The sequence below is a fragment of the Papaver somniferum genome, chromosome 5, assembly GCF_003573695.1.
Source record: "Papaver somniferum cultivar HN1 chromosome 5, ASM357369v1, whole genome shotgun sequence".
Taxonomy (NCBI): Eukaryota; Viridiplantae; Streptophyta; class Magnoliopsida; order Ranunculales; family Papaveraceae; genus Papaver; species Papaver somniferum.
Window position 1 is genome coordinate 15,147,084 of NC_039362.1, and position 72,089 is coordinate 15,219,172.

Here is a 72,089-nt window from a genome sequence, read left to right on the forward strand (position 1 = left end):
AACGCTTCCTCGAAGTTCCGCCGGCGTGATGCTTTAAGGGTCACAGGAAATTCCACTAGTGTCTTAAATTGATCTCAACCATCCAACTTAACTGGCATGTTTGGATGGCTTAGATCAAGCCTATGACCGTGGGAAAAGTACACACATGCTCACCATCGGCTCAATGTGGTTCCCACATGGTCGGCATCCCCAAAGGAGAAGCATAGATTGCCAAACCGTTAGGTTGAAGTCGTGTACACACGACCGATCCAAAACCCTAACTAGGGTTTGCGGCATGTTACATGTGTCACTAATTGATCACGAGCGTCCATCTTTGCAAGCATGGATGGAGGGTGTATATGTAGATTTAAAAGGTCCCGAGCATGTCAACATGATCACCGTGGGCCCATATACACGCATGACCGATCGACCAAGGACAACCATGGCCGGACGTCTCGAAACGCGCGCCCGAAGTAGACATGTCGCGCGGTTTCCAACTCCTTTGCGGCATGGGATTTCTATTGCAAATCAATCTCAGCCGCTCCTCTTTTCCTGTAAAATTGAGTGGCTTAGATCAAAGTTTCATGGGACAGTGAGGTACATACGTGTACACCGGAAAGCAGTCTACACGCATGCCCGGTCGGTCCTGCCTAAAAAACCTCCCATGCTTGGTTTCGACCAAGCTGAAGAGTGATGCGTGCGCACCTATTTAAAACCCTAAAATTCCTCCAACAGTCGCAGATGAGCGTCATAAGATCATCTCGTCCGTCCAACTCTACCAACCTGGTTGGGCAGCCCTGGATAGGAGTTATACGACCAAAGAAGCATCCCCATGATCATCTTCCGCCACTCTTCCACATAGAGTGATCGGCCAAAGCAAGGCTCGCCCATGCAGCCTCCAAACGATCACTTGAAGATGGTTGGACGTGATGCTATTTTAATACACTTGATCGTGACTTGCTCCGTTAAGCCTTAAAATAGCGATGCTTCATACATGTTGAATATATTCGATGCACTATGTGCATAGAATACACACGATATTTCATAAATATCGATTTTCCAAATAAATTAGTTTTTTAACCTAGCACCGTATGCTACCTTCTGTGGGTCCCACGATCCACACAATCGAGACATCAAGCATGTCACAAACTGGGGGATATTTACTAGGGTATTGGTCTGGCGGTTTACAGTGTGCAACGCGCCATCACAAGAACGTGTCAGGAAGACATGGACGGTTAGTGATGATGGGAGAAGTGGGCTTAAACCTGATCGTGTGACAATCACCAGCACGACCCCACTACTCCATCACTCCACTTCCTACACTTCCTACGAGACGAGGGTTGTGATTTATTACTTGTATAAATAGGTTCTCCTCCCTATTTTCACAACAGACAAGACAGAAACCAAGTGTTGATACAAAGTATTCAAACACACAGAGCTTCGCTTACATTATTGCAAGCCAGTTCGGTATTCTGATACAAGTCATAAACAACCAACACCTTCACGATCTCAACACATTCTTCGCTTCCCTCCCTAAGATCAACCCCATCTCCTTTACTTTATGACCGAAGCAAGTCTGGAACGTCTATTTCTTGGTTTAGGCCAGAAATGTACAGGTTTATCTCTCGAATCAAAAGTACTCCAGTGCATTTGTTTAGCGTTTAGATTCATTTCTCATCCACACAGCCCAAATTACCAAAACCAGCAGAAATAGTTTTCACCCATAAACACACAGACACCAGAAGTTTTTTAACGAAGAAACCGCAAATGCAGAAAAACCCCATGCCCTAGTCCAGATTTGAACACCACACTGTATTAATACGCTACAGACACTTTCCTACTACCAATGAACTTCAGACTGGAATGTAGTCGAGCCCTAATCAATCTCACATTGATCAAGGTACAGTTTTGTTCATTACGCCTCAAGAACCACGCCGGATTCTGCGCACTTGATTCCCTTAGCTGATCTCACCCAAAACTAAGAGTTGCTACAACCCAATTTCTAAGACTTGATAAACAAATCTGTATCACATAGAAAAGTTTATTGAATAGATAAATTTGTCTCCAACAGAAATACCTACGAGTTTTTGTTCCGTCTTTTGATAAATTAAGGTCAACAAGAACCAATTGATAAAATGGATTTATATTCCCGAAGAACATCCTAGTATTATCAATCACCTCACAATAATCTTAATCGATTAACGTAACAAGATATTATGGAATCACAAACGATGAGACAAAGGTGTTTGTGACTACTTTTCAATCTTGCCTATCGGAGATAAAATCTCGAGCAAATCTTAAAGAAGATAATACTCAATCACGATAGAAAACAACAAGATCAGAACATGCAACTATAGAGAAAATAGTTGGGTCTGGCTTCACAATCCCAATGAAGTCTTTAAGTTGATAACCTATAGGGTTTCGTGAAAAGCCTAAGGTTAAAGGAGAATCGACTCTAGTCGCAACTAGTATCACACATGAGGTGTGGGGATTTGATTTCCCAGTTGCTAGAGTTATCCTTTATATAGATTTCAAATCAGGGTTTGCAATCTAAGTTACCTTGGTAACAAAGCATTCAATATTCACTGTTAGATGAAAACCTGATTAGATTCAAGCTAATATCTTTCAACCGTTATATCGAAGTTAGCTTGTTATACACAAATGAAATGTACCTTCATTAGGGTTTGAGTAACCGTACTTAAACGTGTACACTTAGTCGGTTCAACAATAGTTAACCAATGGTTAGCCATATTAGCACTTTTATATCAACCTTATTCATCTTGACCATAACTAGTTCAAATGACTCAAATGAAACTAGTTAGAGAGTTTTTCAATTTCTTAGATCTCATAGATGTATACAAGATACAATTTAAGCAAAACCGATTTTGATTCACTCGAATCAATTCATGAACATCATATCCAAGGTTTGCAAAAGATTGCATTCATTATTCTATATAAATGTTTTAGTTCATGAACAAACCGATTTTAGAAAGTAACCTACTTAAATATGCAAACGGATACGCATACCTGAGTAGCCGGACCGAGTTTGGTTATGCCAGTACGCGTACGGGTACGCATACCAATTCACACTTCCAAACTCCAGCAGAAATTCACGGAACCCAAACTTCCGCCAGTATGCGAACAGGTACGCATACCTTAGTTTCAGACTTCCAACAACCAACCAATATGCGTACGGTTACGCATACTTAGGTTCCCGGTTTTGGATTTTACACAAATGTGAATACACACTATGTTTATATCCAAACATGGTTACTTGTTCTAAACTCTCATTTCAATCATAGAAACTTTCTTAGAGGATGATAATAGTTGTTATCCACAAACTATTAGCGTAAAAGCGATTTTCAAGTTATTGAAATAATTATTATGACTTTCATTAAGAGTAAAGATGAACTTGGTTAAAGTGAAATCTTACCAACACATATTTGGAGAAATAGATAAGTGATTTAAACTCAACTCGAAATAGAAAATGTATATAATTGAAGTCTATATAGCAATACGACTTTTGTCTCAAATAGGAGATACAATAGATAGACTTTTGAGTGATAGATAAGTTCAAATCTCTACATACCTTTTGTTGATGAAGTTCCACAAGTTCTCTTGAGTAGTTCTTCGTTTTCATTCGATGAACGCGTGGAGTCTAAAGCTCAACCACACTTATTATCCTAATCCGAGACTTAGCTATAAGTAGACTAGAAATCAAGACTTATAGTTTTGACAACTAAACTTGACAAACAATCTTGAGATAGCAACGCTTGCGAGTTCGACCGAGCAGTCCTATAACACAATCAACCAATTCTCTCATGCATGTGGATCTGGTTTAACCCCAATTTCCCACTTCCCCACTCTTTCACTCCTCTGGAACCGTCACACTTACTGGATATCAATATGTTAACTATTTTTGCAATATAAATAGGTTCATCAATCCATGATTGAGGAACCTAACCTAACTTAATCAGAATCATCATATCTGAACTTATCTGAACTCAACAGTTCACTAAACGTGTAGAAGTCTCCAACATATCCACAATCCTTTAATTATCATTAATCTTACACACTTCTCAGCTTCCCTCCTACAGACCGACCCTTATCCCTTTTTGTGACCCGAATCAACCGTAGAACGACCATTGTTTTGGTTTAGGATGGAGTCTTACAAATTGATCTCTCGAACTCAAAGAACTCTCGTGCAGTGCATCTGTTAAAGGTTTAGGAAATTTGCTCAATCGAGGATCCGCTTTTTGCACATCCCTCCACTTTTCCTTAAAAACCAGCAAACCATTTTTACCATCAACAGATTGACGACCATAATGGGATATTAATCTCTTGGTTGCAATCCCAATTCATCAAAGATGGTTGACCTTAGGTCAGGCTCAGTTACATATCCTAACTCTAACCCAAATAATGCTAGAACTATCAACAGTGGTGGAAATACAGTCACTCTTCCTGTTTCCAACAACGACGCTACTGATGCTACCACCCAAACCAACAATATTGACGACCATGCTGAAACCAACATCGGTACCAACGACGTCCTCCCTTCGGACGAGATCTTGAATAAATCATAAAATATCCACCTACCATAGCTGATCTCATGACGGTTCAGGAATTTCTCACCAAGAATCAAATATACACGGATGCAACACCGTCATTATACACGTCCTGTAACCGAATATATGTGTATAATATTTTTCTTGCAGTTTGAATACCTAATTTTTTTGCTTGATTCTCAAGTTATCTTAGATTGAAGTCTACTGTAAACGGAGCATCTCTGTCAATTGGGAAAATCAATTCATGACACTTTGTGTCCTAGTTGATTATCGAGTCGCCTCTATTGACCTTTTAGGTCTACGACTAAAAAGACTTCGCTTGGGGATTCGTGAAGCCAGGTCCGACTATCTTTACCTTAATGGTTCGTATATCTTGATCTTTTTTCTCTGTTATCATGGTTTTTGTAATCTCTTCCAGGAAAGATAGATAGTAATCGCAAAGTTCTCTTCGTCTAAGACTTTTTGTTTCCTCAAGATAGATATCTAAAGAATGATATTATTTGATCTTTCGACGATTGTTCTTGAGAGGTGGTTAACAATCTAGGATGCTATTCGAGAGTCGTAAGTTCCGTATTTGTGAGGTTTTTTATCTTGTCTATTGCAAACATATTTCCAAAGCTTGATCTTTGATCTAAACGGAAATCAAATAGGCTTATCTATTAGAGGAAGATTGGTATAAAAAGTCTTCACTTTGGCTGAAGCAACTCTTAGGATGTAAAGGATGTCATCTAAGGGAATCATGTGCGTAGTTACATGCGAGGTTCAAGAGACGTAAGGAGCGCGATTGTAACTGAATCACTTAGAGGGTGGATTCGATCTCAATTACAATCATGTAGATGGGGTAAAACGATTTGCTGTTTTTTACGGAATTGAGGAGACATCCGTGTGGAGACTCCTTGAACCGAGCGAAATGTTGAACCTCACACAGATGCACTTCAAGAAGAGAGTGCTTTAAGTTCGAGAGATAAATCTGTAGGACTCCGGCCTAAACCAAGAGAAATGGTCGTTCCAGAGTCAATTCGGTCACAAGAGATGATGGGTTGATCTGTATGAGGGAAGCTGAGAAATGTGCGGGATCAATGGTGATCTAAGATTGTAGGTGTGTTGTGAATTCAGAGTAGAAAAGTTCTGAATGATTGAAGTTTACTCAATTGAGAGTTATTGCTCATACGATGAGTTCGTGTAGACGAAAGATTGTCTGTATGAACTTGCCGAGAAATTCCTTGTCCTTTTTAATCATGATTCAGATGTCTTTTATATTGCTAAAATGAAAACACCATGATCCCATGAAGTGTGACAGTTGCTGGAGTCAGGGAGTGGGGAAGTGGGAAATCATGTCAAAACCAGTTACTCGGCGTGCGGAGACTTGGTTAATTTTCCACCCACTACTTTGCTGAGTCTTCCAACTATTGCACGACTTGCTCACATTCTCGTCGTGTGTTTAAACACACGTGCCGAAGACCGCCAAACCAAAACCCTAGTTAATATCCCCATGTGACACGATTGATGTCTCGTGATTGTGGAGTCAGTTGCTGACTTTTATGATACGATGAGTCCTTGTATTGCTGAGTTGAACATAATTTGCAAATGTTCTGAGACTCATGAATTGAACATTCCTGCTGAGGCAAAATATCCTTGTCATATTGATAACATGAGCAAATCATATTTGCTGAATTGTTGAATATTGATAGTTGAACCAATATTCTTTAATCTGAGCAAATATTGCCGATTTGAGCAAATATTGCTAGTCTGAGCAAATATTGCTCGTTTGATGAATTGTTGGTAGCAGGACCAAATAAAATATTAATTTAAGATACTGACTGCTGGGCCGAGTATGATAAATAAAAGTTTTGATCATGGGATCAACATAAAATTATGAGTATTTTAACCTGCTCAGAATTATGTTTTGCAGAGCTCTGGATTCAAAAACCTAATTTTAATAAATTGATGATTTATTTAAAATCAACCGTAGAGCGAAGCAGGGACCGGATACATGGGATGATGATTCCACCATCTCTTGAGGACCAGTTGGTGAAAGAATGATTAAATGCTGGTTTAATCATTTATTAAAATAATGCTTGTGTGAGCGACAGGTAGTAAAACCTAGCTATGAAAAGATGAGGGACCGACCAAGAGGTCATGAGACCAGCCCTTGGTGGTCAGGGGACCAATTGATGGTCACGGGACCAATTGATGGTCATTTGAGCAAACCCCAAATTGTTTGAAAAGAGTTTGGACCTAATACGGGCAATTGAGTATATTAGGTCAAAATCATTAAAACGTGTGAGACCGGCTATTTGCAAGCCTCAAGGACACCCTTGGTCGGTCAAGTGGATGTGCTTGTGTCACCATAATGTTTGTGTCTCAGTCCTGAGAGTTTGAATATTTTCCGGTGCGCATTTGAGTAACATTTTGAGAAAATATGAAGGATTCAGGGTTTTGCTGAAACTAGGAAAAATTCATGAGATGATGAAAAATAATTAATAAAATAGGGGATTGCAAAGTGTGGAGCCGACCATGGCTAGGGCATGACCGACCAACTAGCAAGCTCGGTCCCGCAACACTTTTCCCAATTTTATGTAATTTCTCTGAATTGAGAGAAATTCCATGAAACTGAAGAGTTTTATGAAATTAGGAAACTTCCATAAGATTAGGGAAATAAAATAATAATAAATAGGGAATGACGGAGTGTGGGACCGGCAATTGCCAGGGCATGGCCGGCCGGCCAACGGGCACGGTCCCAGGGCACTCTTCCCAATTTTATGTAATTGTCATGATTTTAGGGAATTTTCATAAAATCAAAGAGATTTGTTGAAACCAAGGTATTTTGTTGAAATCAGGGAGTTTTCATGGAATGAGGAAAACAAAATAAATAACAATAATAATAAAATAAGGGGTGTTGGACCGGCCGGCTAGGGCCCGGGCCCACGGTTTCCATAATTTATAGTATATTTTCATGGTTTAGGGAAAAATCATGAAATCAGAGAATTTTCATGGGATGAGGGAAATAATAAGGAACCGTGAGGTGTGGGACCGACCACGTCTAGGGCATGGCCGGCCGGCTAGTGGGCTTGGTTCCACGACACCTTTTCCTAGTTTTATTATTTTCTTGAGGTGTGGAAACACCATGGGACCGGGAGTTTCCTTGAAACGAAGGAGATTTGCTCAAATGAGAGAATTTTTTTGAGATCAGGGAAAAATAATAAAATATGATAAAATATAAAATCGGGCGTGAAACTGGTCATGGCGTGACTGGCCAGCTGGTGAGCCCAGTCCCCTGGCGCCTTTGCTAATATTTTTTTTTTTATTATTATTATTATTTTTCTTCCTATTTTGCATAGGTTCATCGTTCCTTCGTGTTCTGAAATGCTCGTTTGTGCATTCAGATGCTGGTATGTGCATTATTGCTAAGTAACTTGCACCATTTTAGTCTGGGATTAGTCGATGTTCAGATGCATGTACGTTGAGTATTTATTACTAACCCATGAAACTCTACTGGGAAGAACCATAAATTGAAGTAACGAAATATTCAAAGATCGTAGAATATAGCTGCATATTCAATTACGATTCAGAGTTAATTAATTGATGGCTCTATACTAGCAGGCATGCTGTCTATGAGCATTAATTATCTGAGAGTTGAGCAATATGAACTTGCTGGAGTGTCATACTTCTCCTATATTGTCAGGGAGAACCTGGTTGCATCCTGAAGACATTTTTGCTCTATACTAGCAGGCATGCTGTCTAGGAGCCGCCCAATATTTCAATTCTATACAGAAATAATTACTGAAATTGCTCAGTATTCATGAAATGTTCCGTGGTCTCAGCTGGGAGACTACACATATACATATACTCTGAGAGACAGCCTTCTCAATCAGAGATTTATGGCATGAGCTTTATGCTTTAATGAGAGACATGAGTCTCAATACTCATCCGATTGCCGGATCCAGAGTATGTATAATTATGATTTTACGATTTTACCCTTGTCAAAAATCCACCACCTACATTAAGTCCTCTGCTTAGTGAGGGACAGTTATGTTCCTCAGTCAGCATTGAATGGTGATTTTTTAGGTACAAACAAAATAAGTAATTGAACTTATAAAATAAGATGTTATCGGATTTAAACTGAACGAGCAAACAATGGTTTGAGCGCAAACCCCAGTGGCCTAATAGAGCATCACCCATTGAGCATAAATTGGTGTAGAACCGATGATTTGATGGTGGAACCTTGGATGGTCTAGGATTCACGGGCCGGGCCCGAAAAGGAAATCCTTATGGGATTAGGTTTTGGAAATAAAATTTGATATAAAAGGAATCACTCCTTTTTTTTTATTATTTCTCCCACAACCAACCAACATCTTCATCTCCTCTTCATCTTCACGCCCGAGCATCAGGAGGAGCAGCAAAAATTTGCCGGAGTTGTCGTCACCGTCCGGCTGACACCAACCAGGTATTTTTTTTTTGTTTTTTAACTTTTTTTTTTGTTGATTTCATGAGTTTTTCATGCTTTGATCATGTTAAAATTCTATACATGTGTATATGTCAGTATGTGTTTTGTAGAAAACCTTTATTTTATTAAAAGTATGTTCGTTCGATGATTGGTTCAAGAGACTAGCAATAATCTCTAACTTGGGATAGATTTTTATTTTAAAATAGACCTGTGTCCAGTGATAAAATTTGTTTATGAGCTTTCAGGGAAACCAAAACTTTATCTTATAAGATGTGAACTTTTCACAAAACCGAAAGAAACCTTCGTTTCAAAGAAAAACAATCGTACGAAGGAAAAGAGATTTTTTTTTATCATGAAACCGTGACATATTATGCAAAATATGACATATTTTATTCACGTGAGTTTGTTCACATTAGATAAAAATTCGAAAATTTACGTGAGTAATTCACATTAATTATTGTTTTGTAAAATCAAAACATGGGTTTTGAGTAACCCTCGAGATTAGACAACTTATTCATGATGAAATACTGTCTTGGTGTAAATTTCATAGCTCAATTTGGGATGTTTATACTATGAAAATTGTATCTATGATTTTATGAAAAATCAGTTTCTAAAATTAATAAAGCTTCGTTCGTTATTGCAGGTTTCAAGTAACAAACTAATTTTGGAGTGTCAACTCTTGCTGCACAATCACTATTGTTAGTGGAATTGTAAACAGGCAAGAGTTAATAACTACCATTTTTGTAGATGGATTTACTAGCATGTCAATAATTTTGTTCTCCTGGTTCCAGAAAATGGAAACTTCCAGCAACAGCAATTATGATTATAGCTATTCCTCCAGCTCTTCTGACAAGGATACCAAAGCTTCTGCAGCCAAATCGAAAGCTAAGAAAACTCATGAAGAGGGGGTAAATCCTAGTATACCCTTGAACAACCGGAGAGTCACTTATGTTGATCTTATGAAGCGAAAAGCCGAGACTGATGAAGCAGAGGATCGTAAGCGTAGGAAGGATCGAATCCGGCGCAAAATATGAGCGGCAGAGGAGAGACGCTGATTCGTCGATGGGGTACCTTCTGACTCTGATGTTGACGCTTCCGAAGAGGAAACCACATGGGTGTTACCATAGTGAAAGATCAAGCCTGACCGGCATACCAGGAAGCTTCAAAAGACTATGAAACGAGTTGAAGCTGAACTTGAAGCTGAAGCAGAAGAATACTTGGACTCGGACGATCCTTATACCCATCCATACTTCATCAATGGTCCTGATAGTGATTCCGACGAAGAGGAGGATTACGATAAGGACAGTGATGATGAATCTGACAGCTCGGATGAATCTGACGAGTAGCTTTACTCCTGATCCTTTTTAAACATTTGAATGTTTTGTTATCTTTCGTAGTAGACATCTTGTTTGAACAACTTCACCTAAGTATTAAGATTTTCCTTTTGAATGAGAAATCCTTTTGTTAATGTTGGTTCTTCTCGATTGAATCAAATAAAATGAGTCAATCCTCATACGCCGAACCTATTGTGATCTCCCTTTACTTGCTTTACGGTTTCCATCTGTGAAAACATCCGGACATGTCGCAGAAGACATATAACACACAAGGACGTGTGGCCTTCTGACCATGTCTATCTTTGGTCAGTCCCCAATGCATTATTTTCCTCCGCATCTCCAGTATTGATCTTGTTTGGGGCTTAGGGTTTCAATAAAACTCGTAACTGAATTGAATATCTACAGAAGATAAGTAACATCCGTGCCTTGTATATATATATCTCCAAGATTTAGGGTTTAACACTTACGCAAATATTTCTTCCATTCCTGAATTAGTTTCATCGCAGAAAAATTTCGACTGCCATACCTTTCATCATTATGTCTAGCGGTAGTGCTTCTTCTCGAAACGAACTTCAGTCGAAGCATGAAATAGAAGCGTCTATCTCGGTAAGTTGTATATCTTCTTCGTCTATGTTTGATCAAGGTTATTGATCATAGGAAAATGATTTGTTGCAGTATAATCAGAAGAATCCTTCTTCTCACAATTCGAGGCCCAAACGGACTATTAGAGCCCCTGCCCGATATAGGTCGGCTCATGCTGAGGCTGGATCATCTATAAGTAATCTTATAACTGTTGAAGCTTTACCATGCTCAAGTTTGATAAAATTAAATACTTCTTCATTTCGTCGCAGGCGGATGTTCGTGTCGTTGTTGATGCTAGAATGATAAGGAGTGGAAAGTCCGTGATCGTGGTTGAGGTTGAAGATAGCAGCAACCGGGTTTGTGAAGACTCTGCAGAATCCTTGGAGGCTGGAAACAGGGTTCATGCTCGTGAATATCTAACAACTGGACTCTTGTTTGAAGCTCCTTTGATCAATACTTTCCCGGACAATGAGGTGGTCGGTGGATTCGTCATTCCCAAGTGTCACACGCCTCTTTACACCAAAATCTGGAAAAGATATGGGCATATTGCTACGACCAAAGTTTGGAAAGGTTTTCTACCAACCCTCCTGACTACAGTTGCAGGGTTGTTACCGATCATTGAGGAGATGGACCAGATGCGCCTGCGAGATGTCAAGATTCAAGAACTGCACAGGTGGTATGAGATGATTTCGAACTGTGAGACATTGCGGTTCAATGTAGGCTGGATTCATCATCGGCTCGAGATGATCAAGATTCATAAGACGGCGGAGGCTGCTGATGCAATTTCTGTGACCACTGCTTTACTGGAGGAGGAGAAGATGCTCGCTTTGGAGTCGACAAAGGTCGAGAAGGCGGTCCAGGATTTGAAGACGAAAACCAAAAATTTCCAGAAGAAACTTGACAGGGTTTCTCATAGAGATTATCCATTGCTGGACGGTTTGCTCTGAGTGAGTTTGATTGCATCTTTCTTTTCTGGTGGTGATTTGTTGTCTCGAAGGTATTCAATGTAAGGCTTCCTCCAGTCCCCGGTGTGATGAAGTGCCAAGGCCTCTAAATGATGAGGAGGCGTCTGATAATTAGGACAAGTTCCCTTCAAATTCCTTGATTGTGCTTCCATGGAGGTCCAGTAATACCCGAGTCTTTGAAGTCTTCTATAAAGTGTTATCACCAGCGTTTGTCCACATACTTCTTGACGCACACTTTCGAGCTTTTCCTTCGCTTCTTCATTGCCAAGGCACCGTGATAGAGAGGCATCAGGGTTGTGATGGTACAAGGCCCCATGGAGCAAGAAGTTCTTTAGCTCTTTGAGGTTTATTGCTCCTTCTGTAATGGAACTGCTCAGTTCATGGATAATAAGTGCTCTCCAGTCGTTTGCTTGAGCATCTTCAGTTTGACTAAGCCATGTAGAAGATACAGCTCGTCTTTGTACTATGATAGCTTTCTCTGACCCTTCGAATTGCAACTTGGAAGCGAGGGTTGCTAAGCAATCAGCATGCCTATTGTTGGTCCGTCCAGTATGGGTGATAGTTGCATCAGCGAAATGAGTTAGGAGTCGCTGCACCTCAGCCCTGAGTGGAGCAAGCGTTATCTCTTTGAGAGAGTATATCCCATTCATTTGATTGACCAGCAGTTTTGAATATCCTCTGATCTCTAGATGCATCTCTCCTGCCGGTTTAGCTAAGGATAATCCTAGCAAGAAGGCTTCATATTCTGCTGAATTATTTGTACAGTGGAAGTCCAACTTGAATGAATGTGAGAATACTTCACCAGATGGAGAGACCAAGACTATGCCCGCTCCTCCAGTATCGTTGCTAGGAGTAGCATATCCATCAAAGTACAACAACCATGTTTCTTCTTGACGACTGAAATTTCTGGAAATTCACCTGGTACATCGTCCCGTAATATCATGGAATTTTCCACTGGAAAGGCAGCCAATAAATCTGCTACTGCTTGACCTTTGATTGCTTTGGGAGAAATGCATACTATGTCGAAACGCATACTATGTCGAACTCTGACATCTGAAGCAGCCATTTTGCAGGTCTTCCTATCAAAGCAGGTTTTGAGAGAAAAACTTTATGTGATCATCTGTGGAGACAAGCACGACTCTGTTGGACAACAAATAATGTATGAACCTCTGCATTGCATGAGATAATGCCAGGCATGCTCTTTCAGCTTTCGGGTATCTGAGTTGAGCATCCTTCATGGTCCGAATGTAATAGTAGGTTGGATGTTCAATGCCTTCTTCATCTTCTTGAGCTAACAGTGCCCCGATATCAACATCACTGGAAACCGTGTATAATATCAACGATCATCCTTGTACTGGAGATCTCATGATTGCGGGTAATAAAAGTATATGTTGTATCTTCTGAAACGCCTCCTGTTGAACAGTTGTCCAGGTGAAACTTGCTCCCTTCTTCAGCATAGGAGTAAACGAAGCAATAAGTTGAGCCAATCCCGGTATGAAGCGTCTGATGTAATTTACCTTGCCCATGAAACTCTGTAGTTCCTTCACAGTGCGTGGAGGAGGCATGGTAGAAATGGATTTTTCTTTGTCCGGATCAACTTTGATCCCTTCGCCAGTGACCAAGAATCCTATAAACTTCCCAGAAGAAACTCGGAAAGCGCATTTCAGGGGATTCATCTTTAACTTGTACTCTCTACATCTTTCAAAAACTTGCCTCAAAACTTCTAGATGCGATGCTCGATCTTTCGATTTCACCACAACGTCGTCGACATAGTCTTCTACTTGCTTATGCATCATATCATGAAACATTGCTATCATGGCTCGTTGGTAGGTAGCACCTGCATTCTTCAATCCAAAGGGCATCACAATGTAGTGAAAATTCCCAATGGGAGTGCGAAACGCTTTCTTGGCAGTATCATGTTCAAACATCTTGATCTGGTTGTATCCACTGTAACCATCCATGAATGAGAACATACCGTGGCCGCTGGTTGCATCGACAAGCATATCAATGTTGGGTAAAGGAAAATCATCCTTTGGACAACATTTATTCAGGTTCCTGAAATCTACACAACATCTGGTTTGACCATTCTTCTTCTTAACTGGGACAATGTTAGCCAGCCATGTTGGATGTTGAATAGGCTTGATAAATCCTTCTACTAGCAAATTCTGAATTTCGACTTTGATTTGTTCCTCGACCTCATGCCTGAACTGTCTAGGTGGTTGTTTGACAGCCTTGGAGCCGGGAGTGATATGCAGACGGTGAGTGACCAGCTTGTCGTCCAGACCAGGCATTTCTTCGTATGTCCAAGCAAATATATCCCGATACTCTTTCAGAAAAATTACCAGGCCTGTTCGTTCCTCCAGTGATAGTACAAAACTGATTAAGATTGGTCTCGGATCTTCTTCTGTACCGATATTAACCGTTTCAAGATCATCAGTAGTAGAATTCGTGCCATCTTGCAACTGTTGCGGAGATTCTTGAACCTCATCATCAGGTGATTGCTCAATCTGACGTGATTCATTAGTGCGCGGAGACTCTTGATCAATCTCCCCTATTAATTGCTAATCTTTGCGCCGCCGATAAATGACCCTCCCTTCTGCATCATGGTGATAGGTGTCTAAAACACCATGATGTTTATCTACTGATTATGTTTTCTTTGCGAGTTTTCATATAAATTATGTATCTTATGATTGGTTTTGAGTTTATTAGGGACTTTGGAGTCATTTGGGGTAAAATCACTCAACTGGAGCAGAAAGAATAAAACATGGGCAAGAGCTAATTGGATCCTGGCCGGGGATAAGGGACAACCAGTTAGAGTCCTAGAAAATTGCTAAAACACTCATGGGTGTTGATAGCTGTCCCAGAATTATTACCCTAAAATCTAGTCGGGAGAAGATAGTCCTTAGCTGTTCTTTCCCAAATTAACCCGATGCTGCTGCTGATTCTCATAAGCATGAGGAATGGAGAAATTGGTGGTTTTCAGTGATGATGAAGGAAATGCTGCTGCTGTTTGTCGACGATTGAGTCTCGTTTTTGTCCTTGAGCTATGTTGTTCATGAGTTAGAAGCTAGGGTTTGAATAAGGAAGAAGGGAAGTCAGATTGAAGAATTGGTGAAGATTGAAAAGGGGTTTTAGGAGTTGATATGATTTGAAGACTGGGTTATTCACGAATTGAAGATCTGAGATGTTGTTGCTGCTTTAGAAGAATCAAGGACAGGACAAGAAGATGGTGGCACTGGTTCACAGGGATTGCAAGCCATTGAATCTGCAGGTTAGAAATTAAGAGAGATATGAAGAACTGGTGCTGGGATGGACCTGGTGATGACTGTAGAAATGCAATTGAGCAAATGGGTTTCAGAAGCTGCAGTTCAGGTGATGCTGAATTGCAGATGAAAAGAATACAAGGGATGCTGAATTGAAGAACGACTTGAACTGATAGACAGGGAAATGATGTTGCAGGCAGATGGAGCTATGCAGTTCAGTTGGTGTTGCTGCTGCTGTATCTGGGAGAGAAAATGGTGACAGTAAGTTGAGAAGAAGAGCCAGAGAATGAATTTAGATCCTGTGAATGTTGGGTTTGAGTCTGTGAATGATTTTATGGGAATTGGCTGGAGTTTGATGTTGATGCTGAATGGTGTGTGGATTGAGCTTGTATGAATGTGTGAATGTATGTTTTATAGGGATTGCCTCTGAAATGCAGTTGAGAACAAAGAAATGAAGACCATGTTGTTGTTGGTAATGGTGGGTGGAGGATGCAGTTATATTGTGCATATGAATTAGTTGTCTGCAGTCATAAGCTTTAGGTGTTGACGCTGCCGCAGAATAGGAAATGGTGCAGTTATGCTGTGAAGCTGAAATTGTTGGCCTGAGATGGATAAGGGTTTGCTCGAGAATCACAATTGCAGCAGAAGAAAAGGAGATGGATTTGGCAGAATGGAGCAAGGAGGAAGCAGAGATTGTGCTGAAGTTCTGGAGTTAAGGTTTACAAGTGATGCTGCTATTGAGTTGACGATGAAGACCAAGATGGAATGCAGGCAGTGGTGGTTGTTATATGAGGATGGGTTCTGCAGCCGTAGGTTAAGCCGTTGTTGTTGCTATTGATACAGGGAATGGAGATTGTTGCTGGTTCAGGTGGAATGATTTAGCTCAACAAACTACAGGGTATTAGTGAGTTGCGGCTGGAGTTGAAGCGAGTTTGGTTGTGCAGCTGCAATGAGAACAAGATGGAAGAAGTGTTGTGAAGGGAATGGATGAATGCAGATGTTGCTGGTAGCGAAGCTGTAGAATTCATTGCATGTTCAGATGTGGGTTGTGACTGAATGCTAGGATGGAGAAACAGGAAAAAAGCTGGTGGTGCTTCTGAGGTTCGAGCCGTAATGCTTATAGTATGTGGCGGAGCAGTTGTGGTTGGCATGAAGACTGTTGCTACCAGGGAATGTGTAAGCTGGCGATGCTGGCTTAACTGTATTGCTGTTGGACTAACTGAATAGCTGGGAATGATGAATTGGTGATGAGTGCAAGGGTGTTTATGCAGCTGAAACTACAGGCGAGCGTAAGGTGCGAAAGGTGAGAAGCTACAGCTTTGAGGTTCACATTGTGTTGTTGCAGAAGCTGGTTATGGAGATTGTGGAGTTGTTGGTTTGCAATCAGAGTGCATTGAGATGCAGGTTTGAGTATGCTGTAATGATGCAGAACGAATGACTTTGAATAGATGAATTAAGAAGGCTGTATGAATGATTAAATGTTGTGTGTGTTGAGTGGTTGCAAGAACTGTGCAGGGAAGAAGAATATGGCCTGAATTTGGCCTGGAGATTGTTCTAAAAACAGAGGAAACTCTGCTGGATTTTCTACCACAGCGAGTCAACTCGGTGATCCGATTCGATTCATGACTCAGTCGGACTTGGACCTGATCTGTGGCTGCTAATGGGCTGTGGAAGTGGTAAGGCCTTGGCCGAGATTTAGAAGTCTGGTGCCGATTCACACACCAACATGAGCTATATAAGCCTGTGCACATCTATGGAAAAAAATCTTATCTTCTTCTCTACTTTTGTTCTAGGGTTTTAGAAACATGGAGACTTTTATCTTTCTTCTTGTTATGAACCTCATTAACATGAGTAGTTAATTTTATCATTGGTTATGGATTAGTTGGATTTCCAAACATGGGTTTTTGTTCAATAAATTAGTTTTGTATCCATACTTTGTTGCTTATGATTCACTATTAATATTGTTATATGATTTGAATGCATGTTTAGTCGAGTCGCAAATCGGTTGAATTAGTTTTCATCTCTATTGCTAGATTAGGGTTATTATATGTAAAAGTGATAATTCATGATTGCAAGTATCATAATTGTGAGTATTGCTTGTAGTGATGCATCCTAGTAGTCACAAGTGGATCATAACCTTTGTTAAATCGTATTAGTGCTTTTAGACGTTCGATTTCTTTGATTAGTCTTATTCCATAGAACTCAATGCTTTTAGGGAGTTAAACTTAATTGTGCTTTTACACTTTAGGTTGCTTTCTAGGAAGAATTCACATATGCATCTTTTAATGTGGTTGTGATGAAATCAGGGAATTAGCGAGATATACTTGCGATCAAGATATCTTAAGACTCTTAATAAAGTTGAGATTAAATATCAATTCTAGTTATTGTTGAAAAGCATGTTTGTGGATGAAAACGATATCTTTGACCAATCCTTTCACATATTTGAATTGTGTGCTTTATTTATTTGTTTTGCTTTTATTTTATTTTAGTATATAAAAATCAGAAAATCCCCCTTCGTTTATATAAGAAATCGAAACATATTGACAACCAAGACCTCTCTGTGGGAACGATCCTTTCTTGCCCTTACTATATTTATATTTTGAGTAGTAAGAAAGTTTAATTATTTTTGACGCATACGACTGCAATCACATGGGTAGTCATAAAATTGGATCACGGGGTCGTGACCTGGTCCTTACGGCGTTTAACCGGTGTAGTAGGTAATTTGACTGGTTCTGCTTCTAAGGATAGTGATGACGCGTCAACAGCTGCTTCAATAGTCTTCCAACTTGGAAGTTGAGTACTGTAGATCTTCTTAGGAGGTTCAGGAATGCTCCTATGGGATTCAATGAATTCAACATCGTAGGCGAGAGCGTAAGAAGATGATGAAGCGGCTATGCGAATGATCTTGTTGTTGAGTAAAACCTTCATACATTGATGGTAGGTGGATGAGACCACCTTGTTGTCATGGAGCCACGGTCGCCTGAGTATCATGTGATAGTCAGGTTCTTGCTCAATCACACGAAACTTCACTTTTGATTGAATAGGCCCTATCCTCAAATCTATATACGCATATCCATATGTGTGGCTTTGGTTTCCTTCCAATCCTGTCATCAGAATGAGATGACGAATAATTTTACCTTGCAGGAATCTGGCCATCCTGAGAGTTTTCATAGTGATGATGTTTGTGGAAGCGCCTACATCAACGAGAGCCCTCCTAAATTTGGAGCCCTTGATGAGACCAGTCACGTACAAAGCTCGATTATGTCCTTCATCTGCCATGCGATCTTCTTCTCCAAAAGTGATGTTGTCGATTGAATGTTCAGACGCCATGGATATTTCTTCGACTGTTGGGGTTGGTGAAGTTATTTGCACGTCAGATGATATCTGGCTGAGCGCATCAAATGTGTCTGTAGGATGCTCCCTGGAAAATTGTAAAAGTTCACACAAGTTTTCGATCAATTGTGCGACTTCCTGATCCACCGGCTTCTCATAAGTAGTGAAACTATTAGTTTGAGGGTTGGGTGACGAATCAGTCCCCAGTGTTGGGATTTCTGAAGCGGAGATGTCGCCTAACTCAGATGTCAGTTTGATGAGAAAATCGAGTATCTGGTCCATCGTACTTTTCATCAGATCCATGTTCCTGGCATGAATCTCCAGGATCTGAGCCAACTCTGTCAGAGTTGGGGTTCCTCGGCATTCCATGCCGTCAGATGTAACATTAGAAAGAGGAACATTCCCATTTGAAAGATTCTGGATCGGGTTTGGATCAGTTGAATTAGTCCTACATCTTGTGGAATTGTGAGATTGCAACCGAGAGATTAATCTCCCACTGTGGTCGCCAATCTGTAGATGGGGAAAAACGATTTGCTGGTTTTTACAGAATTGAGGAGACGTCCGTGTGGAGACTCCTTGAACCGAGCAAAATGTTAAACCTCACACAGATGCACTGCAAGAAGGGAGTGCTTTAAGTTCGAGAGACCAATATGTAGGACTCCGGACTACACAAAGAACAATGGTCGTTCCATAGTCAATTCGGTCACAAGAGATGATGGGTTGATCTGTAGGAGGGAAGCTGAGAAATGTGAGGGATCAATGGTGATTTAAGATTATAGGTGTGTTGTGAATTCAGCATAGAAAAGTTCTGAATGATTGAAGTTTACTCAATTGAGAGTGATTTCTCAGACGATGAGTTCGTGTAGATGAAAGATTGTCTGTATGAACTTGCCGAGAAATTCCTTGTCCTTTTCAATCATGATTCAAATGTCTTTTATATTGCTAAAATGAAAACACCATGATCCCATGAAGTGTCACAGTTGCTGGAGTCAGAGAGTGGGGAAGTGGGATATCATGTCAAAACCAGTTACTCATCGTGCGAAGACTTGGTTAATTTTCCACCCACCACTTTGCTGACTCTTCCAACTGATTGCACGACTTGCTCACATTCTGTTGTGTGTTTAGACACACGTGTCGTAGACCTCCAGACCAAAACCCTAGTTCATATCCCCCCATGTGACACGATTGATTTCTCGTGATTGTGGAGTCAGTTGCTCACTTTATGAGACGATGAGTCCTTGTATTGCTGAGTTGAACATAATTTGCAAATGTTCTGAGACTCATGGATTGAACATGCCTGCTGAGGCAAAATATCTTTGTCATATTGATAACCTGAGCAAATTGTATTTGCTGAATTGTTGAATATTGATAGTTGAACCAATATTCTTTGATCTGAGCAAATATTGCTAGTCTGAGCAATTATTGCTCGTTTGATGAATTGTCGGTAGTAAGACCAAATAAAATATTAATTTAAGATACTGACTGCTGGGCCGAGTATAATAAATAAAAGTTTTGATCATGGGATCAACATAAAATTATGAGTTTTTGAACCTGCTCAGAATTATGTTTTGCAGAGCTCTGGATTCAAAACCCTAATTTCAATGAATTAGTGATTTATTGAAAATCAACCGCAGAGCGAAGCAGGGACCGGCTACATGGGATGATGTGTCCACAATGTAATACCCAGATGCTCGAATAATCAAAATACCAAAGTCTCTTGAGGACCAGTTGGTGAAAGAATGATTAAATGTTGGTTTAATCATTTATTAAAATAATGCTTGTGTGAGCGACATGTAGTAAAACCTAGCTGTGAAAAGATGAGGGACCGACCAAGAGGTCATGATACCGTCCCTTGGTGGTCATGGGACCAATTGATGGTCATTTGAGCAAACCCCCAAATGTTTGAAAAGAGTTTGGACCTAATACGGGCAATTGAGCAAATTAGGTCAAAATCATTAAAACGTGTGGGACAGGCTATTTGCAAGCCTCAAAGCCACCCTTGGTCGGTCAAGGGGATGTGCATGTGTCACCATAATTTCTATGTCTCAGTCCTGAGAGTTTCGATATTTTCCGGTGCGCATTTGAGCACCATTTTGAGAAAATATGAAGGATTCAGGGTTTTGCTGAAACTAGGAAAAATTCATGAGGTGATGAAAAATAATTAATAAAATAGGGGATTGCAAAGTGTGGGACCGACCATGGATATGACATGACCGACCAACTAGCAAGCTCGGTCCCGCAACACTTTTCCCAATTTTATGTAATTTTATGTATTTTCTCTGAATTGAGAGAAATTCCATGAAACTGAAGAGTTTTATGAAATTAGGGAACTTACATGAGATTTGGGAAGTAAAATAATAATAAAATAGGGAATGATGGATTGCGGGACCGATAATGGCCAGGGCATGGCCGGCCGGCCACGGGCACGGTCCCAGGGCACTTTTCCCAATTTTATGTAATTTTCATAAAATCAAAGAGATTTGTTGAAACCAAGGTATTTTGTTGAAATCAGGGAGTTTTCATGGAATGAGGAAAACTAAACAAATAATAATAATAATAATAAAATAAGGGGAGTGCGGGACCGGCTAGGGCATGACCGGCCGGCTAGGGCCCGGTCCCATGGTTTCCCTAAATTTATAATATATTTTCATGGGTTTAGGGAAAAATCATGAAATCGGTGAATTTTCATGGGATGAGGGAAATAATAAAATAATAAGGAACCGTGAGGTGTGGGACCGGCCACAGATAGGGCATGGCCGGCCGGCTAGTGGGCTTGGTTCCAAGACACTTTTCATAATTTTATTATTTCCTTGAGGTGTGGAAATACCATGGGACTGGGAGTTTCCTTGAAACGAAGGAGATTTGCTCAAATGAGAGAATTTTCTTGAGATCAGGGAAAAATAATAAAATATAAAATTGGGTGTGGGACTGGTCACGGCGTGACTGGCCGACTGGTGAGCCTAGTCCCCTCGCGCCTTTGTTAATATTTTATTATTATTATTTTTCTTCTTATTTTGCATAGGTTCATCGTTCATTCGTGTTCTGTGCATTCAGATGCTAGTATGTGCATTATTGCTAAGTACACTTGCACCATTTTAGTCTGGGCTTAGTCGATGTTCATATGCCTGTACGTTGAATATTTATTACTAACCCATGGAACTCTGCTGGGAAGAACCATAAATTGAAGTAACGAAATATTCAAAGAATCGTAGAATATAGCTGCATATTCAATTATGATTCAGAGATAATTAATTGATGGCTCTATACTAGCAGGCATGCTGTCTAGGAGCATTAATTATCTGAGAGTTGAGCAATATGAATTTGTTGGAGCGTCATACTTCTCCTATATAGTCAGGGAAAACCTGGTTGCATCCTGAAGACGTTGTTGCTCTATACTAGCAGGCATGCTGTCTAGGAGCCGCCCAATCTTTCGATTATATACAGAAATAATTACTGAAATTGCTCAGTATTCATGAAATGTGTCGTGGCCTCAGCTGGGAGACTACACATCTACATATACTCTGAGAGACAGCCTTCTCAGTCAGAGATTTATGGCATGAGCTTTCATGCTTTGATGAGAGACATGAGTCTCAATACTCATCTGATTGCCGGATCCGGAGTATGTATAATTATGGTTTTACGATTTTACCCTTATCGAAAATCCACCATCTACAATTCCAGTTCGAAGTATGATAGTAAGATAGTGTCTGAAGCAGCTTAATACAGTGTGGTATTCAATCTGGATGAGGTCCCGGGGTTTTTCTTCTATTGCAACTTCCTCGTTCACAAAATTTCTGGTGTCTTGTGTTTTTCCTTTTCCGCATTATATTTTTTTATCTTTATGATTAAATTTACGCATGTTTGTACGTATTCAATCTACGTAGATACGTTGGCTTAATTGTTATCGATTACTAGACTAGTTTCTTGTGGATTCGTATCTTGAAAGATTGATAACAAGTTTAATCACTTAGCAGAATTCCGATTGAATTATGTGGATACGACTAGACTGTTCTTGAATATTGATTTTTGAGATCGTCCAAGTGTTCAGCTTAACTATCAGGTTCACGGACCTTGTGTCTATATACATCTTGATTGAGTAGAGGTTGGGATATTAACTCTATATACATATTTTCAAGGATCATTAAGTTGTTCTACTTGCAATTGTATTAAGTTTTGTCTATACAGCTTGTCGAACAAAAAAATTGGATGTATTTGGTATCCCATGCATTTTCAAAAGTATTATCATCATCAACCAAATTAGTGTAAGAGGATTTCCAACGCCTCGATTTTGATTTCCCCGTGTAAGATATTTGACCGGACAAGAAAGATATCAATCTAAAAATCCAGAAACCTTGAACTTCTTAAAAAGGAAGAAGGAAACTCTTCCAAGTGAGATGATTATCATCTTTCAATTCAAAGTTGATGATATTGGAAATTTGGTTCAGCGGTATATCAGAAGTGTTGGATTCATAGTGATTGACAACAATGAAATCGAAAAGAAGATAAAACAATTTGAAAAACAGAAGAAAAAATTAATGAAGTATACGAGATTCACAGGAAAGTAAATCTTACCACGATGAAATCATAGTTGAGTTGAAAATTATATTTGATTTATTCATTCATTGAATCTGCATTTGATTTATCAATTGTCTTACTGTTTACACATTCTCAGATTCTTCTTTATATAAAGAGAGAATCACGCACATAATGTTCAGATCCAGGATAACCAATTACAAGGAGAGACCGTTCAGTACATATAGGTTACACGAGTGACTCACACAAAAGTGTAAAAGAAGTGTGCTAAACTAGGGGTGCACAACGGTCGGTTCAGATCGGTTTTCATCCCTACCGACCATAGAACCATACATGTCGGGTTTTTTTCAAGCTGCCCCAATTAGTACTATATTTTTAGATCGGGTCGGTTTTGAACCGGCCGATCTAGACTCGGTTCGGTAGCGGTTTACCGATTTCAGATAAACCAGCCAGAGTTGAATCGGATAAACCGAAAATCAAGACCGACCCGACCATATCCAATTCCAGTTCTACACTGAAATACTTGTTCATGTGACCTGTTTAAGCAGTATGGCAGTAATATAGACAGTTGACTCTCTGCAACAGTAAAACTAAATTTGCTAATAAGAATAATAATCAATTCAATAGTCTTAACTGAAAAATATCCAACTAAACTGATAATAAGCTTAAGCAAATTGAAAGCAAAACTAAAAGAAAAATAGTTTCTTCAACTGTTTTGATACTTCTGTAAGAATAAAGAATGAACGAACGATATCACTAAGGTTTTATTCTTCAACTAATATGCAAAGTCCAAGTATTCTTCAGCTAATGTGGAAGTGAAAACTCCAATAGGATAGATTATTCCAGAGGTGCTTCCAAGTAGCACCTGCAACAAACAACAAGAGGAAAAATACATAAGAAAGCATTCGAATGATTGTCCATACTTAAGCAAACATAACATCAGAAATATACCATTCATCGAACACCATTAGCTGTCATTAGCTTCCTCTATCAATCTTCTGCAGTCACGGGACCTAGGACATCTACGAGAAAAAGTAAACTTTAATTAGATTCAAAATCAAAACAAAAAGTTATAATTAACACAAACAGATTGCATACAAAGAGCTTGATTGTATACATACCACAATTGAAGCAGGGGTTGATTGCTCGACATCCATAGTTACAACTGAAGGAAAAATTAGACATCACTATTAGTTCCCCATTAAATTGTCAAAAAAGCATAACCAAATCCACAATCTGGCAAAGATACAAAAATAGATACACAGGACAAGGCATTCAATGCAGTTCATATAGTTAGTTGATTTTGCAGGGGAGAAATACTATGAGTTCATTCTGCTCTTAATTCATTTCTAAATTGCTTGTCTTAAACTTCTTTATATGTTAGTAATCTTGTCTTGTTACAACATACATCTCTGTAGGATATGGCTTTAAGAGTAGCTAGTTACACATCATTCACAAGTGATTCAAAATGTAACTTAGTTGATACTGGTCCTTTAATTCTCTTTACAAGTTTAGTCAAATATGTTAATCTTACTGTACCTCAATTAATGAAAATCAGTGAAAGAAAAATTCACCCACATGTGATAATCAAAACACAAAATCAAACAAAATAAATTGAAATCAACCTAAAACCCGCTAATAGGAGTACCTCAATTAATGAAAACAATCAAATAATCCAAGCAAACCAAACCTCATTAATAAGAGTATCTCAATTAATTAGAACATCAATCAAAAACTCGAAATCAAACTAAACCCTAATAAATAGCAGGCAATAACTTAATTAAGGAGAATCAATCAACGAATCGAAATCAACCAAACCCTACTAATAAAAATCAATCAACAAACTTTTCAATTACCTGCGGGCTCCATTTGATTATCAGCAAACAGCAAAAACTGGAGATGATGGTGGTGATGTGGCTAGGTGGGGACTGGGGGTTGTAGTTAGTAAAGAAGGTTGAAGATAAGACGACAATGGAGTCTCCTCTTCGGCGGCCCTAGTTTACCTCGAGAGAGAAATGGGAAGAAAAAAGGAAGAAATAAGAGAAACGGTTGGTGGCTGGACGTAGGTATCTTAGAGAAGTATTTATATGGAGGTATTAGGGTTTGTAAGCCAAAGATTACTTTGATCGGTCGGTTTTGAGTGAGGTTGGTCGGTAACTATCTACAACCGAGTAGCACCGTATTCAGCTCGGGTTTAGACAACACTTACCATTCAAGGCCGTTGTGTACTTCGGGTTCGGTGAGTTTCGGTCATTTTTTGATCGGATCGGGCGGTTTTGACGGTTTTGTCGGGTCCGTGTGCACCCCTTTGCTAAACTATATGTTATTAGGAGATAAATATATTGATAAAAAGAAATATTATTGATGTAAGTAAAAACAATTCTCTAATACTCTTATACTATGGGCTAAATTCTACGATGACAAAATTTTATAAAAGTCAATAGCGAGCTAAATACAAAATATAGAAAATTTTACATAACAAAAACAAGTTAAGCAAAAAACAGGATGGGCTATTAGAGGTGAGCATTTGGTTGGAGATCCGTGGTTTTCATATACTTATAAAACCACGAATTTTAGATTGGATGCCCGAACCACTCACTAGTGGATTTGATGCAAATACAACTTTTGGGGTCCGACGAATTTTAGATTGGATGTCGATGCACTCTTAAAATCCGTTGGACCCCATATCCGTTAGATTTAATATACTTATAAATTTTTTATAAAATATGATGTTAATTATGTATTTTTAATAGCCCACCATATAGTCGATTTATTTCTTCATCATTTTTTTCCATTAAACTTTTAGGGCTTGAGCTTCATACGCAAAATTAACTCATATTTTTTCTTTTTGTTCTTTAATCATCGATCATTATTCAAGTCATTTTCTTTTTTCCTTTTAAGTTTAAAATTTTAATTATAAAAGAAATTCATCAGATCATCCGCATCAAATCCGTCTAGTCGTGCATCCATTAGAAATCCTCTGGATATTAGATTGGATATAGATGTCAAATTTGAAACCTTCGTATAGAGGATTGGATGCGGATGAGGCGAAAACCGGCCCATGCACACCCCTATGGGCTATGACCTAAGTTGGTCCCTGCACAATGTTTAGTGACGTCCTTGAGATTAAACAAGATAAAAGATTTGTCCTAAAAGCCAAACTTTCTAGGGTTAGGGTACCCTAAATGTTTCCTTTACAAGGAACATTATCCCGACAATGTGACACAGATTCTCAGCAACCAAAATCCCACCGCAGCTCTGGTTTTCTAATCAAAAATGGACAAGGAAAACGAGCACAAGGAGGACCAGCGAGAAAAAGGTACTGATAATCCTACTAACCATTTTCTGGATAGTGATAATTCCATGGAAATGATTCAAGTAGCATCTGATAATAGTAGCGGTGAAGTTCATGAAGTGTCTGATAGTAGTAAAGCCATAGTCTGTGTCAATAGAAATGGAAAAACCCCAAGTAGTGATACAAACATAATGTGTGATATACTAAGCAGACTTCCACCAAAATTCCTTTTGAGGTTCAAATCTGTATGTACACAATGGAAATCTTTGATCGAAACAGATCCCTACCTGAGCAACTTACATTACCGACATCATAGTCGTGAACAGAGAACACTCTTGCTTATCAGCTCACCTCCACGACCAAAATATGATGAAACTGAAGCAGTAGGAGGAACTATTGATTTCACATGCGTTGGTCCAATTGAGGTTCAGAAATTGGAAATTGATCGGCCTAGTTTTGGTATACCTAGACAGACTGTGGCCGGTTTGGTATGTGTTACTGCTGGTGGTGACTCTTTTCTCATTTACAATCCCTGCACTGGACGGAGAACACCGTGGATCGAAACGCCAACTATAGGTGAGAATATTGGTGGGGAAAATGAACGCCAGGTTGATTGCATTGCATTTGGATATAGTCCAAGAACAAAGGAACACAAAGTCCTGTGCATATCGAGTATAAAGAAAAATGGAGTATCAAGAGGCCTATCTGTCTTCTTACCAAGTGGACAAGAGGACCGTAGAGTCTACTGCCTGCAAAAAGGTGAGGATGGTAAAGAACTCAATTTGTTTGATCATGCTGGTGATGCAGAAGAAGTTGGAGCTGATGAAGAACAAGTCTGTCAAGTCTTCACCCTAGGTGAAAATACATGGAGAAGGATAGATGTGGTTCCACCTTACAGTTTATTAAGTAAGGTTTGTTATGTGGGAGACCTTGGCCAATACAATGAAGAATGCAAGTCTGTTTATGCGAGGGGTAAGATATACTGGCGCTTCCGGTACACTCGTAAAGGAGAAGTGATAATGGTATTTGATGTTAGGAGTCTTAGGACTGAGAAGTTTAAAGTTATTTCTATCCCTGAACATGTCACCAAGACCCCCTGGAAATATCCACAGACTGTTGAGTTATTGGATGTTGATGGTCATATAGTTGTAGTGAAGTATACTAGAGATATTCCCATTTCGCTGTGGATTCTTGATCAAGATAATGGTAGCGATAAGTGGTCATACGAGGAGGTCAGAACGCCTTGTGAGTGGCATGGGAATCTAGATCTTTCTATTGAAGCTATTGTAGGTTCAAATCTTATCATCTTGAAAGACCAGATGTCGGATATTACTTATTTTTACGGGCCGATAAAAAGTACGAAGAATTTACAGTCAATGAAAGGTGTGGACTCAATTTTAAGCCCGGTGAATTGAGAGAGATTGTCACTATAGTCTACAGCATCACACCTGTGTGTACAAAGCCCTGCAACATGTTTTGAAGGAGACACAGGGGCACTACACTTTTCTTTCTCTTTCTCTTTGATTTTGGTTTTATTTTCAATGCTTATAAAGATGATATCGATTTAGTACTCTTTATTTTCTATGTTCCACTGAATTGTATAGGGCTTTCGTGGATACAGTCTAGATAATACTCTTTATGATAATTCTCTGATTTGTTTTGAACTGTGATGACTTAATATTGTTTGTTGCTAACTAGTAAAGGTATTTGTGGTGGTTGAGTGTCCCGGCTTCTGTGTTTACTTTGTAGGTCATTGTTGTGCAGAGTTTTAGCAGTGGAGAATTTTGTTAAATGAGCTGTCAGTGGTGTGGTACAGGCATTTTGGAAGGATCTAACTGTACTGTGTTGTATGCTTGTATTATCTGGATTTGGTGTCAGCCGGCTTAGAGAGGATGGGTATTAGGAAACTTGGATGTTGCTAAATGCAGCTTCTGAAACTGCTTATTATGGTTTGCCCAGTGTTCCCTGTCCTCTATACAGTCTGTTTAACGTCGTACATGCCATATAGAGCTTCAGTACGTTTGTGAAATGACCAAATGATAGGATATCTGAAGTATGCTACGTAACTGTATAAAAAAATATTATGTCATTTAACGTTTCTCTTAGGGGTTTGTTATAATCTTTCCCAGCTTCGTTCCTAGGATTAGCCTGAATGTGACTCAGTATGGTAAAACCACATGAATTAGAGAAGCACAAATTTTCTCAAGCAAATCCTTGTTTACTGACATAACTACTGTTATTGTCTAGCGTGATTAAAACAGGGCAAATGTTTTTGGGTTATGAGTCAATTTTTAACTGACGAGGCTTTTTCTTAGAGGCACATGATCTACCAAACAGCTTGTTTGCTTGACCATATGATTAGTATACGCTGTGTTTTTTCTCAAGTTCATTTTTTGCATTTGAATGCATGTTTTAGCTTGACTATGTCTAATAATTTACATTGTCCGTATTGCCACGTTATGTTGTCTTATGCTTGTTTTGCTATGTTTTGCAGTTCCTTGGTGACAGAGATTGGATGCTATCAGGACCAAAAGTATTTGTTTGATTTGTTTCTGTATGCCCTAACTTTCGCACTTGTGTAGTTGTGTTTGGTAATCTTCCTTACTTATGTCTTGCAGTTCCTCTGGTGACTAAGATTGAATGCCATCACAACTCTGAACTCTGTGTCTGTTTGCCCCAACTTTTGTAATTCTGTTTGGTACAAGGCATGCCTTGGGGTACATTTATTTTGTATGTTCTCTTAAATGGGCTAAGACTATCCAAACATATTTAACTTGGAAATTTTCATGGTATTACTTTAATTTTGGAAAGCCTGTTCCGTTATGATTGACGGTGCCACTAAGCGTGCACTTGTGATCCTGTGTAAAATGGGTGAAGTATTTCTCAGAAAGCACAGCCAGAACAGATGAGATGAAGGCGAAAGACAGTGAACTTAAGACAGGCCAGATTTGCATTCAAAGACGGTGCCACTAAGCGTGCACTTATGTCACACATAGTCGGACTCTAAATTAAGTTTCAATACTCACAACTGACATTGATATGTTCATCAAAAGTAACTTTCTTCATCAGTGAATAATCCAACACCGCCAGCGCTGAATCCTCCATCCCTAGGATGCTGGACAAGGTACTCCATGCAATAATAGCAGCCATTGTTTTTTATCTCCTGCAAGACGAATTCATCGAGTTGCCAACACAAGTAGTCACAATAGTGATCTCCGATTGACAAACACAATGCACCACATCTAGATGTTAAATACAGAACCTGAAATTGATTCTTTCTGGCCCATGCATTTGCAAACCTCGACAGTGTCAACCTCGTTGATAGTTGTCAGTTCAGCAAAAAACATCTCCTCTGGAGCATCAGCGACATCAGTCTTCTTAGCCGTGAAGTCGATATGGGTAAGAAGGCATCGCGAAAGAAGAGCATGTGAAAAGTAACCAGGCTCCACCAGCTCATACTTGGTGCCCTACGAATTTTAATCCAAGACAACATAACGAAAAAGTAAGATTAAGGGAATCCCACAAAAATGGAGATTGAATTTAAGAAAAGCAACAAAGATTCAGAAGAGAACTGACTTTTGTTTCGTTATAGAAACTCATGGCATCCATTGCATATGGCCCCGTATAATCCTGGATTTCTTTCTCTGTGCACACACGCCACTTCTCGGGTTCAAATTTACCTTTGAAACAGCCAAGATTAAAACCAAAATCACTCAAACCGAATAGGACATGGGTAAGCAAACATGGCAACAACAAGAACATGCATTGTAAACTGATTGTACTATAAGTTAAATCAAGCATTTTGTAAATATGAATTGCAAATGAAAATTTATAACAGTTAAACAAGTAAAGAGGGATTCATCAATAAATAAATATCAAACAAATCCCTCCAAAAAATCGCAATTTATAACTCAATTAGGGATTTCCAGCCAAGATCGATCAGATAATCCTTGGAAAAAATTAAATATAATTACCAAAGACGCTTAATCGTACGCAAACGTTTAGAGCCACCAAGCGAAGGATCAGAAACATCCGCCATCGTTTTACACACACTCTCTTTCTCTCGGACTCCAACACTTTCGCGTTTTTTTTTTCTTTTTTCTTTTTGTATAAGTTATTTTATGAAGGGAGAAAGGGCTCAACGGAGCCCATTTTATCAAAATAAGTCAGCCCTTATTCAAGTTTCTCCATGCTTCTACATTTAAATGCGTCACGAACAGATGAACCACAAATTGGAAGTCCATGTGGTACGGGAATGAATCCGTTAGGGAAGTTTGAACCATCGGTTTTTCAGATATTGCGAGTTCGCAAACATCTGGAGGATTGGACTTCTAGGAACACATAGTAAGTATGACCAGATTGACTCACACCTTACATGAAATAATATGGAAAACCAGGAATTAAAAGGGGAGGGAAAGCTGCACACTCTAATTAAAGTAGCAAGGGGGCAGGTCGAACAAGCGCATGAGACAGCAGGACAAATCAATGAATATCAAAAGGCAAACTACGCACACGTCGAACTCTACATTAAGTTTCAAAATACACAACTGACATTGTTATGTTCATAAAAAGTTCACTGCCAACAAACCAGGCAATTGTAGCTATTATTCATCACAGCCAGACATGAATCCTCCATCCCTAGGATGCTGAACACTGTTGGAATCCTCGCAATATAGGCAGCCATTGTTTCTATCTCCTGCAAGACGCATTCATAGAGTTGCCAACACAAGTAGTTATAAATCAAACAAATCAATTAGGCAAGCAAAACAATGAACCTAACAGTAGCAGTAAGAGATGAATGAAACCCAACATGTTAAATACCAACCTGAAATTGATTTTTTTGGCCCCATGCATCTGCAACACTTGACACAACGAACCTGTTTGACAGTTATCAGTTCAGCAAAAAACATCTCCTCTGGAGCATCAGCAACATCAGTCTTTCTAGCCGTGAAGTCGACATGGTGAAGAAAGCCTCTCCCAATATACACATGTGTAAGGTAACCAGGCTCCACCAGCTCATATTTTGTGCCCCACGACATTTAGGCCAAGGCAACAGAACAAAAAAGAAAGATTAAGGGAATCCCAAAAAACTGGAGATTGATTTTAAGAAGAGCAATAAGGATTCGGAAGAAAACTGACTTGTGTTTCGTTATAGAAACGTATGGAATCCATTGCATATGGCCTTACTATATCATTGCAGTCTTTAGTTGTGAACTCAGGAGGCCTGAAATTGCCAAGATTAAAACCAAAATCACTCAAAAGTTGGAGCAAATCAAAAGCATTCAATTGAGTTTGTGATAAAGAAATGTGCCAATAACCAGTTAATTAACCACGTATAAGTTTAAGGTTCTCTTCGGAAATCACCAACCCCTACTTGCCCTATGTTCGTTAACAAGCAATTCATATTTGAAAACTAAATTCTGACAGACAACGCCCTTAACACAGGCCTTCAGAGGCACAAATATCAAAAGGCAACTACGCATGCGTCAAACATAGTCGGACTCTAAATTATCATAAAAAGTTCACTGCCAACAAGCCAGAGAACTATAGTTTTTATTCAGCACGAGATAATTTTTTACAGCGGCCAGTCATGAACCCTCCATCCCTAGGATGCTGAACCCTGTTAACCATGCAATAACGGCAGCCATTGTTTTTATCTCCTGCAAGACGAATTCATAGAGTTGCCAACCCAAGAATTCATAAATCATCATAGTGATCTCCGATTGACAAACAAATCAATTAGCAAGCAAAACAATGCACCTAACAGCAGCAGTAGGAGAAGAATGAAACATGTTAAGAAGGTAACCCGAAAGAAGCGAATTTGTCATGTGACCAGGCTTCACCAGCTGATAGTTTGTACCCTACGAAATTTAGGCCAAGGCAACAGATGAAAAAAGAAGGATCAAGGGAATCCCACAAAATTGGAGATCGATTTCAAGAAAAGCAATAAAGATTCAGAAGAAAACTGACTTGTTTTTCGTTATAGAAACGTATGGCATCCATTGCATATGGCTCTACTAAAGCATGACGGTCTTTAGTAGTGAGCTTAGGTTCCTCATCTTTAGGCCTGAAATTGCCAAGATTGAAACCAAAATCACTGAAAAGTTGGAGCAAATCAAAAGCATTCAATTGAGTTTGTGATAAAGAGATGTGCCAAAAACCAGTTAACCAAGACTAAGTTTAAGCTTCTCTTCGGAAATCACAACCCCGACTTGCCTTGTGTTCATAAACAAGCTTTTCACCAAGACATTAAATTCATATTTGAAAACATCACTCAGAACTCTACAACGATGACTAACTAGTACTGCCAAAGTTGGCAGTAAAGCATAAACATACTACATAAAAAGGTAAATAAGCACGAGAAAGATAGTAATGGAAGTGTTTAAGATGGATTGGACATGGGTACGACAAGGTAAGCAAACATAGCAGCAACAACAACAAGCATTGTAAAGTAATAATACAAGTTAAATCAAGCATTTGGTAAATATGAATTGCAAATAACCCAGAAATTAACAGCAGCAACCCCAGCACAGATTCAATATCCGTAACAAAAGAAAAATGTTTATAAGAAGTGGGAATATCTACTAAACGAGGGATGAATCAACAAACAAATAAATAGTACTTTACAAAACCCCCCAAAAGAATCGCAATTTATAATTCAATTAGGGATTTCAATTTCAAAACCCCATAGCAAAACCCAAGGAAAAAATCGGAATTTATAACTCAATTAGGAATTTCAGAAACGCAGATTAGGGAAAAATTAAGTAGAATCACCTAGGAGGCACAACCCTTGAACGCAAACATTTAGTGCGTGGATCAGAAACATCCGGCTTAGAGTAATAACAACTACCGCTCCATTCCTCAGCTAAATGATAAGTCCTTACCGTAGAACGTAGACGCTGAAACGCCTTCGTCGACATCCTTGTATCCTGTCTAGGGCTGCGCTCGAACCGTCCCGTCCCGTGGAATCGTACCGGAATCGTAGGAACCGCGGTCAAATGGGACAGGTACAAGTACCAAAAATTGGTACCGTGCCTAAAATAGGCATAAGTAATGGTTCTATGCTATTCCCGTCCCGTCCCGTAATACCTAGCAACAAGTAATAACGTCTAATAATAGTTAGGGTTATTGAAAATTAATTAATTTTTGTTCATTTCTATTTTGTTTTTGTTGATTTCTTTAGATTTGAAACTGATTGTAATTTTTTGGTTTTTGATTTTAGGATTTTGGAATTTTTGGTGTGGTTCGTAACTTCATTTGAACTTAGAACTTAGAAAATTTTTTGCTTTATTTTTTTTTAATAATTTTACATACGCTACGGATAAAGAATCGGTACCGTCCCGTCCCGTACCGAGTTAAACAGGTACATGTACCGTCCCGTCCCATACTGCACAGGTACAGGTACAAGTATAAGATACAGGTACCGGTCATGGGGAGGTATAGGTCGTGAGCTAGGAAAAAATCCGTACCATCGCGTCCCATATACAACCCTAATCCTGTCTCTCCATCAATCTCTCTCTCGGGACCCAACACCTCTACCAAGTACCAACTACCTTCCCGCCTTACCCAGCAATAATAGTTTAACTTGTGGTTGTGGTTAATATTACGGTCCCTTTTAATGGCAGGTCCGTGGGCTTGGTTTTTAGGTCGACACGAGTCCATATTTTCCTTCCAAATTACCCAGACTATCCTTGACAAATCAACAACCTAAAAACTCAATAACATCGCTCATTCCAGAAAAAAATAAAAACGGTGGAGCTTAACCCCTCCTATTGGCTGGTGAGCATAATCGTGCATTATCTTTGTCTCGGAAAGAAACCATTCGTATCTATTATATGAAATTCAGATGCGATATGGAGAGGTTTGTTAGAATACGTGCATCCAACTCAAAACCAATTGGCAATGAGTGGAGAGGCCCTAAGAGATTATAAACCGCAGGATCTTAGATAGCCCAACAATGTGGGACTAATAATCTCAACACGCCCCCTCACGTGTAGCCTCGTTGGGTGTAACACGTGGACAATTAAATCGGGTGACGCGGAGTAAAGGCGCGGTCAAAGACTCGTCGCAAATAACCTGCTCTGATACCATGTTAAGGATCGAGCAAGAGAGAGGAGAGCATAAACGCGGAAGCATAAAAGATTACATTACATTGATAATAATCTTAGTGTGTCTTTCTCATTAATTCTTCGAGCTATTTATACAATCACAAGACTTGGTTCTTACGACACAAGACTTGATTCTCAAGATATTCAATTCCTAATATAACTCACAACTTAAAGTGCATATATCCTAAATATAGACTCTCATATGTTATTTCCTATTACCCTCCCTCAAGATGAAGCATGTAAAACACGAATGCCCATCTTGGACAAAGAAAATTTAAACTAAGCTTTCTCTAACGCTTTTCGACCTCCGTAATTTCAGAACACTTCGGTCCCATCTTCGTAGTTTAGGGACATTACGGTCCCCTTCATAGTTTAAGGACGTTTCGGTACCAATTCATAGTTTGGGACATTGCGGTCCCATCTTCATAGTTTCAGGACGTTTCAGTCCTCTTCGTAGTTTAAGGACGTGACGGTCCTCTTCGTAATTTTTGGACACTGTCGTCCCATCTTCGTAGTTTTAGGACATTTCGGTCTCATTCATAGTTTTACGACATCTCGGTCCCATCTTCATAATTTTAGGACATCTCGGTCCCCTTCGGAAGTTTAAGGACATTGCGGTCGCATCTTCATAGTTTAAATCGCAGGATCTTAGATAGCCCAACAATGTGGGACTAATAATCTCAACAAGGTTTTAGGGCTATATGAATTTTGAAATTTATATTTTTGATTCCGCGTTGACGGAGTTCACGTAACGCACAAACCCATTATCTACGATGTCGGTTTCGATTATCTACGATGTCGGTTTCGATATTTGACAAGAATATAATGACGACTTGTGCTATGCAAAAGCCATGGGGGCAAAATTGGTGCATGGTCAAGAAATGCCCCACGACCCTTTTTTTGAGTCCGACCTTGACTCTAGTGACCTACAGGGATATACTTTACGAAGAATGCGAAAAGAAAAGAGTTAGCGAGAGGAAGCATGTACTTGGTGGGTGTGAGCTAAAAACCAATATACAACTCAAGTAGACAAGACTGTAGAGATTAAATAAAGATCATAGCAGATGTGCAAGAAAGCAATTGAAAAAGAAAACGAAAAATAGAAAGAAAGAAGAAAACACTGTGCTTAAGATTCGACTTTCCACTTGGTTCTTTTGAAAATCATGTGAGCGAGTACTAGTCTGATCATCCAGGTAGAATCTCTTATCTCCTATCTTTTCTATCTATCTATATATATACTACTCCAATAGCTTTATTGATATGCGCATATGCACATATCTCGCTATGTGTTGTACATTTCCAAGTTGCGCATTGTACTGCTGCATCCTTAACCACTGCTTGCCCCATCCAACAAGGAGTTATTAACATGGTTATTGTGTTCTTTCAAGTGATCAACGCCACTTGCATTGTTGGACTCCCCTAATATGCGCGCGCGCGCGCACACATATATATATATATATATAATGCAGGATTACTGGTATTCAAATTGACAATGACGTTATTCTTATCGGTTCACCAATTTGTCGATCTACCTTGTGCTTGCGTTTTGCACGTAATCATCATAACAATCTTTTGACTAAGAAAAAAAAAGGTAGATATATTTGGTCGATCAGGCAAACAAAATGTACGTACCCTGTAATATATGTGTGTAACTATATGCACTAGTAATATTGATTGAAGATTTAACTTCTAAACTCTGTTAACCGATTCCTAAAGAATAATAGAAATATTATATTAGTTTAAAAATTCTGTTAATCATTCATAAAAGAATAATCAATAGAGTAAATCAGTATAATTAAGCTAAGTGATATGCATGGCTAAGAAGTATTGGTTCATAGATCACTTCAAGAATAATCTGAAGTATAGAAACAATACTAAAACCATGTTTAGTTAGGCTAAGCAAGTATTTAAATATCTAAAAAGTTCCAAATCTTCCTATTAACAATGGAATTACACAAAGTTAAGCAATCCTACACTGCCCATATCTTCAAAACCATATATATAAAGTTTCTATGAAATCGATAAAGAAAACGAATAAGTTTGGTATATAATCATATGAAAACAAGGAGTGTGTTTTGCATGATTTGCATCTACTTCCACTTTTTTCAGTATATAATCAAGAACAGTAGAAATCTGCATTATTATTGGACAATTTAGCCAATAAAAAGCACTTAAGTATTGTACTTACAATTTGTAATTATGCTTGGTGGTCATAATCTTGGATTACGGTACTATTAGTCTAGATATTAAGTTAATCAGTAGGGTATAACTAGAGTTTCTTTATTCAAAAGATTTCATCTTTATCCGAAAACTCTATTCCATAACCATTTCCAACTAGTATAAATAAGGGTGCATCCTCTTTATAACTCAATCACTCACACTTCAAAGTTCTTTGCAACTTGCCTTTTTCGCTCTCTCGTAATTCTGCATCTTCCTTTCCATTCTTTAGCGAAAGTTTTTGTAAGCCGAATGGATTCCAACCGCAAGCGAAGAGGGTTCATCAAGGGAAGAATCATCTTGTCTTTGTATAGGACATCACCGAAACCAACAACTGCTTCCACATTTCAGTTTAGCAGTAAAGTTAAACCAACAAATATCTCTTCCGAGAAGGAGTTTGTAGTCCCTCAAGCAAGCAGCAACAAGAAAGTAGCGTTTTTGACAACTGATAATATTGTTCGTGATTCATATGTTGGCGCCGGTGATAATAACGTCGATATGAAAGCTTCCAATTATATTTCGTACGTCCAAGAACGATTTAAACTTGAACGAGTTGATTCAGAGCGAAGGAAATACCAGGATACTCTCAAGTGATCCCTTTACCATGTCATGCAACTAATTAGTATCTAGATTAAATTTTCTGTACTGTGCTTATTATCCGATTATATATAGACGTGCCCATGTTCCTAACCCCTTTGCTTTACAAAAACGTTAATCATCAATCGGACATATACGTTGTTTAGGAAAAATTAAATATAGTTATAAGTAATGAATATCAGCTTATTTTCAATACCAGTGCTGTATATGCTTCTGCTATTGTTGATGCATGCAAATAGTAATCTTTTCATTTCGAGTCCAAGCGAGTGCACAAATTTCAGATGCATCTATGTGCTGTTTAGTTGATGGTTTTAAAGAACAAAAGTTGTGTACGTCTTGCACGAAAGTTCGCTTAAGAATCGTCGTCTTGATAGTTAGCGAAAGCATAATTCTTTTGAGGTTCAATTAAAGCTTTTTGTTTAGAATCTGTCATAACACGTAAGAGCAGCTAGATCAATACAATCTTTGAATAATGCTATGTAATCGCATGCTCATGAACAAATGGAATGATATGATTGATAAGATGCAGTTGCTAGCTAGGGTTTGAGCACAAACGTTAACATACATCTGCATCATCAAAAGAACCTTTCAACGTAAAGGAATTTCTTTTTTCTTGCTCTAAAGAAGGAACATTTGTTCGTGGAGTCCGAATCTTCCCTACCAAAAACCATAAGAATAAAGCTGCACTTAATTTCTTACAAAATATCAAGATGTCCTTGTCCTGGCTCGACGCTCATTTCAGCTTATGGAACGCCTTATTACATCTAGACTAGATGTTGGGCCCGTGCTACACACCAGGCGGACCCGGCTTCGCCTCGCCCCCATGGTGCATTCTTGATTTGGTGTTGCAGGGTTTCGCCATGCCCCGTCGTGATGCATTTTCAATTTGGCGTGGCTCGGCTTCGCCTCATCCCGTCGCTTAGGATTTTTGACTTGGTGTGGCTCAGCTCCGCCTCTCCCCGCCCCAATGCATTTTTGATTTGGTGTCACGTGGATTCGCCTCGCCCCATTGCAATTCATTTTTGATTTGGTGTGACTCGGCTTCGCCTCGCCCGTCGCGATGCCTTTTTGATTTGGTGTGTCTAAGTTTCGCCTCACCCCGTCGCATAAGATTTTTGATTTGGTGTGACTCGGCTTCGCCTCGCTCCGTCCCTTTAAGACTCTAAGTCATATGAGTCTCCACGTCGCTTAATTATATTTTTGATTTGGTGTGTCGTGGCGAGTCGCTTAGGATTTTTGATATAATTTTAAAATTGATATGATTACAGTTTTGTTGCAGATTGAAATTTGATATAGCGTTCTAATCCTATTCTTTTGCGTTCAGCTAGTCTATACTTCAATATTTTTTTGATGCTTATTTTGAAAACTAAGATACGGTATGGTTTTGTTTTGATAAATGGTTAAACTTGTGTATACACCATAAAATACTTTGACACGTGGAAGGAGATTAAATGTTGGAGATGGATACAAGCATACAAAAACACATACCGAATCAATCCTAAGTCTGCTTAGAATCTAAGCTAATGGCGTTTTGGTAATAAAAGAGTATCACTTTTCCCTGTAAAACAGAAAAGATAAGGGGACAGATTTTTGGTCGAATGGAGAGGGGAGTAAGAGATTGAAGGTTGAAGAGCATTCTTTCCCTACCTTCGCTCCCACAAGACCTTCGTTAACTCATTACCCTCACTGAACTTTTTCCCTTCTCATCAATGGAGTTCATAAATTTTGTAACACCAATGATTAATAAAACTCATCTTTCATCTACCCGTGGATGTAAACACACCGTTGTCGAACCACGTTAATTATTTGTATGAAACTCTTATTTATTTGTTTACATTACATCTTTTGCTTGTTGTTTTATGGTTTAAATCTAGATCCAATGATCTTGTTCATTTGATTGTTCTACTAGAAAAATAGTAGTAACAACTTGAATCTTAAAAACTGGAATTAAACTGATAATTGATAGATAAACTATCCAACAACAGATTCTAAACAAGGTATTTGCTCTTTCTGTTTTGGTCATACCTTTCCTTTGCCGTGAGAGTAAGATAATCAAGTATCTGTCTAAGAGAAATTCTGTACTTGATTTTGGTATATAAGAGGTAAACTAATTACCAATCAACTGTTGTGAGTAAATATTTTCAAAATCTTGAGATAACTTAACTGAACCCTTTTTAGATTTCCCTTTATTTTGGCTCTCTCTTATAGGTTGGATTGCACTAAAAACAGATTGTCAGATATTTTTGTGTTTTCCTGCTCCTTTACCAATTGAAATGACGAGTGTACGAAATACACCACAATCTTTTCGATATCAACCTATAAGTCATATACCTTGCGTGAACTAATATAGACAAAAACTTTCAAGAAGATAGCAACCACAAGGTATACACTTGGTATATAGTTTCGAGTTCGAAATCGAACCTTAAACTAAAGGGATCAACCTGAATTTTGGGATTAACGTACAAGTGCAATTGCTTTAATTATAACTTTAAAATATAATAATGCGAAAAGTAAAGTAAAGTAAAAGCACACACAAGATTTTGTTAACGAGGAAACCGCTAATGCAGAAAAACTCGGGGACCTAGTACAGTTTTGAATACTCTTGGAATTAAGCCGATATACAAAGACACTACCAACTTCATATATCCGAGACCGAGTAAACTACCCCTAGTTACCTAGTTTCCTCAGTATCCACATGCCTACAACTAATATGGCCAACCGCACGTGAATCTTAAGATAGATTCCACTATCCTAAGTTGCATCAGTCTTTCTGAAGACTTTAAGCACTCAACCCTTTTGATACGTATGATCTTTGTACCTTGATGGCTATTACTATAAAGGCGAAATTCAGTATAATAATAGACGAGAAACTTGGAAAAACACAGAACACAAGTAATAATTCGAAGAAAGATATCTTCTCTAGATTATGAACAAGAAAACGATTACAATGCTCTCTTTGTTACGCTCACATCTCTCTAAACAGTGGTTCAACCTTAAACCGTTTGCTAGGTTTTCTGCGACTAGAATCTGTGTGTCTTAGCTATCAACTAAAGCCCTCTATTTATAGACTTCATCGTACTCATCCGACCAAGGACTTCTATTAGGAATCTATTTCCTAAACTAAGAGTATTGCCTAAAACAAAACTCTTTCCTAACTAGGAATTCTGCCTAAACAAGATTTCTGCCTAGAATAGGATTCTTCCCTCAACTTAGCTTGAGGTTAACTAAGTTCCCTAAAGGAGTACGGATACACCTGTATCATGGGTCCCCCTTTTAAGAACTTGAACTCCTGTGAGAGTTAAAAAGGAAGGTTAGGGAACTCGAGAGTCCCTTTTTCCTTGTTAAACTACTTGGCCTTGCTAGGAACTTGACCTTGACATCCAATTAGAAAATGTTAGAGCATAGCTCGGTCAACCTCGCATGCGTTGCTATCTCAAGCATGGTTGTCAATGTTAGTGATCAAAACTATGAGTCTTGATTTCTAGCCTACATAGCTAAGTCTCGGACTATGATAGAAAAGTGTAGTTGAGCTCAAGGACTTCATGTCGATTCATCATACAATGACGAAGATCTATACAAGGAACCGTAGAACTTCATCAACAAAAAGGTATGTGGAGACTTGAACTTATCTATCACTCAAAAGTCTATCTCTTCTATCACCTACTTCTTATGAGACAAAAGTTGTATGCTATATAGACTAGATCATACACATTTGATATTTCGAGCCGAGTATATCTCGCCTATCTATATCTCTAAATCATGTGTTGGTAAAGCGTTTCGCTTTGATCAAGTTTATCTTCACCTAGTGACGGAAGTGATGAAAAGTTTCAATCACTTTGAGAATTGATCTAACGTGAATCGGTCTGTGAAAAACGGCTACATAGCGTCCTCTGAGAATGTCTCAATGATTAAAATTAGAGTTTAGATTACATAACCATGTATTCCTGGAACCGATTTTTTCGAACTTTGTTGATCAAGAGAAATCGGGAGGATTGTGGAATTGGCTTGACAAGTCCGCGAACCCAGTCCGCGAACTGTCGGAAGTTCTCGACCGAGAATTTATGATGGATTTTCCAAAACTCGTTTGTGTGCTAAGTCCACGAACTCATCCCGCGAACCCAGTCCACGAACTGGCGGAAGTTCTCTTTCCGAGAGTTTCTGCTGAGTTTGGAAAACTCAACCAATTAACTTAAGTCCGCGAACTTGTTTGTGAACTTAAGAGGTTATGATCTAAAGATGTGCTCTGAACATGAAACTTAAATTACTAAGGAATGCTTTATGCAAACCGTGGCTATAAAGTTCATGAGACGATTCAATCGAATCGAATCGAATCATCTTTGTTTCAATTGTGTCTTGTGTAGTTACATAAGATCTCATAGCAATTGAACAACTCTTTAACTAGTTAATTGTCAATTGAACTAGTTATGGTGAAGAAGAACAAGTTAACTTCCTAGATATGAATATTTTGGGGGTTTTTGTTTTTTTTTTCTCACTTAATCAAGGAGAATAGAAGTTACTCTAAATACTTGAATATAAAGCGGGTTTAAACCCGTTTAAACCCATACCTGCCCAACCCGTAGCGGGAGGGTAACAAAACCCGCCCGCTGTTTGTGGGTGCGGGGTTGGTTATGAAAAAAAACCCGCAGTCTGTGGGTGCGAGGTTGGTTTTAGCTTATACCCGCCCATACCCTCCCATGTGCAGCCCTAGGTGTGGAAGTAAAGATAGAAAATTATTTCCAAATAATGCCATAAGAACCCTTCTTAAACAGTTTTGAGACAACATTGGTGCTCATCATCCTCAGAGAAGAGTCTTCATTAGAACCAGACGAAGTGATTTTCTTACTTTGGTGGACAAAGCTGATGCAGAGTTTTTTGAAGTTGAAGACTACACCCCCCAAGGTTCTAATCCCATCAACACCAATTATTATATCACAACCTCCCAAGGGAAGTAAGCTCAAGTCACAACTGAATTTACTGCCCTGCATTGACCATTGTAGCTGCTTGCACACTCCAGAACTGATAGTCTTATCACCATTTGCAATTGTGACCAGTAGTTGAGCTGTATGTTCCACTGTACACTCTATATGTTGAGCCAAATCTTTACCAATAAAACTGTGTATACTCTTTGTATCAATGATAATGGAGATATTTCTTTTCTTAATATATCATGGAATTCTGATGGTTTCACTATTAAAGCACCCTCTGAGAGCATGAAGAGATATCTCCATATCTGACTCAATTGAAGATTCACCATTTTCCTCTGCCTCCACCTGTGGTTCTTCCTCCCCTTATTCTCCCTTCATTTTATCCAAATCTAGCATAAATAATTGTTGTTGTTTGCATTTATGACCAAAAGTGAAATTCTCATCACAATTATAACACAAACCTCTTTTCTTCATGTCTTTAAGTTGCTCATAAGTTAACCTTTTAATGAGTGGGTAGTTGGGTTTTGAATTGGAAGCTCTAGGTTGGGAAGGTGTTGTTTGACTTTTGACTGAGGTGAAATGAATGTGTTTCTTGAAGTGGTGGTAGAGGTAGAAGGGAAGTAAGAGGTAGTTGGATGTGACCTTCAAGTGTTATTGAATTTTCTCTGCTGACCATCCATATTTAGTTCTTGTAATCTATCTAACTGGTATGCTTCAGACAGAGTGGCAGATTTAAACATTTGTACTGTACTCTTCAGTTCTTTCCTTAACCCACTAATAAAGCTCATAATAAAGTAAGACCAGTAATATGAGGGTTTTTACTTAACATAATGGCCTTAAGTGTTTCAAACCTCTCTGCAATTGATATTTTTATAAGTTTATTAAATATGCCTACATAATTGTCATTTTCTAGTCCTCAAATCTAGTTCAAACTGCAAGACTCAAATGAGACCAAGAGATCTGACCCTTACCGATTTGATAATCAAAGAACCAAGAATCTGCTTTACCCTTCATGTATAAAGATGTTGTACCCACATAGTCATTTTCTTCAATAATGTTGTTGATAGAGAAGAATCTCTCACACTTACGTAACCACCCCCTTGGGTTGTCGCCATCAAATCTTGGGAAATCCAGTTTTGGAGGTTGATCAGAGAGATAGTTGTGTCTATTACTGAGATGTGACGATTCATCGGACTCATGATGATTCATAGCATCAACAATACTCCTCCGCGACTCTTCCTCAGTACTCTTCTGAACACTCAACTGCTCTATTAACTTTGATAACAATATATCAGTCTTATCCTCCCGAGTGTCCTTCCTGTGATCCGCTTCAAGTTCGTACATGAACTTTAAGTCTGCCATCATAGTGTAAGGAAGGTCTTCATCTCTCTTGTGTTAGTATCAATCTGCTTCTCTAATTCTTTGATCGTTGGACCTGTCATGATAGATCCAACCTGCTCTGATACCAATTGTTATGATTTAACAAGTTGGTATAGAAAACAGGAAAAAAGTGAACAATGGAAGTAATAAAACCCTAACCAAAAACTCACTGACTCATTCATGAAAGTTCAGTCTATTCTCATCTTATTTCCTACCAACAAAAGAGTACAACTTATGCTTAAATAGTGGCATACACAAACCCTAATCTGGCAGAACAAGATGCACATATCCTGACCGTTCGCCACTAATAGATTCTTACTCAATTAAACGGCTAATTAAAGCATGAATTAAACTACTTACTTCCTAATTAATATGTAGCCATAATCATGCAGATGAGTACACCCGTCATTAGTTCTTGGGGTTAGACCGTTACATGGAAACCTTATCCTTACTTTTTGAATGACATGTCAATTCTATAGGGTCCAGATCTTCTGTGACTAAAATATTCTTGTCCCTCTGTCCCGCTCAATGACAGAGCGACACGTGATATACTAAAATTAATTCATAAATTAAATTTTGATTAATCCAGAATTAGAGATTAATCATGAGTTAAATATATTCTTTCCAAAAAAAACATCATATTACTTCTCTTAAAAAACTGAAACACCTTTGATGATCATCACATATATGCGCCGAAAAGAAAAGTGATGATCATGAGGATTTAGATGATTCATAACTAACATTTAGTTTATGGTTTATGCTCAAATCTTGGCAAAAATCCATCCACTAAATGATCTCTTTTTTAAATCTGATTTGAGATATATTGGCTTCCAAACATGATCAAAAATGATTTTACAATCTGATTCAAGATATGTATATCTAGATATTGTCCAAGATGAAATTGAAGAACTCTCTCAAGTGATAAATAGGATACAACAAGGTTGCATTAATTATTTTTTAAACAAACTTTAGTTAACTTTCTGGAAATTTGTTTCAAATCATTGACAAGATTTCCAAGTATGTGACTAGTTTCTTTAAAAACAATTCTCTCCAAGAATTAGAGTCGCAAGTAGATGTGAAAAGTTGATTACCTCTTTTGGGGAAAAAATATATTTGATTCCTATTATATCTCTTATTCTAAATTAACTAAAGTTTAATTCGAGTTTAGTTAAAATATCAACACGTGTCACTCTGTCATTGATCGGGATAGAGGGACAGGAACAATTTCGTCACACAGGACTCAAATGATATTAAATTACTTACTTCCTGATTAATACGTAGCCCTAACCATGCAGATGAGTACACCCGTTATTAGTTATTGGGGCTAGCCCGTTACATGACAACCTTACCCATACTTAAGGGTGTGCAACGGACGGACGGTTGCGGATTAGGGGTCACCCGCAACCAAACCGTCAAAGTTGCGGATTTGGAAAATCAAACCGTGATGGATTTTACATCCGCGGATTGTGCGGGCCGGTTGCGGATTAACCGCGGATTTTTAATCACAAAAATCATCAAAAAATAGAAGTTATCTTCACAAACAACCACAGTTGTGTCTCATATCCGCCATGTCCATCTCAATTCAACACATACAAGCTAAACAATTCAGCCTCAAACAGTGAAATAAGCAACAAAGAGACTTACCCAACAATAATTTGTGGCTCCATTTCAAGACAACTCCAACACACACAACAGACATTTAACATCTTTGTTACAAATCTGGAATTCATCTTATCAAATACAAATAAACGAATAGTTCCACTAAAATCCACGAATCCTAATTTACTGATTTTGGAAAGAACACATGAATAACCCCAATTCCTAAGGACCCAAAATTAAACTTCAAACACTGAAATTAAACAACATACAGACTTACCCAACAATAATCTTCCCTGAATTAATGTTCCACCACCCACTAATGCTGAAATCTAATTCACATCTCCCCTGAGTTTGAAACAGCCTTTGAAGCAACGCACCATCATCAACTATTCTCTGATATTAGTCTTCTATTCTTAATCAGTTTCAGAAGCATCACCTTCTTCTTAGATTCTTCCTCAATTCACTACACCCGGCCTTCAGTTTTTTATTGTCTATCTCCAAATCAATCTTCAATCGGTTTCCAAAACTCTAGTTCTAAAATTAGGGAAGAACATGAAACCCTAACTATCAGATTCTTCACGCATGACTCCATATCATCCAATTAACCTCGACCCGTTCCACAATCAACAAAACCCACTTCTAATCATCTATCTAGAGCGTCAGATTCACTTTCTAAATCATCTCAGAGTTCTTCTCATGGAACCCTAATTTCATTGATTCTTCATCACGATTCCCGACAGCACCTTCTTCTTCGTAATTCCCTGATACATCAACTCTTCCTCCATCTAAACAACATCACGAATTGAATTTTCTTGAATCTACTCTCAAAATCACTACTCGAGCGAAGAACAGAAAAAAACAGAGAAGAGAAGAAAGAAAAGAAGAAGAAGGAAAAATGAAGAAGAAAGAAGAGAAAATAAGAGTTTATCCTCTCGCTACGTGTAGAGTGTAGTGTAGATAAGGCTGACCAGATTTACTATAGGCCCAACTAATTATACTTAGCTAATAAGAGGCCCAAGAAGAAATCGATTGAATCCCTAATTGTCCTACGGTGCGGGTAATCCGCGGTTATCAAATCCCAACCGCAACCGTAACCGCACCGCCTGCAGATTTGAAAATGCATCCGTGTCCGGTCCATAGCTCTTGCGGATTGGTTTTCACCTGCAATTTTGCGGACGGATACGGATAAAATCCGCGGTTACGGTTTTTCTGCACAGCCCTACCCATACTTATTGAATGACATGTCAATTCCGTGGATATTAACAGGGCCACAATCTTTTATATAAGGCAAAACTTGTACACAGGCCCATAATAAACAAATTCAAATGAAAAGTTATATACACGGGACCAAAACTAACCACCGTCCTCTTATTCTTCTCCTCCTAATTTCTTCCACCCTTGTTACCGCCGGCTCCCCGGTAATATCTTCAGAGTTCAAATTCAAACCTATATAACAAAATAGTTACCAAATCAAAGCCTCGTTACCAGTTTATGTATTGGTTTCAATTGTACGTATGTAAGCAAAAACTTAGGTTTTATAATTAACAACTGCAAGAATCAAATCTCTAGAAACCAATATCACTACCTTCTTTTCTATTTGACTTACTGAAACTAGACAACTGATTTCAGCATCAAACACTCGGTTATCATCGTTTAAGACCGCCGGTTCGATAATCCGTTACGAGGGTTTTTTCGGAGGTTTTGATACCTCATTAATGGTATAATACCGGCTAGAAATTTAAACATGACTGCTTTACATGTTACTTAGAGTAATGTTGGTCCATTTGATTTGTGATGAAAATGGAGTTTTCAGAAGGTACAACAATGGCGAGTGCTAATGTGATTGTGGGGCAAACCGCCGCCATGGCTGGCAATTTGTTTGGACTCCAAGTGATGTTGTTAGTTAGAGATCGATGGTGCAGGACAGTGATGGTAGCAGGATTAACAAGAATCAAATCTCTAGAATAGTTGCGATTAATTTCGTTGTCCTTCTACTGTTATTCCATTAATGGCATATCAGTGACCGGTGGTGTTGCGCCGGAGAATAGTGGTGGATCTTATTTTTCCAAAAAGTAGAAAAAGAAAAAGCTAAAGAGTAAACTTCTGCGTCCCTTGGAACAAGATCCCGGCCTGTGAACAGCAGCGGTCCAATTCTATAGGTATGTACACTGACACTTCTTGGCGCGTCTTCGATATCTCGGAAAATGAGAAAAAGAAAAGCCCATTATAATCTAAATTAAATCTCTCTCCACTCTCGTAAATTCCCCTTTCTGCTCACACAACAATTTCTACTTGGAAACCCTAAATAGAGAGCAATCGAAGTTCGTTCTCTTTCTCTGTAAAACCCTTAGCTAGTTTCTTTAGTTCTGATTTTTTTTTTTTTTCTTTTTTGATTTTGAGATTTGACTCTGTTTGCAGGTCGTATGCCAGCTTACTTTGATCTTCTAAATTCTGCTTATACAGGGGAACTTGATCGTTTGGAGAGTAAAAGCTCTAAATTAGTTTGATTTTTTTTTATGTTTTTTTCCCTTTTTTTGAATTATGTTTCTGAAAATATTTCCATGTCATTTTGGGTGATTTCTGTGATAGCCTCATCTTATGATAAGAGACGGGATGGATTATCAATAACGATACAACGTCTTGTCGCTGGAGATGCAAGAGGATCTCTTGCTTTTGATGCTGGAGGAAGAGTGGATATTTGTAGATACTTGCTTGAAGAGTTGAATATTGACGTGAAAGATGACCATGGTAATATCTTTTTTTTTTTAATGATTTAATTCTTACTTTTGATTTTTTTCATCCAGATTTGGTTTTTATGTAACTTAGATCTTGTTTTCACAGAGAATAAATGCCTAAAGAGTTGATTACACTATTAACTATTGTGCAGTTATTGCTTAGGAAAAAATGTTAGGGTAATTCCATTAATGTTGATACTGGTGGTCGACAAAATGTGGTGGATATTGTTGAAATTGTTTATTTGAACAATACAAATTCAAGCACTTCATGAAAGATTTTGAGTCCGTTATTGTAATTTTGCTTGTTCCTTTTGTCTTTTTTTTTTGGGTTGATGATCTAACCATGATCGTGGCAGCCTTCTTTAGAAGAATGTCAAACGAAATTAGAATATTTTTCATATTTTAAGGGACTGAAATGGAACTTGTTGGATTAATAATTTGATCAGTTAAGTTTGATATTTTTGGCCTGAAACATAAAGAGAAACCTCTTCGAATGAAATAAAAATTTGTCTTATCGTTGTTTTTGTTTTTCAGGTATAACTCCCTTATCTTATGGAGCTGTTAAAGGACATTGACACTGGCGAGTATCTTCTTGAGAAGTGTGCCAATCCTGATGGATCAAATGATCCAAATAGTACAGCTAATACTCCTTTGCATTATGCTGAATTGGGAGGTACCTCCCATATCTTTAACCTAAATAACGTAAGTTGTACATTCTTATAAATTTACCTATTTGCTGCATATATATGTAAGTCTGTGGTGGGTGCACTTGTTTATATTTTCCATTTAATCTTTAGTAAGCGAAAGCAATTTGACTTGGTATATCTTAAACTTAATTGTAGTTTAGTTATCCCGACACAGTGGCATAAAATTTTGACATGTACCCTTAGTGAGAATTCCTCTCTACGTATAATTATGTGCAAAGATTAGATTAGCAGTCAAGGAAAGCCCATCCCGAGCTTATTAACTAAACATTCCAAACTTTCATAGGTTCCCTAATATTGTTTGGTAGTATGTCCAAGTTCGATAATAATTTATTTTTTATTTCTGATCTTTGCTGATAGATGTGTGTAATTTTATCCTGATCATTGGAATTTATCTTTGCTTGCAAAAAAATACATTGTCGTGAGACATTATTCTGCATTAGATGAGCATGGTTGGTTAAGGCTTAAATGAACTTTGTTATGAACTTTTTTATCCTCCATAGGTTCGTTTTGTAGAATTTTTTTATGCTGTTTGGAGTTTTCAGGAGCATTGGAAGATTGAGGCATACCCTACCTCTTGCCACATATAAGCAAACATTTACTAAATGTGTATTTACTTTAGAAGAGTAGATGTATACTTCAATGGAATGTGTTGGGAATCTCTAAATGTAATTATGTGATAACTTAGGGTTGGAATTCCTTAGTCCTTACTTATGGATGAAAGTACGAGGAAGTATATCGGTCTATTTGCACCTATGACCAGTTACAGCTGAAAGCTACCATAACTATGTTCTTCAGAAAGTTGACTAGTAGATATTATTCTGGTAGGTCATGGAATCTAAGGGAAGTTACAGACTAATCCATGTCATGATATTATCAATCATATTAGTGGCTTGTCAATTACAATATTACTTATATTAGTCAATATTAGAGGCTTATCAGGGATTTCTTGGCTTCTGGTAGTGCATGGATCTATGGAAGTGAAGAACCGATTATGTCATGGTATTATCAATCCCTTATTAATTAGGGGATTCATTAAGGGGTACAAAATACTGTATTAACATTTGTCAACTCCAGTCTGGTTATGGAGGGGAAAATATTAAAAGCTTAATAAGATACCCCGTGAAATCTTTCCAGCCAGCCAATTTTTACATGTGTCGGATTTTGTTTTGTAAGTCCTAGGTTCTTACTGTCTGAACTCGGAACTAATTCTTAGGTTTTTCATACTTATAATCATATTTTCTGGGGTTTCCTCTCGTGTGTTGTGTTGTGAGTTGTGCCTGCTTTAACAATTAAGTTTTGGTGATGGAAATATAGGCATTGGATATTTCTCCAACAGATGCAACTCTATCCAATAGGAGTGCGTGTTATGCAGGTTTGTGAGCTGGACTAGAATTAAGGGATGCAACTGAATGCATATCTTTAAGGCCTGATTGGCCAGAGGCATACTATAGGGCAGGCGTAGCACTCAACATTCTGAAAGTATGTTGATAACAATTACAATGAACATACATATGAACCACTGCCAAAACAATAATGCAAACAAATACTATTCAGTAGAGAACAACAAAAATAAAAGAGAAGAAAAATTGAATATGTATCTGGCTAGTGTAACTAGCAGTTATACATGAAATGACATGTGAAAAAGCTGAAATATACATGGAATGACTAGTGTAACCTAAAATATAACTAGTAGTTATACATGAAATGACTAGTGTAACTCTCAATTAGTGTCGAATCCGAAAACGAACAATAAAAATATGCACTGAAACACTACATAAACATTATTTCATAGGATTGTGTCACCTTGACAAAAAAAAATCCGATGGGAGCTTCTTAAACAACAGAAATTATGGAACACATTAAAAATAGGAATAAACTATAAAACCAATTTAAAAGCAATTAGAAAAATAGGACTATAAAAATGGATGTGTACTAGGAAGTTACACATCCATATGGCTTGTGTACCTGGCATATGTAATTTTTTGGTTGTAATGCTTGTTCATTTTAGCATGTGTAATTAGTAGTTACACATGCATGTCACCAGTGTAACTAAGAGTTACATATGCATATAGCATGTGTAACTAGAAGTTACACATCCGTACGACTTGTGTAACTAGGAGTTACACACACATATACCATGTGTACATCAGAATGTCTACTAATAAACATCTAAAATCAAAGAACAATGCTTATTTAAGTGAGGGGATATTCATGGCGGCAAGTTAATAACAAAAAGCATTCCACTTAAAAATAAATATAATTACTTACAGAGCTAACCCCAACGACGAAGAAGAAATACATGCACGACCAGGCTTAGTTGACGCAGAATTGCAGCTCTTAGGAAGCTCTATAAGCTTCAGGAGGCATAAATTACACCATAAATAACCGAATCATTAACACCAGCTTTCTCCCCATCTTGTAGTACCCTGCTAATACCACCACTAGGTCCAGACCAACACATCCTCTCTGAAATTAGCATAACTACCACCATCAACTTCTTCAATAACTATGCTGACACAAGGACTGAAGGTCATATTCAACAAGTAGTCACCAAAAGCTTTAAATGTAAAACAAATAAAATATGTTTCAACTAGAATACATCCTAAGTTACCGTAGCATCATTAATAACCAAAACAGATGGACAATAATAATATGTTAAATCATTCTTATATCCTATGCAATTCAAAGCATCTAATTCAACCAAAAATGCCGAAAATTATAATACAAGCAAACAGCATTTTAAACTGCAGATTTAATGGATTGGTTTCACATGAACAACATTCTTGGTTCAGTTTAAATATGTAAATATATCTCATGATATCAATTGCCAAATCTAGTCTATTAGTCAAGTCTAATGAATTACTTATATAAGTTTCAGACGAAATAAACCAAAGGTACTGGCATTTAAAAATCGAAACACAAACCTTGATCCTTGTACTTCTGATACTATTGAGCAAGCTCTGTGTGGTTTGAGGTGCATTTAAAAATCAACTACAAAAAAATAATTCAAAACCAAATAAACAATCAAAATTATTGCCAGCACTATTCAATATTTTTCAGCATAATTGACCATAAATGAACCAAGAATCATATAGAGACATATCATCATGTAAGCTTACACCAGCTGACTTGTGTAACTGAGAGTTACGCATGCATATAACATGTGTAATTAGGAGATAGACATGCATCTGACTTGTGTAACTTTCAGTTACACATGCATATGGCTAGTAGTGATGGATGGATGGATAAATTCAATCAAATATGAGATGATGTTCAGGTTTGTAAACTGATTAATCAAATGTACAATGGCTGAACACAGGAATACCTAACTTCACCAGTGATAGCACCTCCTTTCTTCACCCAGCAAGCAGCCACTTGAATCTCATGATATAATGACCTTTTAGCCGAGGTAAGGAACACAAATGGAGGACTGACCATAACCTTTGTACAAAAAACACTCCCAACAACATTTAAATACTTCTAATCCATAGAAATATCAAATGTAATAGCGTATTCACAACATTTATCAGCCATCCACTCACCAACAACATTTATGGATGTAATTTCAGCACCGTTAGTGTGTCAACAATCTTCTTCACTTGGTCCTCAGTTCCATTCTGAAATTCTACAATTACTAAATTATGAATTCCACTTCCTAGTCCTTATTTCATCATTTCAGAGCCAACTCCAATTCCAGGAAGACTATCCTATAAAAATACCACAAATAAGCAGTCAATTTTATTGAGTTATTGGCATCCTGAAAAAAACAAAAAGCAATAAGCTTTTATGAGATTGAAAAGAACAATACACACAACAATGTATAACCAGTTTTACATGCACTTGACTTGTGTAAATACGAATTACACATGTATATGAATAGTGTAAATAGAAGTTACAGAGCATCTGAATAGTGTAACTGAGAGTTACACATGCAATTCGGATGTGTAGAGCAAGTTACACATGCAATTTGGATGTGTAGACGAAAGTTACACATGTTGTGCATAATCATCAAAATGAGAAACTCAATCACATTGAAATATTAATCAAATTCTGAACAAAAGAACAATAAACTCAAATCATAAAGTTTATACAATTTTAATATTATACATTCAAACCATAATAAAATTCAAAGAAACTTATCTTATTTCAGTGATTTTCTATTGAAATAGTTTTTGAAGTTGCTTAGATTCAACTGTATGCTTCCAGTTATCTTCATCAATTAAGATTTCATCTTCAAGACAAGGTACTGAATGTAAAAAATATAGATTGAACTTAAAACAATTAACCAAGAACGAAATCCATTAAAGATGAGCTCAAATCAGTTCGAAAAGTAAAGTAAACAAAATTCATATCAAATAGATGGGTAAAACGAATGAGGATTCACATATTTCAAATTTGAAGACCGATTTTTGATCGAGGTGAGAGATTAAAAGATATATCCAATTTTGTTCAAGAACCCTAGAAAATTTTCTTTGAATTTTCTTTGGAAATTTTCTCTTAATAGTAAAATTGAGGTAAGAATATAACATATCTAACTCTATTTATGATTTCTGTAACATATTTGAACTGAAATGAAACTATTAAAGTTTCCCGAATGATTTTTCAGAAAATAAAAATTCGAAATCTCAAAATTAAATCAACCAATTCAATTCAAATGTTAAATATGAGTATGCTTATCTGTTCGATTTGATTTTGGGGTGAATCTTCAGATTCATTTGTTGCTGATGATGATTATGACTTCTTTTTCCGTTGATTTTCACCGAATCTTCCAAGAACAAGTGATGATGTGTTTGTAAAGATTAGATCTAGGTTTTGAAACCATTTTTCTCTGAAAATTTCGATGAGAATTTGTTTCTTCTCGGCTGGATTTTTCTTCCAGGAGAGAGCAAAAGAAAATGAGAGAGAGGAAGAGAGAGAAAGCGAAAACGAAAATGAAACTGAAAATTAAACTAGACCTAGTGTTATTGCCTATAAATACTAAAGGGCAGTTTTGGTTTTATTAGAACTGTTATGGATAATATTCTTATTGTTAAGCCCCGAATTCTAAAGTTGTGGGCCTAGAAATATCAAAATGTGAAAGAATGGAGTTGATAGTGAAGGATCCACTTTGTGGGTCTTCTATATATTGAACCCATATAGTAGGGAGATTATAGTATTTTTCACATTTAGGAATTGGACGAATGGATTTATCGGAGAAAATGCCAATGACGTTTCTGTCTAGATTTTAATGTTTTATTTAAGTTGAAATTTAATTTTGCTCACTATATTGGATTATTAGTACTATTAAAGCGACATAAGTCTGATTAATTTGGGTTTAACATTATATTTCGTTGTGGCGATTAGATTTTACTGATTTTTGTGTTCCAGGAAATTACAGTTTTCTCGGACATATTCTCAAGGAAAAACGCGACATTAAATTGGTGCACTTCCAGTATGTTTCAACGAGATTAACCTATTTCAAAAAATCACAAAGATAAAGTATAATATTTGCTCTACAACTGGTCTACGGGTGCTAATATTTTTGAAATCTACTATCTTAGCATGCTTGTTTCAGCTGGTCTGAAGTCATATCAAACTTTATAATGCAGGAGCTGAAATCTACTATCTTAGCATGCTCTGCACTAAACTTCTCTCCAGCATTATAGAGTTTCGGGTCTGAAATCTGTCAAGAAGCTTAAGGTTCATCAACAATATGTTTGATTTATTTATCTCCAAGAGGAGGTATATGTAGTCAACAAGAACAAAGGTAAAGTAAATACAAATGAAAGCCACAACCGTAATTAGGTGGTGGGTGAAGAGACATGAAGTTAAGGGGTGGTATAGAAAGTCAAAGAAAATACATGTACAAGACTTTCTCTAAAGGCTATGCTACTAGCTAATTATTTCACAACTCAACACTCTCCCTCAAGTTGGGGCTTATATATCATGCCCAACTTTACAAGTGAATCATGAAATATATTATTTGAGACAACCTTGGTCAGAATATCTGTTAACTGTTGTGTTGTACGAACATATGGTACTTCGATAATGTTTTCTTCGAGTTTTTCATATATGAAGTTCCTTTCAATTTCCATATGCTTCGTCCGATCATGTTGCACCGGATTCTCTGCAATCTTGATTGCTGACTGATTATCACAAAAAAAATTGATAGGTTTCTCAGAAATAAAACCAAGCTCTCCCATAAGCCATTTTAACCACAATAATTCACAAATACCTTTTACCATATCCCGGTATTCTGCTTCAGCACTTGACAAGGAAATGACTTGTTGTTTCTTAGACTTCCAAGTTACTAAGTTACCTCCGACGAAGGTAACATACCCAGATGTCGATCGTCTCCTATCACATTGAGGTGTCCGTGTTTTGAAAACATCAACCCTCTACCTAGTGCAGACTTCAGATATCTCAGTATCCTTATGACTGCTGTTGTTGTAATTTCAATGCGGTAAATTCGGTGTTCGTTGCTCGGACTTGAAAAGAAAATAATTTTTAGACTTAATAAAAAATTAAAGATAAAACAAATTAAATTCAAAGGTGATGTAAATACTATGGAAAGACCAGGGGTTAGGATTTCACCATTCACCAAAATTCATGTGATTCAATAATATATTATCATGCAATTCTAGACGTTATAATTCAAATAAAAAACAATTGTGATTCTAATCATTGCCTAAATCAGATTTTCAAAACATCCATTGTTAATCGCAAGCATGAAATATCAAAAGCAATAAACCAAGCATATTTCATCAAGAGAAAACACAATTAATTAATAAAAATCATTTATTCAATTTTCATTCGGTGCAATTAATCATAAAAGGATTGCATAAATAAATTTAAATGAATTTTACCACATAACTTTTGGAAGAATGGCTTCCTCCATCACCCATGGGATTGGGTTTTAGCTACTCATAATAATCATGTTCTAAAAATAAATATTTGATGCTCAAAATATGATTAAAAGAGTGATAAATATAATACAGAGAAATTACGACCCTCTTTAAGCGTCCAAAGAAAAACGATAAGACACCACTGCTGTAAATAACGATACTCACTGCTGCTGTTGACGCTGTTGTTATAAGACCCCCACAAGCAAGTCGTTGTCACTGTTGATAAACGACTGTCTTTTCGAGTCTTTTCTTCGTGTTCTTCGTGCTCTTTAATGGCAGCAGCAGCAGCAGAACTCCTCCTTCCTGCAGCTCCCGTTCTTCGCTCCTCTAGCCTCTCTCTGGTCTCTGCTCGACCCCAAACCTCTTCTAAAACTTTCTAAACCTTTCTATGACGTAAACCCCCTCTTATATAGCCCTCAAATACCCCAAAAATCTCTACTAACAGCGACCATTCTTTTTATTCTTCTCCGCATGCAGTTGAGAGAAAATCTCTCCTGTGACTCTCTACGCGTGTTGTTAGCTATGAAATAGCAACCAAACTATTCTTAGGACTTGAACAGGACCAAATACATGTATATCCAGCGTGAAAGTCTCCCAAAAATTTCTCACAAAATATTTGAACGTGAACAGCAACATACGTGTCCTGTTTGGACTTTGATTTCTTCTCCCGGTCATTCCAGCCACTTCTGGCCCTTAAAATCACCCATGTTAGCTTCCTATAAGTCCATAGAGTAAGCCCAAACATTTCCAGCCCTTTAATCGCACTATAGCTCCTTCAAAAATTCCGATCAAAAACTGCCGGTTAACAAACTCACTTTCCCGCCAAAACTTCATTTGAAATGTGAAGAAGAGATGCTCCTATCCAACTCCGGTGTCCCTGTAGCAGCTGCCTGGAAATGGCTCACCCCTTAGTAATTAGGTTACCCTTTATCCAAAATTGAGGGTCCGTATAGTGAGTTTTCTGGGACATTTTCCGCACTTTTTCGGGGTTCCTCCGGGGTATTTCTGAGGTGCTTCCGGTACTCTATCAACGGAGGTTCAAACGCCGCATTTTCAGCCCATTTCGCCGCAAAACCTTATTCTTCTAAAAACACCTACAAATAAATAAAATAACATAATAAGTACAAAAATGGGTACTAACAACATATACAATTAGGCTATATTAGACACATAAATGCGTCTATCAAATACCTCCAAACTTATTATTTGCTAGTCCCGAGCAAATCAAAATAAAAATAAAATCCTAACTCACTGTCGCAGGCATCGTCGATTGCATTTAGCGTATGCAATAAGCCTTTAAACCCCTAGGTGGCCCTAGTGGCCGAGTTATAGTCTCGGGAGGGCTTACCAGAGATATACCCACAAAACCTGTACTCCTAATTGGTCACAAGTATCCAAAGAGCTATGAGGACATACATATTCTCAACCTATCTCCAAGTAAGTAGAATGCCAGAGAAATTAAAGGTGTCAGCTCTAAAGCTGACTGAAGAAAAGGGGAGACACATATGCATGACTGCTAGATAAAGAGATATCCGCTATACAGCTAGATAAACATTGTAAGATGCGTCCGCTGCTTTACAGCTGGATAAGATTAGGAGAGATATAAAAATAAGAAGGACATCTGCTATACAGCTGGACTAATTACGTGTGATGAGTTAAACCAGTGCTAGAAAGATCTTGTGCCAGATTGAAAGCAGACTAACAAAGCAACCAAAATACATCTTTCTTTGACTCTCTCATAGTGCTCAGTAGAAACAACGTCTTCTTCGGTCTTCAACTGTTGATGATAAACTATCGAATCTCATAGAACCTTGACAATTAACTCTTCTCTTCGATTTCTTGCTTGACTTATAAATTTCTTCTTCCCTATGGCCTTATTGAACAAAAAGAACGTAATGATGTTTCATTTTTATTTTATTTTTTATTCATTTTTTTTTATTATTTTTATTTGGCTAAAATAGAATAAATTACAAGACAAAAATTTACATGGACATGAGAGAAGGACTTTCAAAACTTGGCAACTTGTGATGTCTTGGTATCATGGATTCTAACAACTTATATCATTTGCTCTTGTAAGTTCTTGTAACTAAGTCTTCAACTTTGATTTTTTGAATTATTCTTTTCTATTGTTACTTCTAAACCTTAAAACGTCTTCACTTTCTTCATAGATTTTGATGTTGCTCCGCTTGTTGATGATGATAAGTTTCTACTGAGAGAGAGTCGCAATCCAGTAACTAAGACTACATTGTGAGGTTGCTTTGTCTTTCTGGCATTTCCTGACCTACTTGCCTTTCCATCATGTATGGTTAGGTCCATCACGGTTACCCTCTAAAAGGAACAAGTTCTCTCCTGAATTTCAAGGATCTCAATGTCTTTTTCTCTAATGTCTCAATAAGTTGTTATCTGTAGCATTCCAATTTTTATCTTTTCGGTGAGAAACAGTATGTAAACTTAGCTAACCGGATACCATGTGACGCTAGAAGTTTCAAAAGTGCAACTAAAAAGTTTCTCCCATACCCCCAAACTTAAATCTAACATTGTCCTCAATGTTTCTAATGATAAAATTAACAACATGAACGAGGAGAAATTGTTACCACTTGAAGCAAAAAAAAAAAAGGAAAGATATTACCGTGTCGCATGAATATTGGGTTACCTCCCAAGAAGTGCTAAGTTTAAAGTCTTCAGCCAGACTAAGCAAGGATTAGTCAACTCGAACCGTATAACAGTAGCCGGAATAACTGTGGGTCTTTAAAACCAAAAAGAGCTGACAAAAGGAAACTGCAGTGAACCAAGAAAATGTACAAGACTAGCATTCCCTTACCTAGTTTCTGGATAACTATCGCTAATTGCGGTGCAGGTTCAGGTTCTATGAAGGGGTCTAAATAGACTATTTTCCTCGGATGCATTTCCTTATAGGTAAGATCCAAATTATTAGGTCCTAGAGTCTGGAAAAACTCAGATAAGAACCTGGAATCACAAAATAACCTAAATAATTTAGGATCCTCTAAGTCAATTAGGTATGACTTACATAGTTGACCACAGTCAGAGTAGTGGTCATTCTGAAGCAAATGTGTCGATTCTAATTTCCTAAAGCATTTAGGTTTAGTCTCACAACTTAATATTCGACACATTTGGAATATAAACGTTCCCACAGTTGGAAGAAAACTATTTGGTGGGAAAACAAAGTCAATCTGGGGATCATAGCCTGGGCAAACCACATCACCCAGAGGATGGGTTTCTAACGACTGAACTTCTTCCTGGACATCATTAGGCTCGGGAAAACGAGTATGAAGGTAATCTTGTAAAATGGTTGAGGCACAGATATCAAGTCCTAAGTGTGGGGACTTTCTGAGAGTTAAAGGTAAGGCACTAGGGAAGTGATAATCACCCCCAAACTTAGAGTTTTCAGTGTCTCTAAATAGACCTCTAATTATTTCTTGAATTTCCGTATCTTCAGAGTCCTTAAAATATTCAAGAGATTCTTCTAAGTTATTATCAGGTAGTGCATCTTTACTCATCTCTACGGGTCTATCTTCTAATTCTTCCAAGACTATTGTTTCTAAGTCGCTAGACTCTAAAACAGTATTTTCGAAATGAACCCGTTCCTCTAAACCACTATCGGCTTCGTAATCAAAAGGAAAAACTACATCGTCTAAAACGGTGGTATCCCTAATCAAATCCTCGTCCTTTTGAATAGGTGAATAATCATAAAAATTATTTGGATTTGAACTAGAAATAATATAATCACTATACAGCTCAATTGGATTACTAGATTCCTGATCACTATGCCTACATATTTCAGATTCTTCATCACTACTATCCTCATAATAATCATCATTAAAACATGAAAAAGATCGAACCTCATCAAAACAAGTAGTGCTACCAATTCTAACCTTGTTATCTTGATTATATAAATAACTATCTTCATTCTCAAGGGTATTATTGGATACACTATATTGGCAATTCAAGTAATTTCGAGCAATTCTTTCGTTCGTCTCAGCTATCCGCTTGAGGTGGTCTTCTAAAGAAGGTTCACGCATTATTGTAGTTCTTTCGTCTATAATTATACTATTCATATCAGCTAACTTACGCGTCGACTCAGCTAACTTACGTGTTGACTCTAGTAAAGAGGAATTATCAGAAGGATCATAAAAAGGACTACTTTTCAATAGTTTGATTGTATCCTCTAGAGACGAAGAACTAGTACTATAATCTTCTTGCTCGTAAGACTGATGCATGTGTGGATAGTAATTGGGATCACCATGGTATGAACCATAACCTTGAAAAGGTTGGCGTTCCCAACTACTAATCCCACCATGGTCATAAAAATGATGATGTCCATATTCAAATTCAGGTCGATATTCATTGTATTGGCTTCTATCATACCAGTTCGACATTCTTAATTGCAACGGAATTCTACACAATCACAAACAAGTCCGACTCGACTCCACCAAAACAAACCTAAAGATTTCTAGCAAACAAAAAGCATGATGGCTCCACTTAGATTGTTTCTAGACCAGCTTCTATTCCTTCGAAAAGGAATTCGTTACAATTTGAGCACACCCCTCTGGAATCAATCCGAGCTAATATAAGTTGAATCGAGGCGAGGGAAGCTCAGTGGAGCTTTGATACCCAAGGCCTCACCGATCCAATGCGGCGCAGTCACGCATTCAACTCGCAGAAACCGTCAAGAACTTCGAGGTGTGCTTAAAAGAGTAACCAATATTTTTCGAATGATTGTCCTGTTAAGCTCGATACCCTATAGGTCTCTTTCTAGTCCAAATTTTAGGATTAGGTTCGCTTTAGGTTTCGTTTTCCTAAGGCGGGCAAGAAGGAAACGGTGATGAAATCCGAGTCCTTATCTTGATTTGGCCAGGCCTTGCCCTTTACTAGGAAATTAAAAACAGTCCAAATTCGTCCTCAATCAATGAATCACCTTAAGGAATACAGTAACTCGCTTACAGGAGATTCGCGAGTGTTTCGATGGACTTACCTCCCGTACCAGACGGGGGATGAACCGTTGAAGTCGACTCGGGCCACGACTCCTATTTCATGTACGAACCCGAGGGGCCGAGACGATATCGTAATCGTCGTCCTTCCCTGCAAACAATTTATTTCTTTTTTTTTATTAATAATAAGACCCTTCCGTAGGGTTAAAAAATAAAAAAAAATGTCCAAAAGTCCAGAATAAAGTCCAAATAAAAAGTCCAAAAATTACAAAAATTATGAAAAACAAAGCCTATTTACAAATTCTAAAAAAAAAAAAAAAAAAAGCTATATACAAAAAAAATAATAATAAAAATTACATCCTAAAAAAAATTATGTCTTTTTTTTTCTTCTCTTTTAGCTTTTAGCTTTTAGCTTTAAGCTTTTTGTTCCCAAGTCCTTAGTATTCCACTTCGAACCTGCAAATCAAAGACACAAAAAGAAACGTAAAAAGGAACAAATAATAATAAATAAAAAAATAATTAAACCTAAAAAAAAATCTATATACAAGTCCGCGTCGGCGGCGCCATTTTGTTGTTGTAATTTCAATGCGGTAAATACGGTGTTCGTTGCTCGGACTTGAAAAGAAAATAATTTTTAGACTTAATAAAAAATTAAAGATAAAACAAATTAAATTCAAAGGTGATGTAAATATTATGGAAAGACCAGGGGTTAGGATTTCACCATTCACCAAAATTCATGTGATTCACTAATATATTATCATGCAATTCTAGACGTTATAATTCAAATAAAAAACAATTGTGATTCTAATCATTGCCTAAATCAGATTTTCAAAACATCCATTGTTAATCGCAAGCATGAAATATCAAAAGCAATAAACCAAGCATATTTCATCAAGAGAAAACACAATTAATTAATAAAAATCATTTATTCAATTTTCATTCGGTGCAATTAATCATAAAAGGATTGCATAAATAAATTTAAATGAATTTACCACATAACTTTTGGAAGAATGGCTTTCTCCATCACCCCTGGGATTGGGTTTTAATTACTCATAATAATCATGTTCTAAAAATAAATATTTGATGCTCAAAATATGATTAAAAGAGTGATAAATATAATACAGAGAAACTACGACCCCCTTTAAGCGTCCAAAGAAAAACGATAAGACACCACTGCTGTAAATAACGATACTCACTGCTGCTGTTGACGCTGTTGTTTTAAGACCCACAGGAGCAAGTCGTTTTCACTGTTGATAAACGACTGTCTTGTGGAGTCTGTTCTTCGTGTTCTTCGTGCTCTTTAATGGCAGCAGCAGCAGCAGAACTCCTCCTTCCTGCAGCTCCCGTTCTTCGCTCCTCTAGCCTCTCTCTGGTCTCTGCTCGACCCCAAACCTCTTCTAAAACTTTCTAAACCTTTCTATGACGTAAACCCCCTCTTATATAGCCCTCAAATCCCCCAAAAATCTCTACTAACAGCGACCATTCTTTTTATTCTTCTCCGCATGCAGTTGAGAGAAAATCTCTCCTGTGACTCTCTACGCGTGCTGTTAGTTATGAAATAGCAACCAAACTATTCTTAGGACTTGAACAGGACCAAATACATGTATATCCAGCGTGAAAGTCTCCCAAAAATTTCTCACAAAATATTTGAACGTGAACAGCAACATACGTGTCATGTTTGGACTTTGATTTCTTCTCCCGGTCATTCCAGCCACTTCTGGCCCTTAAAATCACCCATGTTAGCTTCCTATAAGTCCATAGAGTAAGCCCAAACATTTCCAGCCCTTTAATCGCACTATAGCTCCTTCAAAAATTCCGATCAAAAACTGCCGGTTAACAAACTCACTTTCCCGCCAAAACTTCATTTGAAATGTGAAGAAGAGATGCCCCCTACCCAACTCCGGTGTCCCTTTAGCAGCTGCCTGGAAATGGCTCACCCCTTAGTAATTAGGTTACCCTTTATCCAAAATTGAGGGTCCGTATAGTGAGTTTTCTGGGACATTTTCCGCACTTTTTCGGGGTTCCTCCGGGGTATTTCTGAGGTGCTTCCGGTACTCTATCAACGGAGGTTCAAACGCCGCATTTTCAGCCAATTTCGCCGCAAAACCTTATTCTTCTAAAAACACCTACAAATAAATAAAATAACATAATAAGTACAAAAATGGGTACTAACAATATATACAATTGGGCTATATTAGACACATAAATGCGTCTATCAACTGCATCCATGTGTTGTTGACCCGGATTATGCATAAATCTGCTTACAACACTCACATCATGTAGTTGCAGGAAATCCTACACTACACCCCTCATATGATTTCATTGTTGATCAACTCATTTTTAGGTTTACACTCTTAATTTTATTGATTAATTTTTGAATGTTCTTAAAAGAAAGATAAAGAAATCAAGAATGAACTCTGCTATGAATTTTCTCTCTCCTATTTACTTGTTTCTTACTCAAAAAAATATCTCTCCCTCTTTTTACAACTCGAATGACTATTTATAAGGAAATACATAGTGGATGACAGCTAATCTGTCCTTTATTTTCGGATATGGTTTGCGACATTCTCGCAACCTTGCAAATGTTAACTTTGCAAGCTCTCTAATTTTCGCAAGACTATCACATATTTCTCATGATCCTTACTGACGTCGTTTCTGAAATTACTCTGCGACGCTATTGTGCAATACCATTTATAATTTCGCTGAGACATAATTGTTGCGAGATTCTGATCCTACATCTTGCCTCTTCTCATATCTTCTCTGCAAAGTAGAGAATGATGTGACAAATGCCGCAACTGCTTATCTTCTCATATTCTACATTTATCACACATATTCTTTCTTCCATTTATTTCTCGACACGTCTTTTGTAACCATTACTTTTTAACCGCTTAAATCTTTCTGTATTAACCGTGTTTATTTTCTCGAGGAAAAATTCTCTCTATATATATTTCTTTTCATTCTCTTCTTCTTTCCTTTTATTTTCTCTGCAACTTCATCGTTCTTCTGCAAATTCCATTATTGCCACTTTTCTTCTTTCCTCTTCAATCTTTTTAAGTTCTTCTTCATCTTCAAACTAGATCTTCATAGTTCGTGATCTTCTTCGAGACAATCTCCCTGCTATCATTTTTCATGGATTCATCATGGTTAGTCTTCTCTTTTCTTCCTTATAAGTTTTGCTGAAATTGATATATTTGAAATTAATCTTGTTTATTGCCTTATGTGATGTTATTTATGTGATTCCCATACTCTTGTTATTTCAGCAAAAGCGGCTCCAACACTAAATTTACAGTTCAGAACCCTAAAAATCCCAAATCACAGCATAAAGTTGCCGCACACAAAAGAAATTCTGCGAATGAGAAGGTAGTAAGAAACACTATCTTTTTCTAATAACAATATTGTTGCCTCTGTTTCTTATCTAGATTGTAATTCGTAGAGCGATAAAGATCTTCATAAACCTCACAAGAAATCTCGCCACCTCAAGACTGTTCCAACTTCTGTTCCCTTCCACCTACTCATTTCTTCCAAATCTCCTGCGACATCTTCGCAAGATAAACCTTTGTCTCCAGTTCGTGAAGATGTTGTCTCTGATTTCATTTCTTCCAAATCTCCTGCGACCTCTTCGCAAGATAAACCTTTATCTCCAACTCGCGAAAATGCTGACTCTGATTTCATTTCTCCAGTTGATTTTTCTATGATTGAAATTCCCCTTATGGATCCTTCTACGAATGAAACCTCTTCTCTTCCCATTAAGAATGTTTCTCAACCTTCTATTTCTACTAGTTCTCTACCCAAGTCTCTTCCTCTGTCGAAAGAAACCGTGGAAGGGATAGATATTGCTTTCAAGGTTTTATCTGATATTCTGGATGATGGCAAGAAGTCTTCTACTGATCCCATCAAGTCTAATGTTTGCGAAATTCTGAGCAAGCATTTGGGTTCTGACAAAGCTGCTTCGCAGACAGCTTTAGTAAAAGAATGTAATGCTCTTCGTCTTGAAAATCAGAAACTTCAGAATGTTTTGCTGGATCGTGACCATCTTCGTAAGAAGAATGATGAATTAAGAGGTATGATTTCCTCATCTATGTCTTTAATTTTCCTTTTCGATGGTTTTATCCTTCCCATGTTTAATTATCCTTTAAATCCCTCTTTCGCATTTTAAGCATTAAATCAGAAACGAGTAATGGAGAGATATCAATTTGAATATGCTGTTGAAGAAGCCCGTGTTGATAAAGAAGTTTTAATGGATCAATATAACCAATTAGATAACCTCTATTCATATTCCCTTGACCAAATAAATCATCTTACCAATGAAAATACCCAATTAGTTCAAAGACAAGATCTATTAAGTAATGAAGTATCTCGTCTTTCTTATTCTTTAACCAAAGCTAATTTAGGGATGGAAACTTTATCAGATGAGAATAAAACCTTATCTCAAGAGAAGCGAGTTTATTTAAACAAGATGGCGATATCTTCGCAACAACTTAATATTCTCCAAAAAGTATGTGCTGACCAAGAGAAATCTCTTCGCTCTTTAAGAAATGAACTTAAAGAAGTAACAGAATCATCTATCGCTGAAAGAGATACACTCATTCAAGGTAGAATAGCTTTAAGTGTGAAGGCAAATCAGCTTAAAGAACAATATTCCAAATTAGAAGAATCTTATTCTTCTCTTGCGAAGAAAAATGCCTTCCTTGTTTCTAAAGAGAAAAATCTTCAGTCTCGACTTAAAGGTTTAGTTGGAGATAAATTTGATGACGCAATGGACCATTGGGAGAATAGTTGTCTATCCTTGATTCAACACCTTATTTCAAAAGGAAGGTAGTCATAATAGTTTGACTGCCTTAATTATCTTTCTTTGTCATATCTCTCTGAATTCCTTATTTAAAAAATTTTGTATTCTATTTTTCGCAGAGTCTGAGAAGAATCTTCATTCTCTATTTCTGATTGGAGGCTAAATATGCTAAAATTCGCAAAGAGAATGCTTGCTCGTCTCTACCCTACTGGTTCTCGCGATCGAGCAGAAAGAAGACTTGATTATCTTGCTTATTTTAAGATATTCAAGATAGGAATCATCAAAGAGCACTTCTTCGCCAAGTTCATCTCCGGGCTGAAGTCCTTGTAAATGACATCATTGTCCAACTCTCTTCCTCCTACATCAATTGATCCTAGAAGTAGATGATGATGAAGTTCCTCGTCCTGCTGATAGTGATTATGATTACGAAAGCGGTGCAGAGGATAATTTCCTGGAAGATGAAGAAGAGGTTCCTTCTAAAGAAGTATCTGCTGGTGTTAATCAGAATGAGAAAGAAATTTCTCCTGAAGAAGTAATTGCTGGCGATAATCAAAATGCTAGTCATGGCGAAGATCAAAGCCGAAATGAAGGAGAAGCTTGCGAGAATGTTGGCGAAGAATTTCTGTCATCTCCTGCTACTGATATTAATATTGAAGCTTGAGCTTCTTTTCTAGCTTTGTTTTCTTGAGCTGTCTTATTTTTATCACTTTTGAGAGCTACATTTTTCAATAACTTTGAGTCAACTTTTCCTTTTAATATTTTGTTGATAAGAAAGATAATGCTTCTTGTATATCGATTCCCATACTTGCCTCTCATTATCTTTCTTGCAAAAAATAATGTTGTGAATGCTTATTAATTTGTTTTATCATATGGTCTTATTTTGCCTTCCTAATTAAAGGTCTTATTATGCCATCTCTTGTCATTGCGACAAAATCGCAGGACGTCCTTGCACTTTCATACAAAAACCCATTGATCTTGTCTTAACCTTTTGTATTATGGCCTCTTCAGGAATGTTGCGACAATATGACAGGCCTAAATATTCTTGCGAAAATAAAGCCCCATGACATTGCCGTCTTGCGACGAAATCGCAGGACGTCTTCGCACTTTCATGCGAAAACCCATTGATCTCGTCTTATCTTTTCTTTTGTATTATTGCCTCTTCAGGATTGTTGCACAAATATGACAAGCCTTAATATCCTTGCGAATAAAAAGCCTCATGACATTTGCGTCTTAAGACACTTATCAGCTCCCTAATGGAGGGTGCCGCCCTTATCTCCCCCTGGTTGCCCCTTCAAGGAGGCGTACTTCTACCATACAAGGTTAGCTCCTCCCATCCAGTCTTAACAACAACCAGTTGTTTTCGCAGCCTCTTATCCCTTTTCCTATAGGGCTTATGGTTACGAGACTGCACCCTAAGTGGGGTTTTCTTCAGGCCGAGTGCAGTATAAGCCAAGACTTGTCAAGAATGGCAAGGACGCTTCAAACGCCCCCGGACCCTTGACTCAACCGTGTACCTCGGCGCCTTGATCAGATTCTGCACTCCTTGGAGAGTCCTTATTACCTTAGTCGCCCAACCTAAGTCATATGCTTAAGTTGAGAATCCAAGGTGCCTCTCCCGGATGGGCTTTGACCCCAAATCTCCATGACTCAGGTTCCGGTGGCGGTGTAGCCTTTCCCTGAGCCATGTAACAGGTACCCCCTAATATGACGTACTTTAGGTCTTACATTTGCCTCTTGCGAAATTTTATTCGCGAACTAGGGTGTACGCCATAAAGGTTCGCCCCTTTCTTTTATGTCATTGTTCTTGGTTATCTCTGCGAAATTTCGCACATCATGATCTTCTTTTGATATGAGTAATTCTGCAATTATTTTTCAGAATTCATAACTTCTCAAAGCTTCTTACTGAAATCTTTTCAAATACAACCTGTTCCATGGTCTGTCTAATCTATGACCAACATCTTCCTTCTGGATCCATTAATCTATAAGCTCTGTTCCAACTATCTCCTTAATGATGTAAGGTCCATCCCATTTTTTCGCTAATTTTCCACCATTTTCTCGCTGATATATTGGTGTTTCTCGCAGAACTAAATCTCCTGGTTGAAATTCACGTATTTTGACACGTTTATTATATTCTCGAGCTAATCTTCGCTGATAATTCTCCATATGTTGTAAAGCTTTTTCTCTTTTTCTTCTAATTCATCAAGTTTGTTTAAAATTAAACCCGCACTAAGATTTTTCTCCCAAGCTTCTCTTTTTGTTGTCGGAATAACAACTTCTGTTGGTAACACCGCTTCAACTCCGTATGTTAAACAAAAAGGTGACATTCCAGTAGCTTCTCTTCTAGTTGTATTATAAGCCCATACTGCATTATGTACTTGTTCGCACCATGATCTGTGATGTCCTTCCAATTTCTTCTTTAATATATCTGCAATTGTTTTATTTGTTGCTTCTACTTGCCCATTAGCTTGTGGATACAAAGGAGTGGACTTTCCACATTTTATCTTGAATGCATTAAGTAACATTTCTATATTCTGCCCCTCAAACTGTTTCCCATTATCAGATACCAACTGTGCAGGAATTCCAAATCTGCAAATGATATTTTCGAATATGAATGTAAAGATATCTTTGTCGCGAATATGTTGTACTGCCTTCACTTCTGTCCATTTTGTGAAATAATCTGTTGCGACTATTAAGTATCTTCTTTGTCCAGTTCCTGGTAAAAATGGCCCCACAATGTCTAAGCCCCATTTTCCAAAGGGCCATACACTGGTTGAAGATGACAATGGTGCTCCTGGTGCATGTATTTTCTTTCCATGTCGCTGACAATCTTCGCAACGTCTTGATATTTGTTTTGCATCTTCATGCATGTATGGCCAATAATAACCTTGCATTTTTGCTCTATGTGCCAAAGATCTTCCTCCACTATGATTGCCAGCATCTCCACTATGTAACATTTTCAGCACCTTTTCTCCTTCCTCTCGTGTCAAACATCTGAGTGATGGTCCACTAAAGGATTTTCGGTATAGCAACCCATCTCTTAATTCATAATTCGTTGCTCGGCTTTTTAACTTGTGTGTTTCCAATCTATTTCTTGGTGTTTCTCCTTTCGCCAAATATGCGTGAAGTTCCATTCTCCAGTCTGCGACATTGTTATTTGTTCTTTTTTTCATTATCTATCACCATCACATCCACATCTTCCTCTTCTTTTTATTGATGGTGACAGAAGTGTTTGTATTTTTATGCATCTCGCAGTTGGATCTGTCATCATGCTTGAGATGAAAGCAAAAGCGTCTGCGAGTCTATTATCCTTTCTTGAAATGTGCCTCCATTTTATCTTTGGGATTTTCGCTGATAATTCTTCAACCAGCTTCTTGTATTTCTTCAAGGATGGTTCATTTGTAGTATACTCTCCTTTTATTTGGCGAATAACTAGCTGCGAATCACTAGTGATCCTGGCATTTTCTAGTTTCATTCTATTGCGAATTTTAAGCATGTATCACAGCTTCATATTCTGTTTCATTATTAGTGGATGCAAATTCCAATCTGAATGAAAAAGCCATCTTTATTCCTTCTGGCGAAATTAAAACAATTCCAACTCCATTTCCTTCTCCATTTGATGATCCATCTACCAATATTTCCCATCTATTTGGTTCTGTTAATAAATCTTTTGGATCTCCATGTTCTTCTTCTACATCCATCATTTCTTCTACTGCTTTCTTCTTCTAAAGGAAATTCTGCCAAGAAATCCGCAACAACTTGTGATTTTGGTGAAGACAAAATTTCATATTTAATATCAAAGTGGCCTACTTGTGCATTCCATCTCTACCCTTCCTGATCTTTTAGAATTCTTCATCACTGATTCAATTGGTACTTTTGTTAATACCTTTATCTTGTGTGCTTGAAAGTATATGCGGAGCTTAAATGATGCATAACTAATGCTAAGATTAATTTTCAATCTTTGAGTAATTCTTCTCAGGTATTAAAAGTTTTGCTAATGTAATAAATGGGTTTCTCCACTCCTGCGTCTACTCGCAATAACACAACACTTAATGCATGCGACGTTGTCGCAAGGTAAATCAATAATTCTTCTCCTGGTTCTGCCTTTTGTAAAATAGTTGTATTCATAAGATGTTCTTTGATTCCTTGAAAAGCCTTTTCACATTCATCACTCCATTTAAATTTGCACCCTTCTTGAGTATATCGAAAAAATATTTGCATTTGTCTGATGATCGCGAAATGAATCTCCCCAGCGAAGCTAGAAGCCCATTCAACTTCTGTACATCTTTTATTGTTGCTGGTGTTGGCATGTCACGAACTGCTTGCACTTTTTCTGGATCAACCTGTATTCCTTCCTTTGATACAATGTAGCCTAAAATTTCCCGATGCAACTCCAATAGTACACTTCTCAGGATTCAATTTAATGTTATACTGCCGCATTTGTTCAAAAATCTCCCTCAAGTCTTGTACATGGTCTTTAGCTTCTTTACTCTTTACTAACATGTCGTCCACGTATACTTCTAATGTTTTATGTATCCATTTTGCGAACACCTTCTCTACCATTCTTTGATATGTCGCTCCCGCATTTCGCAAACCAAATGGCATTTTGTGTAACAATATAAACCTCTAGGGGCAAAGAAAAAGCAGTATGTTCTTGATCTTCTTCAGCGAGAGGAATTTGGTTATACCCTTTGTACCCATCTAAAGATGATACCCTATCATTTCCCGCTGCAGATTCCACCATTTGAGGAATATCGGGTAACGGAAAACTATCTTTGGGGCAAGCTTTGTTCAAATCAGTGAAATCTATGCAAATCCTGATTCCCTTGTTTTTCTTTGGGACAATGACCATATTCGCTATCCATTCTGGGTATTTAGCTTCTCTTATAATTCCTGCCTCAAGCATTTTCTGTAATTCTTCTTCTATTTGGGAATGGTAAGTTGTTGCAATTTTTTTATTCTCTGTTTAAATGGTCTCACATTTTTGTTAATCTCCAATTTGTGGCAAGCAATTGATGGATCTATTCCTGGTATCTCATCCATGTTTCCTGCGAAAATATCTTTATATTCTCGCAACAAGTTGACAGTTCTTTCTTCTTCTTCTATCCATTTTGGTTCCAATTCTCAACATTAGAGGCTCCTCTACAGTCCCAACATTTATTTCTTTTGTTGGTTCTGCGGCAGTGTAACTGGGTTTAGGTTCTCCCATTGGTGTTGGTTCTTTTATTGCTTTTATGGGTTCTTCCCCTTCTTCCGAAATTTCGCTGGGTATTCCTTTTCCTTCTTTTGCCCTTATCATATAAACTCTAAATTCTTCTTCCTTCTTTGCTTTCTTTTCCAATTTTCTGCGAAATTGTTTCCTTTTTGCTTGTTCTTCATAATGCTTTACTTCAATTTGATGACATAATTTCACATTGTCAACATCTTCTCTAATTTCACCTATTCCATTTGGAGTGGGGAATTTAATACATTGATGCAACGTTGATACCACAGCTTTTATCGCATGTATCCATGATCTTCCTAATAACATATTATATGGCGATTCCATATCCACCACACACAATGTTACATATGTTTCGATTTCTGATGAGTGCCAAATATTGTATATATTTATCCCTTTTTGTTGGCATTTAACTCATCTTTTGTGCATTAATTCTACATTTTATCCCATATTCTGTATTTTCATTATTTTCAAGAATAAATATTTTTCTTACTTAATTGTATATTTTTAGGTAATAAATAAATATTGGATGAGTTGCGGAGCAAAAAAGAGCAGAAAAGTAGTGAAAAGCCAGGAGGAATTACGCAAGGAAGCCGCAAAGAATGGTGCGCACAAGACCAAAAAGCTAGGAATGGGCTCAAGAAGGAAGAATTGTTCTTAAAGAAGATATGGGCTTGGCATACCCAAGGCCCAAAACCCTTACCCAAACCCATTTTCTATAACCAAAACCGCCTCCATTCTCAGCCGTCAGATTGGATCCAAATCATCATCCGACGGTCGCTCCCTTGCTGTGCATCGAAGTTTGATATCTCCGCCTTACACTACAGTACCTAACTCCATCAAGTACCGTTCGTTTCGTTGTATATCTTCATCCGACGGTCGCTCATCGCCTGCCTCCGCATCGCCGTCAGATCCACCTACCATCTTCCCATCCATCGCTCCTTGTCGCAGATCATCAAACCTCGTTGCACCCGCCTAACACCCAAGTATTGAACACCCTATACCCCTAGCCAAACGCCCCCTAACCCAAAATCACTCGACCTCTTCTCCTCCATACCCTGTTGCAGACCACCACCACCTTCTACACCTGCTCTGCCATCGCTACCACCACTCCCTATGCCACCAAATCACTCTACTCTACCTATAACCAAAAACCCATCATCACTATCACGTTTTACCTCTTTTTCATCAACTAATCTCCTCAATTTCTCATCTCTCATCACTGAAACCCTAGGTGAGAAATTGAAGATATAAGTTGATGTTAGAGCAGCAATTGGAGCAGGAGATGACCCAGGAGAAGCAGAAGAAGAGTGGGTCGACGAGATGGAGTGAGTATCTCATCAAAATTAGGTAAACCAAATTTACCTAATTTTCTGTTTTTGGGGAAAAGGGGCTGTGAACCCTAAACTGATAATTGGGGGGTATAAATTTGTATTATGTGGTGTGTGTGAAACTCTCTGGTATCTCTGGACTAGCCAGTAGAGAATTAAAACAATTTTAATTTTGCAATTCCAATTTCTGATTTTTGCATCACTGTTGACAGTTAATTTTGCATGTTGTTTTTAGAATTTTATCTTGAATGTTTGTGATTATCTCGTGAGCACTGGGGATGCTCTCTGGACTAGCCAGTAGAGAATTAAAACCAAATTATTATGCAATTCCAATTTCAGTCTTCTTATGCAGTT

At 37.8% G+C, this 72,089-nt stretch overlaps 2 protein-coding genes and 1 long non-coding RNA gene across 7 annotated transcripts; all 3 read right to left on the reverse strand.

Annotated features, from left to right (window-relative positions):
* Window positions 1-23,578: 23,578 nt before the first annotated feature.
* Window positions 23,579-25,039, reverse strand: LOC113277289. Its single transcript, XR_003324845.1, has 4 exons — window positions 24,858-25,039; window positions 24,123-24,166; window positions 23,953-24,023; window positions 23,579-23,866 (listed from the first exon to the last, which is right to left on the reverse strand). It is a non-coding gene; the product is annotated as an uncharacterized LOC113277289 (long non-coding RNA).
* Window positions 25,040-29,216: 4,177 nt separating this feature from the next.
* On the reverse strand, window positions 29,217-30,478 carry LOC113281034. Its single transcript, XM_026529671.1, has 4 exons — window positions 30,271-30,478; window positions 29,873-29,976; window positions 29,559-29,763; window positions 29,217-29,459 (listed from the first exon to the last, which is right to left on the reverse strand). Exons 1-4 carry the CDS (start codon window positions 30,326-30,328, stop codon window positions 29,404-29,406), a joined length of 423 nt encoding a protein of 140 aa, XP_026385456.1. The 5' UTR covers window positions 30,329-30,478; the 3' UTR covers window positions 29,217-29,403.
* Window positions 30,479-30,748: 270 nt separating this feature from the next.
* LOC113281035 lies at window positions 30,749-33,182 on the reverse strand. Of its 5 annotated transcripts, none has more exons than XR_003325885.1 (5): window positions 33,071-33,182; window positions 32,267-32,363; window positions 32,103-32,157; window positions 31,122-31,520; window positions 30,749-30,992 (listed from the first exon to the last, which is right to left on the reverse strand). XR_003325885.1 is itself a non-coding variant. In XM_026529673.1 (2 exons), exons 1-2 carry the CDS (start codon window positions 31,333-31,335, stop codon window positions 30,901-30,903), a joined length of 306 nt encoding a protein of 101 aa, XP_026385458.1. In that variant the 5' UTR covers window positions 31,336-32,044; the 3' UTR covers window positions 30,749-30,900. The 5 variants fall into 5 exon arrangements, 1 of the variants encoding a protein (XP_026385458.1); XR_003325886.1 differs by having other exon boundaries at window positions 32,057-32,157; XR_003325887.1 differs by lacking the exon at window positions 32,103-32,157.
* Window positions 33,183-72,089: the final 38,907 nt, after the last annotated feature.

Excerpts from the sequence above, each read along its gene's own strand:
- LOC113281034 (XM_026529671.1), bottom strand. The coding sequence starts at position 30,328 with ATGTTTCTGATCCTTCGCTTGGTGGCTCTAAACGTTTGCGTACGATTA. Across the intron at positions 29,977-30,270 it reads CGTACGATTAAGCGTCTTTG|GTAAATTTGAACCCGAGAAG; the intron begins GTAATTATATTT and ends GCTGTTTCAAAG. Across the intron at positions 29,460-29,558 it reads CCAGAAAGAATCAATTTCAG|GAGATAAAAAACAATGGCTG; the intron begins GTTCTGTATTTA and ends TTCGTCTTGCAG.
- LOC113281035 (XM_026529673.1), bottom strand. The coding sequence starts at position 31,335 with ATGTCGTGGGGCACAAAATATGAGCTGGTGGAGCCTGGTTACCTTACA. Across the intron at positions 30,993-31,121 it reads GCCAAAAAAATCAATTTCAG|GAGATAGAAACAATGGCTGC; the intron begins GTTGGTATTTAA and ends TGCGTCTTGCAG.